Here is a 68,512-nt window from a genome sequence, read left to right on the forward strand (position 1 = left end):
CTGAGGTGTAGTTTCTACACACTACCTCAGTAAGTTTGCCTGCCTCCACTGACTGCCACTTAAGCACCAACATACGAGAAACACAGGAGACACAAGAGAAACACACGAGACACAAGAGAAACACACGCGACACAAGAGAAACACATATGACACACGAGAGACACAAGACACACGAGACAAACAAGACACACGAGAAACACACAAGACACAAGTGAAACACACAAGACACACGAGAAACACATGAGACACATGTTTAAACACCATTGCCACCAATGTGACAGAGTTACTCCTGTACTCCTCCTGTTTAACAGAGTAACCTACAGCAGCCAGTCATTCATTCCACTGGCATTGGTCCTGATGGAGAGATCTCTCCTATGGACCAGAATTATAATTATTCTCTTTCTCTCTAGGGTTCTCATTTTACACCTGAATAGGTTTTGCCCCTTCACCCTCACCAAAAGCATGACACCGCTTCAGCTGGAGGCAGAGCTCCAGATCAAACAAAGGTGGTAATACACTTAAACACACACACACATACAAACAAGCATGTGCACACATCCACACACACTCACAAACAATCAAGCACAAACACACACACACACCCATGCATACACCCAAGGTCCACCTGGCGGCGACAAAATACTGAAGATCTTGTGTAAAATAGGCTTCGCGAGTTGTATGGGCCTTACATGTTACGGTGAAATATTTTGTAACTGTGCTCTCTCTCACACACACACACACACTAATAATGTTTTTTCAGGACTGAGGACATTGCAGGAAGGTGTGGCGAGTCGCCTAAGGTTTCGGCCCCCAGTGCAGGATCAGGCTGCTGCCCTGCAGCCCCCTCTGTTCTAGAGGGGGCGTCTTCCTCTGAAGGCAAGTCTCCTCTCTGCTCACAGTGGACGCTGTGTCACACACGTCGAACCAATGAACTTGCTTGTGTCCCTGTGCCTCAACTCACAGAACCATTGCTAACAACAAAACCAAGGTTTTGGGTCTGATTCCTACAGAACACATGCTGATTAGGGGAATCAGAAATCACAATATCATGTTTTATGACAGTGTATCGATTCTCAAAAACACTAGCCTCTTTGCATGTAAACTATTAATTTAAAATCGATAGTCGGAGGCGACTGAGTTGATACTGAGCAGAAGATGTCATCATCGTTCCCTCCTTCCTTCCTTTTACCCAGCATCCTCCATCACTCAGGAGCTAGAGGCAGGGACAGACAGAGAGAAGGTGGTGAGACACACAGGGAGACACTTAGGCTGAGTTCTTAGTTTGGCTCAAGTTGAAGTCATTTATGTAAAAAAGGTTACATGAGTTATTGAGGGTAGTGAAATGAGAAATGTGTTCATGTGTGTTGTACTATGAGTGTTCTACTATGGTGGTGCTGAACGGGTGTAATGTAAGTATGGTAATATGTGTGTGTGTTTCGTATAGTGATAGTGTGTAAACAACATGAGCCCCATGATGTATAAATGACACTGGTGTTTCTTCTGTCAGGAGGGAGGCAGCTCTACCTACTCCCTAATGAGCGTGCTAAGCCACATTGGGACCGAAACGGACTGCGGTAAGACACACACACACACACACAGGCAAATAAGACCCATATTTTTGTATGAGTGTGGACATCACAGAAACACAGACTCTACAAGGAGCACACACAGGTCAATATGGGAGGTGTGTGAGTGTGTTTGGTTTGTGATCTGTGGTTGACTGACACCTCCAGGTCATTACACAAGTGACTGTGCCGAGGAAGGGGGACTCTGGCTCTCTCTAAATGATGAGGAAGTCTCCGCCACTACTAAGGAGGCTGTACTCAGAGAGAGAGCCAGCACTGCCTACATGCTTTTTTACACCAGAAAGGTACACACACACACACACACACAGAAACGCAAAGAGACAGACAGCACAGCATATACCCTCTTCTACATCAGTAATTCAAACACACACATGCATGCAAACACACACACATACACACACACACACTTCATCATCCAGTCTCACCTTCTGCTCTCCATGTTTCTGGCCCCTCAGTGAAATGCCACTTCCTGGTCATCAAGGCTCAGCACCAGACGCAGGCAGGACTCTGCAGAGGCTTCGCATGTGAAGTAAGTTGACATAGTTACCCGTCTAAATGTTTATATACTGTACATAATTGCAGATGTATCGATTGCTTTTCAGAGGGGAGGAAAAAACAGCCACCCAGTTGTTAGGTAGACCCAGTTTGTAGTAAAAATCCTTGAAGGGCAGATTAAGAGCCCCAGTCTCCTGTCCAAACTCACCAGACATAGATAGCGTGCAGGCAGACCCATAGTAGTGGCATCTGCTTTGAAGTCCGTCTTACCTAGAAAAAAGGACTATAACCTCACTGTGTGTATGTCAGTGCTCTAATGGTGCATCTCCCCTCTCTCTAAAACACTAGATAAGGGTTCTGTGAGGGACTGTTGGACTCCAAGCCAAGTTTCCTCGTGGTGTCTCCCCAGGATCACGGTGCTAAAACAGATCAGCACCATCAAGTCCTGCTGCCTCCTGCGCACACATACTTGCCTGTATAAACCAACAACCTAAGGTTTCACACACTCCAGCCTTCTGAGGATATGTTCACACATACACAGTTACACACACACTTCAGCCAGCTGCGGATATGTTCACACATACAGTACAATCACACAATAAAATTGACTCAGTCTTCTCAGCTGTGTTCCCTCGGATTCGTTTCTTAAATTGATGCCCGTTCTCGTGAAAGTGGATTTGCATAGGCTACATACACGCACCACCAGCTCCTTATTAGGGCACGCAGCCATAGCCAAGTGTGCTGTTGTAATTTCCCAAATCCACACGAAAGCAACTCGTAACAGGTGTTCATTAATAAGGTGGAGATCTTTTCTTACGTTGAATTTCTGAAGTCCGTAAAACACATTTAAGAAGTCACTTTTTTTTTTTTTTTAAATCGAAAAAATACCCACCATAAGTTTGAAAACAGGTCCAAGTAGGAGTATAAAATGCAGTCAGTGCTGCCAGTCAAATTAGCCACCATAAGTGTGAAGACTGGTCACGAGTAGAAGTATAAAATGCATTAGGGCCTGAGTGCAAGTCATAGTTCTTAGAGATTGGGTTTAGTGTTTATTTATTTATTCACTTACATTAGCAGTGTTCGTGTACATTTACATCGTCCAAAGTGACTTAGGCTACAAGGGAGAGAACAGTCAATCTACAAGCAATAGAGACCTAGGTTGGGTTGCACCAACATGGATTAAAATAATCCTGGTTTAGAGTTAATCTAGGTTTAGTAAATCCAATAACAATAAATACTACCACGTAGAATCATGACTATAAATGTGAAACGCAATTGTTAATGATAAAAATATTCTCGTATTTATTATTATTATAATAAATCCGAGGATGTCTGTAGAGTTGACATGAACGCAATCACCAACGGGTTCTCACAAATTCAACCGTTAACCCTTTTAACACAGAGTTTTTTCAAATGTCATTCCTCAACGCGATTCCTCAAATAACGACAAGATGGCCCCATGGGATCGCATTTGAGAAGATTCCGGAAGAGTTACGACTGCTATTTCGTGTTCGGAAAGTCTTCTGAAGTTCAGAAGAAATCGCTGGTGAGAAAACTATGGAGAATGGCACATTTTTTCCTAAATCCACCGAAGTGGAGTTCCTTCTGAAGTCCTTCTGAAAGTCTTCCCAACTGCTGTCGAGAATGAGGCCCAATGACTTAAAATGGAGAATCGCTTCAGTGCCATTAATGGGTTAGGTTTGCCTGAAGCCAGGTTTCTACTGTCTGCCGAACTAGTAAGTAGCTTATTTGCCGTCTTGCTTTGTTTTGTGTTGCACTTGCTTGATGTTTGACTGTTAGGACAGTTGTTAACTAACTAGTCAAACTACGAGCTGATAAAAATAGTTCCCTAATTTAGGATAGTTCATATAGCCAGGTTTACTGGCATGAGACGTTGCACACCTCCTGCAGATGTTCGTTCAGAACACCTTTCCACCCTACACATTTCCAGTGTGTGTTTGGATGATTTTCAGACATGTTTACTTTTAGGCTATTTGGACATTTGGGTCACATTAATTAAGTTTGCCATTTATGAAAACCTATTTTGTGTTTTAAGCCTCTTCCATTGCAGGTCCACACCAGACTTGTATCAGGGTTGGTGTGTTCTCTGTGTAGCAGAAGAGAGGCAACTTGTGCAACTCACCTCTGATGCTGGAGGAAGCGCTTCAATAAGAACCTAGCCTGCATTTTACCAACTACAAAGAAAACTCGTATTGTATCGTCACCTGTTATGAGACAGAAAAATGCAGACGGAACATAGAGTAGGTCAAGAAATAAAACAGGACATAAAGAATAGATTTGGAGTAGTTTTTAATTCAATTAGAATCTCTTTACAGATGGCTCAGACTCAACACAGTGAAGCCGACGGTGATTTGAATGCACTAACGAGGAATCTCTAAAAAAGGAAATACGCTGATTAAACGAGCAGTGACATAGCAGACATTTCTGGTCATCCACAGATAAAAACACACGCGCACATGTAGAGCCCCCCCACAACAGTACTGCATCACTCCACACACCCATCTGAACTCAGTCTTCTCTTGATCAGTGCCCAGAAAAGACTTTCCATATGATGGGGAGGGGGTGGGGTTAAGGATTGGTTAAAAAGAACTAAAACAAAATACACTTAGATTTCTGGCCTCACAGGTCCTTCCATTTTTAGAATTCTGACAGGTAGGGGGGAAGCGGGTCAGGACTATTGGGGCATCCAATGATATCGCGGCTATGAGGTTTCAGACCTCCTTTTACAATCAAGGCACAACCTGCTCCCCTATCCCAGCCAAGGCTAAACAACTAATAATGATCTGAGTACCGCCAGTGAAACCACCTCCAAAAAAAAGTGTGTGTGTGCGCTTTTGCATGAGCCTCACTCTTCCATCACACTTCAAAGAAGTATTACAGCGAGACTAAGAGAATTTCAATTCTACAATGAAGAGTTTTGTCCCTGACTGAACACACAAAAGAAATAAAAACAAACTAAAAACACAAAAAACTGAATCAAGTCAAAGTCAACTAGGTAAATGTGCCCCGTCCCCAACCCATTGAGTAGACATCCCTTCATTAAAACATCCAGTTTTCTGCTTGTTAAATTAGCGCCAAAAAGGTTTAATGGTGGTCATTTCAAATCGAATCTTCTCGCTATCTTTTTTGTTTTAAAAAAAAGTTAAGAAAAAAAAACAATCGTTTTTAAAAACAGGAAAGCAGCGCTAGAACAAATTCTCCTTTAATTTCCCAGGTTTGAATGGTGTTGGTCCTCATCTTTAGCTCCAAATATGACGCCTGCAGTGAGCCACCGCCTGGAAGACAAATACAAACAGAGAAGTTAGTTCTGATATTCCTCAACTACAGGTGCCACAACTATTCAACACGCTTATTTCATGCAGCTTGGGGATTGGTGCCTGCACTTCATTGGCTAAAACAGGTCGATATTTGAACTTTTAGCTGAAGTGGATTGTGTTTTGGTTCTATAGCATGGTGGAGGGATGTGTGTGTGTGTGTGTGTGTAATCCTCACATTGCAGCGAGAGGCGGTCTCCATGTTCTTGCACCAGTAGGCGGGTCCCCAGCTGCACCGCTCCATCCCCAGGAGCTTCTTGAGGCCCTCTGGGCACGCTCCCATTTTCTGAGGACGCACAAGAACACACACTCTCAGAACAAAACGTTTTACTCAAGGAGCTCACAATCCACAGCTACCATCCTGTACTTGGCCAATATACATCAATTTTAAGTCTCGGCCATCACCACCTCCATAACACTCAAGTTAGCTAGACTGGATCCCCATGATCTGCACAGTAGCATTGGTAATGATGTGTCTGACGACTAAAGGAGTCCTCACCATGCAAACAAAGTCAGGGTCCATCATCTGGAGCAGCAGCTGCACCAGCATGGGCTCATACTGTTCAACCAGCTGGTCACACTTCACAGGGCAGAGGGGAGACGGAGGGGAGAGATGAGACGGATCACACTTATAGCCAAGAGACCATTACATTACATTTAGCCATGCTGAATTATAACCCAGTAGGGAAACATCTCATCATATGTTTCAATTCAATTTCAATTGTGGAACTAAAGCTTTACAGATCACTTGGGACAACATGACAACATACACACGTTGACCAATGTGGCGCAACATACACAACATCGTGTCACAACATACACACAAACGTGTCACAACATCGTGTCACAACATACACACCAACTATTGAAATGGAACAAATGAAGACTTGTTGGTGCTTGAAATGTAAGTGCAACACTGCAAAACAGAAAAGAGAGGCCTGACTGCTGTTCTGGTGCCGTTTTGGTTCTTACCTCGGTGCGGATACTCTCGGGTAGGAAGTTGCAGACCTTCCTGACGGCGTCCTCGATCTCGGCCTCTGTGGCGTTCTGCTCCAGGATGCCATCGACGTAACGCACGGCCATCTTGCACACGTCACAGTAGCCTCCAGCCTCAAAGCGGACTGTATCCATGACAGCTGGAGAGACACAATAAGGGGCTTTAAGGACAAACAGCTCAAAATCCTCACGTTTGAAATGAAGCTCAACCTGTTCCTTCTAGTGTGCATGTTGTTTACTGTACTAACCGTACTTACACCACTTACTAATCATTATATTACTAATACCTCATTCACTTCTTTTTACTTATTACCACCACTAATACTTACACCTGCACTTTATATATTTCACATCTATCTACACTTCCTACCTCAATTGCTGCTAGTCCCAATTCTGTTCATTTTTCATACCCAACTCTTACTGTATATATCTTATTTATTCAATTATTCCACTTTACATTTGCACATACTCTGCACTTTTATTTCTATTTGCTCTTCTGGTTAGATGCTAAACTGCATTTCGTTGTCTCAGTACCTGTACTCTGTACAATGACAATAAAGTTGAATCTAATCTAATGTTGTACCAGTAAACATAGGCTTTGAGTTAACTATAGGACTGATTGAGGAGTGAGTGGGCAACAAGGTTCACCCCATAAGAGTGATTGTACATAGTCCTTATTGGTCAGTGCACTACAGTGATGCATCTTGAAGTCTTCATTAGTTAATGTTAAGCACAAACGTACGGATGAGGAGACGGTCGGCATCTTTGCACAGCCCCAGCAGGGCACACACGGTCTGGGGGTCGGCCTCCTGCACCAGGAGATCAATGATGGCCTGGCCGTAGGTCTCAATCAGGTCCTTGCACTGGGCAGAGAGGGTCTTGGGGAGCACAACGCACACTTTTTCAATAGCGGCCATCACTGCCTCCTGAGAGAGAGAGAATAAGAGAGTGAGATATGGAAAAAAGGTGGTTTATTTTTAAAGAATTTGAAAGTCCCATGTCATGAATACCCTTCACAGAAACAGCAACCGTTGTGTTTTTGTAACAGTGTTCTGAGCTCAACAATGTATTCTTTCTCTTGGTTCTGTGCTGAGGTCAAGGCTTACTGGCATTCAGCAGTTTACTGAGAGCAAGAGCCGTGAGAATGACACCACCTCCCACCACCTGACCTGTTATGTCACTCACTTGTAGCACTACAGTTACAACACTAGGGGGTGCTGCGCACACACACACCAAACCATACGCAGAGGCGTGTAATACCGCTCAATAACAGGAAGCCAACACAGGTTTCCCATAACAGCATCGGAAAAAAACCCAGCCCAAAAACATGACTCAACTCTGATAGTTGTATCTACTGAGTTCTATATCACACAGCAGCTCACACTGTTGAGCTCTCCGTGCCTCACCTTAGTGGCATGATCCTGCACACACACTCCGTGCCTCACCTCAGTGGCATGGTCCTGCAGCGCACACACACACACACACACACACACACACACACACACACTCTCCGAGCCTCACCTCAGTGGCATGGTCCTGCAGCATGTCCTCCACCTCCTTCATCACAAACTCACAGATGGCACACTGGGGGGAGTCACGGGCACGGACCATCTTCTGCACAAATCAGACAAAGAGGAGGATTTAGAACACAGTTTTATGACTAACTCATCAAGAATAACCTCCGTTAAAAGGAGCCGGCTGTGGCACTGCACATGTCACCGAGCTCACACCGCAGCCAACACGTCACCGAGCTCACACATGTCACCAAGCTCACACCTGAGCCAACACATGGTTTTCTGTTGAGCTCAATTTTATCTGTTGAGGTTTAAGGCATCACGAGGTGGCAGTCATATCTTACTGTGGCAGCTTTGTCGACAGCGGGCTCCTCCACTTTGGTGGCTGGGACCATCTTGATGGCAGGGATCATGTTGACGAACGGGATGGACTTCACTGCCTTGGCAGCCACCAGGATCTCCATAGGGGTGGACTTCACTGCCTTGGCAGCCACCAGGGTCTCCATAGGGAAGGACTTCACCACAGACTGGCAGAAGCCAGCGCGGGCACAGATGTCTTTGGGTTGCTGCACATCAGAGGGAAAGAGAGGAGGGGCAGGTTCATAAATATCCATAATGAGACACACACAAAGCTTTTAATCCCCTCCAAAGAATGTGATGAGATGCATGGGTACAACCATGACTGCGATGACTTTCCCACGATCATGCACCCATGCAACCACCCCATGCTCTCCACTGACACACACGGTCATGCACCCATGCAACCACCCCATGCTCTCCACTGACACACACGGTCATGCACCCATGCAATCACCACATGCGTCTCCACTGACACACACACACTGACACACACACGCCATCTTCATGCAGCCAGGCCTGTTAGCTGTACATAGTCAGATGAGTGCTCGCTCTAGTAGCTGCACTACCACCTTCTACACAAGCAAACACTGTGGTTTTGATCTGCCTGCTGCTGGTTTAGTTCACTCATTAGTTGTTATCAATGGCAATTAGTGTTCAAGGGGTGACAGACTGACAGACACTGGTGACTAGACAGACTAAATGAAAGAAAACAAAGGACATCTATGAGAAAAAAAACGAAAAAAAAAAACATTGTGAGCATTTCTACATGTTCACCTAATTTTCTAGGTAGTTATATAGTTATAGGACAGATATGGTTCAGGTATGCCGTCTTTTCAGGTACCCTGTTTTTAGAGAGTTTACTGATTGGCAGATCTACAAAGACAGTGGCAGAATTCCATTCCAGTTCCTTAAAGCAAACAACTCTCATAACCAAGAACAAACAACTTGACCACAAGGGCGACATGCAGGGATCATGTTAGAACATGTTAGATCTGTAATCTGTTCTACGCAACACCACGGTCACATCAGTAACAGGGTTAGAGGGGGGGACGACACAGGTGAGCCACTGCACAGGCAGCACAGAGAACACAGGCAGAACAGAAGATGAGGCTGCAAGGCAAACACAGAGAGAGGGCAAGACCTACCTGCTCCTGGAGGACCAGCACAGTTAACCACAGCATGAGAGAGAGAGAGGGGGAGAGCACAGGAAGCCAAATAAACAGGAGAAAGGATGAAGGAGAGAACAGAAAGGGGAAAAAGAAACAACCTGATTAGAGATGTGAATGAGAATGTGAAAGCAAGGCCAGGTGGGCTTGAAACTAAGAATGAGGAAGGGGAATTACTAGACCTGTTTCTGGCAGCTTAGCAAGCAGACAATCTGCCATTATCGATTACTCAACTAAATTAATATCAATACAGGAATACAGGGAAGCTACATTATCACCAAGGAGAGCTACTGCAATAATAAATAAACAAATAGAAATGAAAAATATAAATAGGCTAATGAAGAACTCAAGAGAACCCCATGTAAATGCAGCCCTTTAGCACAGCATGTTTACTCACCATAGACATGAGCTGCTGGACCACCAGAGGGGCGTACTGGCTCACGTACTGCTTGCACTGCAGAGGGGAGGAAGGAGAGGGGGACACATCCATTCATTCAATGCCGCATTCTACAAGAACATATGGCCATCAGCCTTAAATCAATAGTTATGGATCACTCCACTATGTTTGAGACATAGGTTGAATAAAATACAAATGCTACTTCTACGGTGTGCCGTCCTATGGCACCTCTTATGGGCAGCTCACATACCATGCCATTCTATTCTATGGCACCCCTTATGGGCAGCTCACATACCATGCCATCCTATGACACCCCTTATGGGCAGCTCACATACCATGCCATTCTATTCTATGGCACCCCTTATGGGCAGCTCACATACCATGCCATCCTATGACACCCCTTATGGGCAGCTCACATACCATGCCATTCTATTCTATGGCACCCCTTATGGGCAGCTCACATACCATGCCATCCTATGACACCCCTTATGGGCAGCTCACATACCATGCCATTCTATTCTATGGCACCCCTTATGGGCAGCTCACATACCATGCCATTCTATTCTATGGCACCCCTTATGGGCAGCTCACATACCATGCCATTCTATGACACCCCTTATGGGCAGCTCACATACCATGCCATTCTATTCTATGGCACCCCTTATGGGCAGCTCACATACCATGCCATTCTATTCTATGGCACCCCTTATGGGCAGCTCACATACCATGCCATTCTATTCTATGGCACCCCTTATGGGCAGCTCACATACCATGCCATCCTATGACACCCCTTATGGGCAGCTCACATACCATGCCATTCTATTCTATGGCACCCCTTATGGGCAGCTCACATACCATGCCATTCTATTCTATGGCACCCCTTATGGGCAGCTCACATACCATGTCAGACAGGCCCGGTCCCAGCAGGTCACACTGGGCCTCGATCTGCCCAATGAGGGCGTTGACAAAAGTGGCGTTGCTCTTGGCCTGCTCCTGGGTATCGGTCAGGAACTTGACACAGTCCTCACACACGTCACCGTCCTCCTGGAATACAAGGAGCAGGAGGAGGAGGTGGAGGAACATTTAGAAGCATCCAGTATTTACCCACCAGTTAAGAAGTAAAAAGCATGATAATGTTGTGTTTCATTTCATTCAAGTAATTCACTAGTGAAGCCTGGAGAGATGACACATCAAAAATGACAGTACAATGATAAAACATGGAAACAGTGAGGACGGAACCCTACCTCTTTGGGCGCCTCCGTCTTGGGGGCCTCTGTCTTGGGGGCCTCCTGCTTGGGCTCCTGAGGGTAGAGCAGCTGAGGGACATTCAGGAGGAAGGGGGCGGCCCTCTGGGACAGGTCCATCTGGGGGATCTCATTGGACAGGAGCTCAGACTGGGCCTTGGCCAGGGCGGCCTGCACGCTGCTGCACAGGCCCATGGCACCACAGGCAACACTGGGATCGTCCTGCAAACACACACACGGGGAGAACATGTTAGAGCGCACACACACACACACACACACACACACACACACACACACGGGGAGAACTGACTGACTGACTGACTGACTGACTGACTGACTGACTGACTGACTGACTGACTGACTGAAGTTAGACTCATGAGCTACGAGGTCTACTTTATCCTCCTCTGATCTCCTTTGCCATCTAAGAAGGGATTGTGTGACAGGCCCCATTATCCAACACAGCCAGTGGCCCTTTGAATGTCAGAGAGTGCCTGAGTCACAAAGGGAGGTCTGTTCCCTCAGCCACCAGCCTTTTGGTAGCCCTCTAAATGTCACACACAGACTGCAGTCTCTCCCATTACAGAACTACACGGTGTAGATTCATCAGGACCATTAAGCAGACACAAATCATCTGAGACTAGGCCAGCCAGATGAGTATTCAGTGGGAAATGATTCTGGCCAAACGTGCCTCACCTTACAGCCCATAACAGCTATTCCTATCTAAATCTAACTAAAGAGATTTCCTCTTTGGGATGAGACAAGATGGCTGCCCAGTCCCCACTCACCAGCTCGCCCTTGATGATGCCGATGATGATGGGGTAGTAGTCGTCCACCAGCTCCTTGCACTCCTCAGAGATGGCCTCACTAGGGATCAGGGTGCAGGCCTTCTCAACGTAGCTCAGGATCTCAGCCTAGAGACAAAAACACACACACACACACACACACACACACACACACACACACACACACAATTAACAAGGTATCCAAAGATGATGTTAGTCTGCGGTGAAGTGAGGGTCGTAAACTAATTTAATGGAAAGCAAACTGAATTACAAGAACTTCCCTTATTCATTTGCACAGTGAGGGAACACAACCGCACATCTGAATCAAGACATCAGTGAAGGTCATATCTGGACTCACCTCTGTAGCATTGTCCTTCAGAAGCTGCTCAACAACAGTCAGCACCTCCTTGCACAGGTCACATGGTACAGATTTCTACCGGGGAACAGGAATATCATGTTAGTCATGGCAGGAATATGTATACTTTGAAGGGTTTTAGAGAATGTATGTATACTTTGAAAGGTTGTACAGAACGTATGTATACTTTGAAGGGTTGTAGAGAATGTATGTATACTTTGAAGGGTTGTACAGAATGGTAACTGCTTATGTCCATTTGTGTTTCAGAACAATTTGCATTTTCTGTGAAAAACCTGACCACAGTTGTACTGAATGGAAATTAGGATGCCAGTTTTATCACAATGGAAAATATCCATTGAATTAAGTATCCATTTATTTATCTTAACATGAATTGCACAAGAAATGCAACAATCAGTCTGAGCTTGCTTCCTTCTATGCTCTACCAGATGATTAATGCATATATTATGAACACATTTCAAGTTCTGCAAGACTCTACAGAACCGAAACGTTCTAGAGGAACTAAAGGGAACAGGAATTTCAGTAAATAGGAACACGTTAGGGGTGAAGGCAGGGTAATGTACCATCTGGGGCTTGTTCCACACGTTCTGCTGGCAGTGGGTCACGGCACCGCAAATAGAGGCAGTCTTCACATTCTGGCACCAGTAGGGGGGGCCGCGGGCACACTGCTCTGTCCCCAGCAGAGGGGTGGCCACAGCTAGAGAGAGGAGAAGGAGAGAGAGAGAGAGAGTTACTGTCTGTCATGTTTGTTATGCTCCCTGTTTATGAGATCAGGTGCATGTAGTGAGGTCCTGGCCAAACAGCCCAGGGCTCAGTGCAAGGTCAGCCAAAGCCATGTCTGTACAGGTGGAATGATCAGCCCACACAAGTTAACAAGTTCGAACATTATGATCAGAGGTGTATTTGTATGCTCTGTATCAGGTGAATCACGTTGGTTTTGACGCTGTTGTTGTTCACACAAGGACAAAACTATAGACAAGACTTTGTCCCGTTACAACTACACTCCAATTAGTCTGTATGGCACAAAACACTACTAATTAGCAAACACTGTAATTCCCTGATCTGGAACATGGATCAACTGCTAGCTTAATAAGGTCCGTCACGGCCAAGCAAAACAAGCCTAATCCTTTCAGCTCAATTTCTCAAACCTATTTGACCAAATCAAAGCTTTCAGAGGGGGAACGAGTTGAGCCACCAGTCTCGACCAGGAGGCCTGAACACATCGCCCACTGTATTCAGAAGTAACAAAGCAAAGTGTAAGAGTACAGAAAGGCCAGTCCAATGGGAGGCTTGACCGCATCGTCCACTGGGTTCCGGTTTTCACCATCACCGTGCTAAATGCAACCAGTGGAGACAGTCAAAGACAAAAGAAAAACAGAGATTTTTGGGGATCTGAAACTTTAGAGACGTGATGTGGAAAGCACCCAGACGGCACAAGGTTCCTCAAGCAACCAACTGCAAAAAGCCAGTGCTGAGGGGAACTGAGAGCCCCAGGCCTACAGTGTGGTTGAGGTTATCCTACGGTGTGCATTTGAAACAGTGCAGAACAAAAGCTTTGAAGAATCGGCACAAGACACACAGAATCGGACGGTGTGTGGATGGTGTGACTACAGACCCATGAGGACTTTGGACTGTAGAGTCCCAATTCCCAATTTCATAACTGAATGGTTTCAAAAGCAGTTTTTCCCTTTGTTCCGGTGTTTCTTTAGCCAGAGATAACAAGCCTGGGCTCTAGCCACTACACACTGTGCAAGCATATAGACATTGTCCACTTGTGGGTAAATGGTACTGTGCACTGTACATGTTCACCACAAATACCACAGGAATCTCAGACAGTGAGAACCAAGAGGCAAATCAGAATCCTACATGAGCCAGACACCCATTATCAGGTCAAGCGTGACTGAGAGCTGATAAAGTTAGGTGTTTACCAAGGCTGCACACCCGGGAGGCAAGATCACTGCTCACAAGTAACAAGCTTAAGACTCTCAAATGCTTGGAGCACAGCAATCCCACAGGGAACACTGACATTCACATCAGCAATCATCTTGCCATATTAAAATCAAAAGGACAGGCACATCAGTTCTTGAAGATGCTGGGTTGGATCATCCAGACAAGCATACATGAACCTCTTTTGCTATACGCATTATGTTATGTATGTCTGGGTGTTTTTTTTTTTATTAGGCCAACCCATCTTTGTGCTGACAGGTACTTTAGTTTAGGGAACAGGAGATCAGTACTCCTGGCAGGTTGTGACAAAGCACAAGTATTTGAGCAATAAAGCCTCAAGCAGTGTTTGCTTACTTGGCTCCTGTCAAAATAGTCCAGTCAGAGTCAGCACATCTCCAGCTTAGTCACCTGACCAGCTGCTTTATCTTAACAGGCAGTCAATAGCCATTTGAAAAACTGCGTAGTGAAGTGGGTTTATATGGCAGAGAAGTGAGGTGTCATGGGCTCAGAAGTGGAGTTAAGAGCACAGTGGCCAAGATCTTCATGAAGTGAGCGAGTGAATCATCCACAGAGTCACCATCACATGATGAGAGCTCACTGCGTTGAGCAAGGACCTGCCTCGCATGTTAAACACAGGCAGCGGGTGCAATGACTGGGCTTCATTCAGACCTGCAGAACGGGGTCATACCAACAAGTCTTGACTCGAGAGACAAAAACCTAAAATTGGCATGATTCTCTGACCAGCTATTTATTAAATTTCAGTCAAAAGCAAACCCAATTGGAACAGAGGTTTTAGAAAGGAGGGAAAATTGTCAACATGGGAATGACTAGGCTCAAGGGGTGACGGAAAAACTAAAAACCTCATCTATACATATGATACAATGATGAACTTCACCACCGTTTAAAAATAGGTCTAGAACAAAAGAAAGAAAGAAAAAGCATCTCACTCCAGACTCATACAGAAGTGGGTCAGCACAAGCTTGGAAATGATTAACCCCAGGCAAAACGGGAACTAAAGCACAAGACCTTGCTACACAGACCGCAGTGAAATTAGTTTTGGGTTGGATACTCGACAGACATTCCCTCAGGGGTTCTGCATTGATCTGGAGTCACATGACATGGAAGCTAATCAACAACAACAACAACAAAAATCAAGACTTTCAGTACAAAAATAAACTGCTGGATTTATATAACCATATTCAAACAAGTTGTGTTGATATAAGAGCTGCTTCTTATTCATCCAGTGCAGTAAAAACATCTGGTATGGATACCAGTCTGTGAAACTGAGCAAGACAACACTGCTGGATCCGGAGTGAATGTCTGTTGAATATCAAACCTAAAACTAATTCACATCAGTGCTACACAGAAGACCCATGAACTGAAACATCGGAGTAAACTTTAGCCTGCTTTCCACACTAATAATAGGCAGACATCTAGAACAGAGGAGGGCTGTTTACATATGAGAAAACCCTGTTAATACCCACTGTTTTGTATAAAACGTCACATCAGACTGACAATAAAATAATGTATGTATGTTTGTGGGTAAAATTCAAGAGGAAGGTCCTCAAGTTTAAGTGGGCAGTGCTACTGACCTAAAAAGAGCCATTCCATTTAGTGAGAGGATACATTGTCAAAATGAATTGATGCGCAACGGTAAAATTCGTTTTTACTGGTAGGCCCATGTAAAAAAAAAAAGGAAGCTAAAAGAGGAAATATTCCCTATGCATCATGTGAGGCAATAAAGCCTCAAGCAGTGTCGACTATCTTGGTGCTTTATCTTAACAGGCAGTCAATGGCCATTTGAAAAACTGCATAGTGAAGGGGGTATAGGTCAGAGAAGGTGAGTGAGGGGTCATGAGCTTAGAAGTGGATTTAAGACCACAGTGGCCAAGCTCTTCATGAAGTGAGTGAACCATCCACAGAGTCACCATCACATGATGAGAGCTCACTGCGCTGAGCAAGGATCTGGCTACAGAAATCATTTTATTGTCAGTCTGATGTGACGTTTTATACAAAACAGTGGGTATTAACAGGTTTTTCCTCATATGTAAACAGCCCTCCTCTGTTCTATATGTTTCATAATGAGACAAAATCCTTTGTCTGCCCATTATTAGTCTGGGAAGCAGGCTTAAGTTTACTCAGATGTTTCAGTTCACTGGTCTTCTGTGCAGCACTGCTGTGAATTTAGTTTTAGGTTTGATATGAGTAAAACAAAAAGTGAATCATTTCTTTACTAAATAATTCAAGAACATGCTTGAGGGTTGGACGACAGCCTGTAGAACTTTAACTTGCCGTTATTGTAAGGCAACAAACCCTTTAGAATGAATCAGTAATTCTGACACTGATGGCAGATCAAGAAGATTGAACAGTCGATGTCTGTAATGCTTTCCATTAATTACTTAGCGTGTGTAGTCACCGATCATACCTACACAACAATGTTTATGATTAAATTACTAAAGCACAACATTCATTGTGCACAAAGTCTTTCATAGATCTCTCGTCGCCATTTTGCTCTCAAAGTGGACCAGATTTATACATAAAATATACTAAATTTGACTTCCGGGGAAGCACGCCGCCGGACCCCACTAAGTGCGAGCTAGATCCACTCGCCATAGTTTGACATATCCTGTAGAAAACACTGACGTATGATAAGAGTTGACAAAAAGCCTCTAGCTGAAATAAGAAGGTGATTTCTGCTGAACTAAACGACACGTCTGTCGCTTTCTTCAAATTCGTTTCTAGTATAACTCTACCACTACGAGTCCCGAAAAACTAGTCCTGTTTTTGTCACGTTGATAGTGACTCAGCATGGGAGTGTTACAAAACAACATGAAAGCAAACATTACAACAAAGGAGATAAGGGCTAGTAGAGTTCAGAGATACTAGATTTGAGAGGTAAACTATCTGGAAGCAAAAAATGTTACCTAATTAGAAAGGTCAACTAGCCAACTACCCTGGATAACAAACAGCAACTCCCTGAAAGTTAGCTAATTAGCTAGCGATAGCAATTTGTTGTGTCATACTTAGCAGTTAGATAACGTTAACTAAGGTTAACATACCAGTCCGCCATAGCCAACTCAATAGAAATATATTGGTTTTCAATATCCAGTTATTAAATTATGAATGACTTACAATTATAATTATTTATCAGATATCGCCAACTTGCAAGGCTGTATTAATAACATAGCTAACGTTACCTAGCTACCATAACGCTAGCTTAACATTACCGTCCTCCAACCACAGAAGCTGCTATAAACTATATGAAGTTCGTTTTAGCAAGCGCACTAGTGCTATTTAGATGGTTAAAATAATCACATACACGGCATACCATCTCAGGGTAGAGCCTTATTGTCAATTGTGTTAATGTTATACATTATTTAAAAAGGTACATTTAGTAAACAATCTACAGTGCGTACGCACTTCTAGCTAGTGAAGGCTAGCTAAGTAACGCTATTTTAACAAATTTAGCCATAAATGGATTGGCTGACATTGTGTGCTAGCAAACGAACTCCGTCAACGTTTTAAGCGTAGTTCTGCAGGTAACGTTAACCTTAGATTATCCCCATCCATCTAGTTTCACTTCGACGTTGGCTAACGTGTTGTCTTTCCAATTTTGAATTCATAGACGTCAATGAATGTACAAAATAGAATCTTGACTCATCAAACCAGTAGTGCGGTTTTCATAAATAACTTACCTGTCGTGATAAAGAGAGCGAGAAATAACATGGTGTCGCTCAATTAGCGATAAGTTGATTTGTGTTCAATTCTCTGTGTGGTCTTCTTTCGCTTATGAAGCTAGCCTACTGCATTGCAGAACGCGATGTTCAGCCGAGTATTTATGTTGGCTTTGTCAGGTGACTCTGGAAAACATGTGACGGCTTGTTTTGGGAGTGTGCGCTTCCTTGTGCTAGCTTTATTGTAAGGATTTGTCGCCCCCTTCTGCAGTTTTAATTAATTTAACTGGCCATTACAAGGACGTCTACCCTAAAGTTTGCAGTGTGAATGGAAAAAGGGACAGAAGCACGGTTTTGGAGAAGCAAAGGATTTTTGTAAAATAAAATAATTAAATGGTGTAGGCTAGACTATAATTATAGACTATATTATCAAAACTTCATAGCGTTGATGATGTAGTCTTCTTTATTTAGTGAACTTTTGTAATGCCAGCGCGAACTGAATCCTGATGCATAAAGGGCATTTAAAAACCTATGTAAACAGTCCATGTAGGCCTATTGTCAATGCAAATCTTTCACATTGCATTACAGCACTTCACTTAAACAATTTCTACACCATAACTCGACTAAAGAAGACTACTTGTTTACTTGTACACATGTATGTAGAACCTGTACCACAGCTTTTTTCTTGGCAAAGCCATTACCTTGACGACATCATTTCCCCATATAGTCCTTTCCTCTCATCTTCCTTAGATTCAATTATTTTGTGCTTCACAGTGTCAGGGTAGGCTGACCTCTGATTGTTTTAGTTCTTTAATCAGTCCAAAAGCTCCCTGTTAAGTCTATTCATTTGATGAGCCTAATGGGGGGAGAAGAGGAACACATTATTTCAGAACATGTGGTCAATCATTTCTGATGAGATGAGCATTGTGTGGGCTGACAGAGTGAAACTACTAAAGTGTCCCATGACAAAAATGATGACAGTTTAAGTATGAAATTTGAGATCGTTTGTTAGATTAGTTAGTTTATGGTGAATTTATGTTCTTTCCACTTCCAGACTATGGCCCCAACAGTGCAAACTGGAACATTTAGAAGTTTAGAAATGTGTCCGTTACCAATGCAATCAGTATGTTTTGCAACATTGAGGTTGCGAAGGCCTTGAGAGAGCTCTTTGCTTTTACCCATCCTGAGATGTTTCTTGTGTGACACCTTGGTAAAGAGACACCTTTTTATAGGCCATCAGTTGGGACTGAACCAGCTGATATTATTTTGCACTGACAAAGGGCTGGATTGCTTTCTAGTAATTACTGATAGATTATAGCTTTCGATGCCTTCATCCACCTCCCTTTCTTCATGTGTTCAATACATTTTCCATGTGTCGTTTCACATTATTACACATAACTTAATTTTGGAACTTTTGTTTTGGTTTCTTTGAGTATGAATTACTTGGGTTGTTAGCAACATCTGGTGAATATGTCATGTCAATTGCACCTTTGGAAATATACTGTATTTACTGAGAAAATGGTGACGTGTTCAATTTTTATTACACCCACTGTAGGGCCAGAGTGGGAGATGCTTGTTGTGCAGATCTGCACCGCTGAATCTCGAGTATGTTCCACGTGCTTCGTTACTGCACTTAAAGACTGATTGCTGCATCAACCACAAAAGAAACATCCTTTTCCTGAAAGTATACCACCAATGTCTACAGAGTGATGTTATGTATTCTATTCTACATTTTGATTGACACATTGTGAGGATGAACTAAAGTAGCAGTGAGCAAGCGAACTACCTAAAAGATACACAAAAATGTTGCGCTGCAAAATCTTCTCTTGCAGTTTTGTGGATGGACACATAACTACAAAGTGCACAGCCTGGGAGGCTATTGGGAACCACAGGTGTGTTTAACAGTCTTTCACATTTAGACATACCATCGAAATGAATTTGAAGATGATACCAAAAGTTGCTCCCTAGTAAGTGAAAGTCCTCTCTATGGCAGAGGTGGTGTAGACAGACACACTCTGAAATCCACCTCTGCATTTAACCCATCCAGGGAAGTGACACACACACAGTGAAGTGAGGTTACACACTAACCCGGAGCAGTGAGCTGCCTTTGGCAGCGCCCGGGAAGCAGTGATCGGGGTTAGGTGCCTTGCTCAAGGGCAATTCAGCCGATGTGGGAATGGGAGAGCAGTGGTCTACCACTTCCCCCGCCCACATTTTTCCTACTGGTCGGGGATCGATCCAGCCACCCTACGGTTTCCCGTCTGAAACCCTAACCAGTAGGCCACGGCTGCCCCTAAAGTGGTAGTGCTTTAATTAAACCTACATGGTCTTGTATTCTCTTGTTAAATAAACTTGAAAAAAAAAAAGTTTGGAAATTTGTGTTTGGCCTTTGCAATGTCCAACTTGTAAGGATCATGCATTTGTGGGATGAGCAGCACAGCTGATTATATGGGTAGCGCCTAAGTAAAATGTGCTAAAATTACCATTGTAACAACAGAGAAATAATCAACCAAACACAAATTTCCAAACTTTTTTGGACAAGTTTATAAACATGTATTCACTTATCGGAATATTAAAGGTGTATTGTAGTTTTCCCTATAAAATCAGACTTTTACATAATATAATTGTTTAAACAATGTTGAAGGTATATTGCAATAGGCTACCACTTCATTCTCTATTATTTCATTTCATTTCGCTTACCATTACAGGACTACAAACAAGTTGGGGTTGGACAATGAACAAAATGATGGTAGGTATAGAAAAATGTAATTTATTCAGATATGTCGATTCCAACGACATCAAGAGACAACAGAGGAAGATGAAGATAGCTTGAAGATGATGTTCTGCCCTGAGGGGAAAAATAGCTTTGTAAGAAAATCAAGTTACGTTTGATTACTAAGCAGTTTCATCTATCCACAACTACAAAGCTGAATACGACACACGGAGTGACATCAATACTAAAAATTGTTGGCAAAATAACTGGATAGTTAATTAGAACAAATACAATACGATACATACCGAAGGGAAGACGCCGATGAACTACGATTTAAAGAGCTGCCGTCAGAGCGGGGATGGAGGGCTGCAACAATATGACACCACCTGCGGCGGTTCTTCCTTCTTTAAAACTGTGGGCCTCACAACGTCCACATCACGTTCAAGGTGATCCAGGAAATCGCTGACCATACTTGGAGAACCATAAAAGTCTACTAGAAAGTATCCGCCGCGAGCGTGTCGCATGTTATGCTTGGACATCTTGTAGGGCAGCCTTCTTTCGCCGAGGTTTTCCAAATCCCTGACTATGGCGCCCCGGTGCATCAAGGTTTCCACTGTACGCCGAAGAGCAGCGGCCGTCTCCGGCCTTTGCATGGCCTTGAGAATAAGCGAAAGTTCATATCGCGGCATATCTAATAGTCGTTGGTTAGTTTCCTATAAGACCTTTCCAAAATATGCTTGTCAAGTCAACCTAGCATAACACTCTTAAGGGCAGCCATGCCAGTTTGGTGACCTGGTAGACGGTGCGGATTGATGACGTTACATTTGAATTTCCTTGACGCCATCTTGGCCATTGAAATTATTAAAATATACATTTAAAGAGTGTTTCTTTCACAGTAATTGACCAAATATGAGAAACACGTGTTTAATAAACAAATTATATAAATTGTCATTCGAGTTGTTTTAGCTTTGCTGAAAATAGCGGAATAAAGGAGATTTACGTATTTCTTCAGCGACGATAACCCCAGAAGACGACACGCCCCCACATGAGTCTTGGAAAAATGGCTGCACAGAGCTCGGTACCTAGCGATCTATACCAGCACATTTACTCATTTTTATTGGAGAATAAGTTCTCAAAGGCTGCAAAGGAATTCCTGAAACAATCTGAAGTGGTAAGCAGTATTTAAAAAAGATTTACATGACGTCTTGTCTGAACAACATGGGTATTGCCATATTGTCGTGGCTGCTGGTGGCGTGTTGGAGGAGTTTGGAGAAACATGCGTGTGTAACACGTGTTGGAAGTAACGTTTAAGTTAAATTTTCCTGAATTTAGTTTTTCTAGAGTTTTTCTTCGATTCATACACTCATTTCGTTTTATTAACACATATGAATGCTGAACTTTTTGTTGCATGTGTACACCTATATAAACAGGTATATCGACTACATAATTGCACGGATAGTAGTTTACACATGTGGCCTATTTGGTACCTCCTTAAATAATACATTTGGTTTTGATATGTAAATAATGGATTTGGTTTCTTGTGTGCAGCAGTTAATATGTTTTTATTATTTCTGTAAGTGTAATTTCATTATGGAATGAAAATGGAACACTATGTTCTTGTGTGGAAGAGAAACCCTGTAGGCATTTAAACGCAATTGCTGTATGTCTTCCAACCAGAAACCCCCGGACCAAAATGAATCAGGTCTCCTTGACATTTTCGACTTCTGGGTTAAGTAAGTAGATAAACATTTAATCAGTGATTTTCTGATCTTTTATCAGAAAATGAGAGTGTCCATGATATATCATAATTTAGTCTGTTTGGTGTCTAAAACGAGGTGTTTGTCACATCCCATATTAGGTCTCCAGAAACAAAGAAGCGCAAGGCTGTGACCAATGATCCTGAGGCCAAAGGTCCTACGGCCAAAAAGGCTAAGAAGGGAGCAGAGAGCTCCAGTAGTGAGGAGTCGAGTGACGAAGAAGCTGCAGTCCCAGCAAAAACACTACCAGCAGGTACATCAAGGCTGTACTCAAAATCAGCCAAATGACAATTAGTCACAACAAACAAGAATTATGTTTTAGTTCACTCTTTCAATCGTTCGTTACCAGAGATTGAAGTGGTTGTGAGTGGTTTTAATGAGATGGTATGTCTCCTACCTACTGACATTGAGGGTGGTGTGTTTGTCTGTCTTTAAAGCAGCCGATGCCAGCAGCAGTGAGGACTCTGAAGATGAAGCAGCTGCTCCTGCAAAGGTGAGAATGCCAACATGTCCACTGGTTTTCGGTGGTTCTCATCAATGTGTGGCTTTTTTGTTTTTGTAAATGATTTTTTTCTTTATCGGAAAACGGGTACGTCTTCTGTAGCTTTTGTTAAATGTATGCACATTCCTCCACAGGAAGCGGTTGCTGCCCCGACTCCTGCTCCACCCACAGCACCAGCCGTGGCAGCCAGGAAGAAGGACGACAGCTCCAGCAGCGAGGAGTCCGATTCTGAAGATGAAGGTGCAGCTAAACCAGCAGCAGGTGCCCACTCATACCGCACACACCCAACACATTCAGGAGTTAGATGTAGCTAAAGTAAGGATAGTGCATTCATGGATTAACCTCTTGGGTCTTAGACTGGAGATCGGTTCACCAACCCTAATGCCATCAATGTGGCTGTTTCCTGGAAGGATGATTATCCAAGTTGTCATGGGCACAGAGAAGAATGTCAGATGTCTCAGAGTAGAAAGTTAGCGGGAGCTAATAATAACAAGTCATATCCTGTAATATCCTGACTTAATTACAACAGGAAACCAGTGGGGGAATAAGCAGAATGCCAAATAGTTTGGAGGAACAGAACTCTGAAAAGTGGAAGGCTGATACCCTGACATTTTTTCCAGACATGTCCAACAATCAAACAATATTGCAACTGACTTGTGTGAGTCAGGTCCCGTGTCCCAGGGTGGCTACGGGTGATTAGCTGGCTTAAAGAAACACAAAAAGAGATGACAAATGCAAAAAAAACACTTGCTCTGGAGCCAAGCTAGTCCCTCTCGGTTGATCAGGCCTGAGAAAAACACCCCTTTGCCAGAGAATCCCACCCCAGTGCTTATCCGTCTATACCGAGAACAATTCCTGCCGCCGCAACTCTCTCCATGCCCCACACACAGTTTCTAGATCAATGTCGTTCTTCCATTCCCATCACCCTGCAGAGGTGCCGCCGTCATTGCAATTAAAACGGGGATCTCAAACTCGAATAATGGAGGAGCCGATAAGCATTAAGTCTGGTCAGATTTTTTTTTATCTGTTGGCCTGTATATCACAAAACTGTAGATGCCAGTTTTGACTGGAGCATTTACAATGTGTGATCAGCTACAAGCTTTACACTTTCATACTGTGTGTGTGTGTGTTATGTTATATCATGAGGAGTACTTATATGTTATGTCTTGTTATGTTATGGTAGTGTGGTACGGTGTCCTGTCCTAAGAATTTCAGTGCCCAGACCAACTCTGTTGTATGTGCATCTGACAATAAAAGACTTAATGTGTGTGTGTGTGTGTGTGTGTGTGTGTGTGTGTGTGTGTGTGTATAGTCCTTTGAAGAATCAATTCAGTCTGATGCTCCTGTAGGGGCCTCAGTAGATGTGGTTGACGCATTCAGTAAAGTTTTGTATTCATGTTTCTTGATCTAAAGGAGCCAAGACGCCGGTTGTCCCTCCTAAGCCTGCTACCCCCAAGACAGCAGCTCCAAAGAAACAGGAGAGCAGTGAGGACAGTTCCAGCGACTCTGAAGACGAGGAACCAGCTAAGGTACCATAACGGCGACTGACACTGGGTGGATGTAATATTTAAGAGCACATGGTATTCTAGATGTTTTACCCTTGGAAGAATAATCTGTAATTGCATGGAGTTTTTTTTTAATCATTGTTGCGTTTAAGAATCATGGCTGTGTTGGTTTATGCAGGCACCAGCAAAACCTGCAGTGCCAGTGAAGACCCCTCCTGCCAAGCCTGCCGCCCCAGCAGAGTCCAGCAGTGAAGAGGACTCTTCAGATGAGGAGGAGGCGGCCCCTCCCAGCAAGAAACCCAAAGCCGGTACAGTAGCTGTTTGGAAACATTCCAACACGTACACTAGGATCAGGGTTCCTCTACATCTGCCTTCTGGCTGAGTTTATGATTGTTCTCAGGCACACATGTGGGCAACTTTGTTCATGTATGTGATCTTATATGTGTCTGTTTGTACACAACTGAAAGTATTGTATTTGATCAAGTCAATTGAATGTCCTCCTCTTTATTGTTTAGGGCAGTACAGTGCAGTCCCTCCCCCGTCCTCCGGGCAAAGTAATGGCACCCCAGCAGGGGCCAACAAGGCCAAAGCAAAGCCCACACCTGTGAAGGCTGCTGCTCCAGCCGCTAAGGCAGCAGAAAGCAGCTCGGACAGTGACAGCTCTGACGAGGAGGAGGCGGCTCCAGCCAAGAAGCCTGCAGCTGCAGCAACCACACCTGCAAAGCCAACACCTGTGAAGGCTGCTGCTCCACCCGCTAAGGCAGCAGAAAGCAGCTCGGACAGTGACAGCTCTGACGAGGAGGAGGAGGAGGAGGCTCCAGCCAAGAAGCCTGCAGCTGCAGCAACCACACCTGCAAAGCCAACACCTGTGAAGGCTGCTGCTCCACCCGCTAAGGCCGCAGAAAGCAGCTCCGACAGTGACAGCTCTGACGAAGAGGAGGCTCCAGCCAAGAAGCCTGCAGCAACCACACCTGCAAAGCCAACACCTGTGAAGGCTGCTGCTCCACCCGCTAAGGCCGCAGAAAGCAGCTCGGACAGTGACAGCTCTGACGAGGAGGAGGAGGCTCCAGCCAAGAAGCCTGCTGCAGCTGCAGCAACCACACCTGCAAAGCCAACACCTGTGAAGGCTGCTGCTCCACCCGCTAAGGCAGCAGAAAGCAGCTCGGACAGTGACAGCTCTGACGAGGAGGAGGAGGCTCCAGCCAAGAAGCCTGCAGCTGCAGCAACCACACCTGCAAAGCCAACACCTGTGAAGGCTGCTGCTCCACCCGCTAAGGCAGCAGAAAGCAGCTCGGACAGTGACAGCTCTGAAGAGGAGGAGGAGGAGGAGGCTCCAGCCAAGAAGCCTGCAGCAACCACACCTGCAAAGCCAACACCTGTGAAGGCTGCTGCTCCACCCGCTAAGGCCGCAGAAAGCAGCTCGGACAGTGACAGCTCTGACGAAGAGGAGGCTCCAGCCAAGAAGCCTGCAGCAACCACACCTGCAAAGCCAACACCTGTGAAGGCTGCTGCTCCACCCGCTAAGGCCGCAGAAAGCAGCTCGGACAGTGACAGCTCTGACGAAGAGGAGGAGGCTCCAGCCAAGAAGCCTGCTGCAGCTGCAGCAACCACACCTGCAAAGCCAACACCTGTGAAGGCTGCTGCTCCAGCCGCTAAGGCAGCAGAAAGCAGCTCCGACAGTGACAGCTCTGACGAGGAGGAGGCGGCTCCAGCCAAGAAGCCTGCAGCTGCAGCAACCACACCTGCAAAGCCAACACCTGTGAAGGCTGCTGCTCCAGCCGCTAAGGCAGCAGAAAGCAGCTCGGACAGTGACAGCTCTGACGAGGAGGAGGAGGAGGAGGCTCCAGCCAAGAAGCCTGCAGCAACCACACCTGCAAAGCCAACACCTGTGAAGGCTGCTGCTCCACCCGCTAAGGCCGCAGAAAGCAGCTCGGACAGTGACAGCTCTGACGAAGAGGAGGCTCCAGCCAAGAAGCCTGCAGCATCCACACCTGCAAAGCCAACACCTGTGAAGGCTGCTGCTCCACCCGCTAAGGCCGCAGAAAGCAGCTCGGACAGTGACAGCTCTGACGAAGAGGAGGCTCCAGCCAAGAAGCCTGCAGCAACCACACCTGCAAAGCCAACACCTGTGAAGGCTGCTGCTCCAGCCGCTAAGGCAGCAGAAAGCAGCTCAGACTCCGATAGCTCTGACGAGGAGGAGGCGGCTCCAGCCAAGAAGCCTGCAGCTGCAGCAACCACACCTGCAAAGCCAACACCTGTGAAGGCTGCTGCTCCACCCGCTAAGGCAGCAGAAAGCAGCTCGGACAGTGACAGCTCTGAAGAGGAGGAGGAGGCTCCAGCCAAGAAGCCTGCAGCTGTTGCTGCAGCAACCACACCTGCAAAGCCAACACCTGTGAAGGCTGCTGCTCCAGCCGCTAAGGCAGCAGAAAGCAGCTCCGACAGTGACAGCTCTGATGAGGAGGAGGCGGCTCCAGCCAAGAAGCCTGCAGCTGCAGCAACCACACCTGCAAAGCCAACACCTGTGAAGGCTGCTGCTCCAGCCGCTAAGGCAGCAGAAAGCAGCTCGGACAGTGACAGCTCTGACGAGGAGGAGGAGGCTCCAGCCAAGAAGCCTGCAGCAACCACACCTGCAAAGCCTACACCTGTGAAGGCTGCTGCTCCAGCCGCTAAGGCAGCAGAAAGCAGCTCGGACAGTGACAGCTCTGAAGAGGAGGAGGAGGCGGCCCCCGCCGCGAAGACGCCAACCCCAGCTCCAGCTCCTGCAGCAAAAACCCCACCTGCCCCTGCTGCTCAGAAGGCTGCAGACGCCGAGTCCAGCAGCAGTGAAGAGGACAGCTCCGGCGACGAAGAGGAGGACGCAAAGGGGAAGCCCGCTGCCTCTCCTGCCGCCAAAGAAGCAGCAGAAGCAGCCCCAGCCACCCCTAAAGAAGCAGCAGAAGCCCCCGCCACCCCTAAAGAAGCAGCAGAAGCCCCCGCCACCCCTAAAGCAGCGGCCGTGAGCAAAGACTCCTCCAGTGATGACAGTTCAGAGGAGGAGGAGGCAGCCAAGCCAGCAGCAGCACCTCCAGCTGCTCAAAGCACGCCTAAACCTGCTGCAACGCCCGCGGCCCAGGAGGAGAGCAGCTCGTCTGAGGATGAGGAAGATGAGGAGGATGAGGCCAAAACGCCCCCGACCCCCGTCACTCCCATCACACCGGTGACGCCCATGACAAACGGTAAGACTCTGGCATAGTAGGAAGCTTGCTGACCTCATCTTATAATGATTTGTCTAAGCCTTGGAGTTTTGACCAATTGAAAACATGTAGCAACCATGTTTGTGAGGGATGATGAAGGCAGACCAAACAAGCATTATATTCCTATACACACCACAATACTATAGAATGCACAGCACAATACTGTATGATGCACAGCGATACTTAATGTTACACAACACAATACTATATGATACACACCACAATACTATAGGATGCACAGCACAATACTGTATGATTCACAGCACAATACTTAATGTTACACAACACAATACTTTCTGTTACACAGCAGAATACTATGATACACAGCACATTACTATATGCTACACTGCACAATACTATATGTTGCACAGCACAATACTATATGTTGCACAATACTGTATGTTACACAGCACAATACTGTATGATACACAGCACAATACTGTAATGTTACACAGCACAATACTGTATGATACACAGCACAATACAATATGTTAGACAGCACAATACAATATGATACACAGCACAATACTAAATGATTTTGAAGACATACTGTTGTAACATCCTCTCTAAATGTGGCCTTTCAAATGAAAGCCAAAGAATGTTTGTTTTGGTACAGGTCTGAATTAAATATGTATCTTCTTAGGCACAAGTAGTAAAAGGAAAAAAGAAGAGGAAGAAGAAGATGATGATGAAGAGGAGGAGGAAGAGGAACCAGCAGACAAGGAAACTCCCAAGAACAAAAAAATGAAGACCTCCACTCCTCACTCATTCCCCAAGGCCAGAACGGTAACTGATCCCTACTTGACAGAGAATGATGGATGGGTTGGTGTTCATGTTTTCAGTGACAGGCTGAGACAGCTTGGCGTGGCTTTAGCTCTGGTGTCAGTCTGAGTGAGCTGCCGTATTATCTTTCCTTCCCAGACTCCTCAATGTTCCTCCAGTGAGCCTTTAGAACCGTCTGACTTGAAATCCTCTGACTTATTTGTGCCAGATGAGACAATTCTACATTGTGTATTATGTATTTCCATGCCATGTCAGACACAATATTAACATCAAGAAATGTTTCCCTCATGGGTCCTTGGTGTTTTGGCCAGTAGATATTTGTCCTGGGTGTTTTGGCCAGTAGATATTTGTCCTTGGTGTTTTGGCCAGTAGATATTTGTCCTGGGTGTTTTGGCCAGTAGATATTTGTCCTTGGTGTTTTGGCCAGTAGATATTTGTCCTGGGTGTTTTGGCCAATAGCTCTTTGGTTTAAGTTTTGTGGTGGTGTGGAAACACGAGTGACTAACTCCTTTCTTTTCCTCCTTTTCTCAAGAATATTCCTTTCCGAAGAATAAGAGAAGAGGATATTGAGGTGGACCCTCGTCTGGCAGACAACTCCTTCGATGCAAAGGTGAGCCTTCCTTTTCCTCTCAGTTTCTGCTCTTACGCGGATCAGGGAGAAGCCCAGAATGGAGCTGTTAGTCATGTACTCTGGCTGTGCGTGTGGACTTGTCTACCTTGCTACTGTGTCATGGGAAATAATGCTTATTTATGTACCAATGTGCTGCGTTTTTAATTATGGTTTTCATCTGTTGGCTTATTTCCGTGTCCAGAAAGGATCTTCTGGTGACTGGGGCCAGAAGGCCAATAATGTGCTCAGACACACCAAGGGCAAATCGTTCCGCCACGAGAAGACCAAGAAGAAGCGCGGTAGCTACATAGGCGGGGCCATCTCCCAATCGGTCAACTCTATCAAGTTCGACAGTGACTGAAACCCACACCCCTCCCCCTACCTTGCCACCAACCTCGGCACCCCTCACTGTTCCCCTACAGCTCTGAGCTAGGACTTTTCTAAGCCAGCTGAAAACCCCTGTTCAACAACAAGACTCTTAAACAACTACCACCTCTTCCTCACTCTCCCTAGCAGGCTCCTCAGGCTGGTACATGGCTAGCTGCTTTCTGGTTTTGCTGTGCAGTTTGGATGATGACCGGTAAGCCAGAACCACTGCCATGTAGAAGGGAGTCAGCCTGAGACAGCGTTGCAGTGAAAAGGCACTGAGGGCTGCTGGGCAATAGTGCCTCCACAACATGCTGGGCTGGGTGCGGTAACGACTCTTGTCCACCAGATGGACCCAGAATGAAATTCAATGGCGTCAACTAGATGGTTGGAACATTTTTTTTTTTCTTAAGGGAAATACAGCCCTCCAAGAATCTTGGATAGCGTTGCATGAATGGAGTGATTTCATTTTATACAAGTTTATTTTGCGTCTTAGTTAATGCTTTATGAGTCAAGGGTCAATGTTAGTCCATGTTTTTGCCTTCATAACCTACTATTGGTTGTACTGTTTGTCTGCTTTCTTATTTTGAAAGGGTTGAATGTTTTATTATGATGTGCAGATCCCAGACTGTGATTTCTGTTTGAGATAAATAAGCAAGTTAGGTCCCAGTGTCTCCCAGAGAATCTTAATGCTTCTGTTTTCCATACTGAATGTATTTATTAGACAGCTTGCATATCTTGGATACGGTGGCAATCACTGCTCACCTCCAGAAGCCATAGGTTTGCTATAGGTAGGTTTGACTACTAGCAGAGGTTCTCTCAGTGACCAAGTACCCGGTACAAGCATATCTTAATAATGAGCCATCCCCTTACCATGGACTTACGAAGCCATTCTGTTTTATTTAGTTATAACTGATTTTACTGTCACAACCATAGTGTTGTACTGTCTCTTTCTTACTTTCTGTTGTTATATTCAGCATCAATTAAAGGTGAAAGACAGAAATTCCACGCCTCTGTTCTTGTTGCTGATTGCTTGTTATGTGTGAGAGCACACGTCTTCCGATGTGTGTCTGCTTGTTATGTCTGAGACAGCACACGTCTTCTGATGTGTGTCTTGCTTGCGTTGAGTGCTTGACTTAATTGAGCGCTCAGTATTTTTCCCTCTGATTAGTAACGTTGAGGAAGGCTTCTGGGACTGTGAGCGCTAATGAAGGAGCTGGAGTCTCACACCTGCCTGTTCCATGAAGAGGAGGAGGAGGTAGGGAGGGAGGGGAGAAGTGCACACACTTCCTGGAAGTGACATAAACAGAGCCCAGGTTCACTGGAAAGTGATGTCTTCCAAGGCTGCTGAACTGCACTGGTGGCGTACTGACCTTAACCCAGATCAGGGCTGCAGACTGGCACTGTGGCTTTTTCATTAGCAAAGAGGCCTGAGAAAAAAGCCAAAGAGGTCTGTACCCAGGCAGACTAGTGCTTTCAGCTAATTTCATTAAGTCCAGCAAGTGTATTTCTTCTGAGCAGTTTTGTAGTGTTAGATATCAGTACGTTCACACTTCATATCAATCGATCCCCACGCCCCACTTGTTTACATTAAATCTGAGATCTGAGCCATCAGAAGATGTCTAGATGCTTTTCAGGTGTGCAGTAGGGGTGCACGATTCAGAAAATGTCACGAATCGATACCGATTTTTAGGCTCACGATTCCATTCAAAATTGATTTTCAATTTAAAAACGATTCTCGATTAAAAAAAAATGATTCACAGTATGTAAATGTTAGTGCTGTCAAACGATTAAAATATGTAATCGCGATTTATCGCATTGTTGTCATAGTTAACTCAAAATGAATCGCGATTAATCGCAAATTTATTAATCGCAAATATTATTTTAATGCTCTTATCATGGAAATGTGGATTGGCTTGCTTTATGCAATGTTTTTTTTTTATTGAAAAACAACATTGCCAAACAGGGCGGTACAAAATCAAATTATAAAGTGCACATTTCAGACTCTAGTGCAGTTTAACCATGGCTTAATATTTTCCTTTTTTCAAGTTTGCTGTGAACATAGTAGTCAGCCCTCTTATTTCAAAAACAATGAACCGTAACAGTTAGGTTACCAATAAAAGGTAAGCCTACTACTACAACAGTGAAGCTCGCTTCTTTTGCACAACACAACTTGTAAAGGTAAACTTTCTATTCAGAAGCTTTTTAATCAACCATTTCGGTTTTTTTTTTTAATATGAATCGATTTTTGGAATTCTATGAATCGATTCTGAATCGGAAGCACTTGAATCGCGATACGAATGTGAATCGATTTTTTGCACACCCCTAGTGTGCAGTCAATCACAACAAAACAGGGTTTGACATCTTTCAGATTTAAGTAACAAATAATTATTTACATACAAGGCTCAAAAAATTTAGAAAATGCAAAATAAAAAACATGCATCAAAATATCTCCATCAAAACCTTAAATCAACTCAAACTCTATGAATTCCTTCTTATTTATCTCTACTTCATAATCTATTTGCTTCTTATTTGTTCTACTTTATTTCTTAACAATAGTTTGATGTACTCTGTTAAATGTACTTTGAAGATGGTTATCTTTAATTTCCTGTTTTATAAATCGGCCTATATATATTAAGTATTTAATAAATAGTTAATAAATAAATAATGTAATGATCTAAATGTTTTATCTAATTTAAATTCAAGCAAATCTTCAACTTAGTTCTTAACTTAATAAAATTATCATAACCCAACACAATTGTACAGGCTAGCAGTTCAAACAGTAGCTTAACATAAGTCAATATCCCATTTACAGTACACTACACACATTCAAATATTCAATCAATTAAATATTTTCAAAGTATCAGTATGTTCATTCAGTGTCTTCTTTAAATAAAAAAAGAACATGTTAAGTCTTACGTATCCATGGAACTTCAGCTATCAAGCTATCAAACAGTTCTCAGTCAGTTGGACAGTGTGGCGTGGAATCCTATTTTTCTGTCGTGCAGTGGTAGGCTCGCCATCTGGTTGTCGATGTTTTCACGGAGTATTTAGTCTGTCAGTCAGTCAGTCAGTCAGTCGGTATTCATTGTAGATGAATCCACAATTACTTCTTTTCATCTTCCAAGTGTTCAAACAAACATCCTATCCAGCTGTAGATCGGTTTAGCTAGCTGGCTAGGCTACAAATTAGCACCCAACTAGCACACAAAAACAAAAATCGTGTTTTTTCAAACAGTACCTTTCCTATTAAACTCGTGTAAAACATTTTAACTTTAAAATATCATCGAATAATTCAATTTGGTTGAACAAATTGGGTCTTCAAAGACGTTAACTCTTTAAAAGGTTGTCACTGTGTCTTTTAAAACCGTCTTCCCCGAGCCTCAACGTCTTCTCTCTATTCACAGTAAAATTACGCGTGCAATTCACTACGTGCTGCAGAGGGCGCTCCAACATTACATTTCATTCACAATTCCCATACTAATAGCCTACATACATATCTAATCAATGTTTAATGTTTATTATTAGACATGTGCAAGTGTGACAGGGAGCTAGAGAGTGTGTGTGTGTGTGTGTGTGTGTGTGTGTGTGTGTGTGTGTGTGTGTGTGCAAGTGTGATACAGAGAGACAGAGGGAGAGAGATAAATGGAGGGAGGAGAGAAAAAGCAAGATCAGTTGTATACGGTCATTAAAATGTATTAGAGCGGTTTAAGAATAAATTTCATTGCACAAAAATCATTACTCTCACTGAAAGACAAGAGTGTGTCTCTTGAGTGTGACCCCCTGGAGTCACTGCACCTCATCAGTGTCATGGCTGAGACTAACGCCATACCCTTCCTGCAGGGAGATGTGATGGGTGATGCAAATGGCCATTAAGTGGGGAACAAACCCCATGGAGTTATCAAATAACTGCTTTCAAATGATACCACATAAACCAATAACATAATACATAGTGGGGGGTAAGGGGGAATGGACAATTTACCACATACAAATATTTTTTATAAATATAGAAAGATATATCAAGACAAATATATCAAGAAAATAATGGTTTATTATTTAATTACCCTAATGTGCATGTTGCAATCCAAACAAAATGGCTTGCTTTTAAAGTCCACTAGATGGCACTACACAATATATTTTCTTTGCTTTAAGGCAGTACTGATACACACATCATACACACCATGCAATACAAGACACACCATACACACAACACACACACACACACCATACAGTACACATATGGAATCAGATCAATGCCATAAATATTTTGTAATCTGTAATATAGATTTTGTATCTGTGAAACCATCTACACTTTCAAAACCTATCTACAGATACGGATTTAAAATACGAAATGTATCTACACTTTCAAAAACTATTTACAGATACGGATTTCAAATACGAAATGTATCTACACTTTCAAAAACTATCTACACTTACAAAAACTATCTTCACTTTCAAAATCTATCTGCAGATATGGATTTCAGTTACGGATTTCAGTTACGCATTACGGATACGGAGACGGATACGGATTTCAAGTACGAGTTACGGATTTCTGTTACGAATTACAAAATCTTTTTGGCACTGTCTTTACTTCCTTTCTAAAGAGCCAATCAGCGCTTTTGGCAGATTTTCTAAAGCGCCAATCAACACATTGCATCCTGTACTGACTAGCCAATCAGCGGCGCTAGCTTGCTGGTAACTGGGAAAGTTGAGTGAAACGGTGTATGCAGCAGACAGTCATGGATCAGAGACCGAGAAATGGCACAAGTAAGAAGTCCTATACTTGGAGTTGTTAATAAAGTCATTGTAAAACGCACAATGATAGTCAGTGGTTTTCACTCCACACTTCGTTACACCTGTTTCAAAGATCCTTGTCGTTGTATGGAAGATATTAGGATCTGCTTTGGTAGCTAACGAAAGCTAACGTTAGCATTTTCGTGACCGATCTCCTATTCTCATTTAATTAAGGTCACAATGAACAGTATTCATATGACCCATTATCACGATGAGAACATTTAGCAGACAGACTGCTATTGTCTTGTTCTCCACACACATGCAAAGTGATGGTGGGGGTATACCGTTAAGTGCATATGCATCCTCAACAGCTGGATAATGACCAGCCTGATTTCAAAACCACCTTGTAATGTCATTTTCGTTTCTTTTCATGGCACTTTGGGGTAGGCTATTTGTAACCCTTTTCTGAAGTCCTTGAAAACGTTTTACTGTGTATTTTGTGTGGAAGCGAGTTTTCGAGCGTCTCAGTGGAAGAGATATATGAGACCAATTTCTTAGTTACAATGCGTTCTGCAGCCAAGCGATCTCTGAATCGCCAGAGCCTAAGATTAACTAAATAGTACAGGTGTTCATCAGCCCTTTGGGCCAGACATAAGGCATGCTTGTTTAACTTCCCCCACGGTGTTCGTACACCGAATTGTATTCAAACCGTGCGGGGGAGACCCCAGATCTCTCCCTAGGCAGAGCGGTGGCAGATTTAGGTTATAACTATTGAATACTGAGCGGGCCAGCAGCAGTTGCCAGCAAGCTAGCGCTGATTGGCTAGTCAGTAGAGGATACAATGTGTTGATTGGCGCTTTAGAAAATCTGCCAAAAGCTCTGATTGGCTCTTTAGAAAGGCAGTAAAGACAGTGCCAAAAAGATTTTGTAATTCGTAACAGAAATCCGTATCCCTATCCATAATGCGTAACTGAAATCCGTATCTACAAATAGATTTTGAAAGTGAAGATAGTTTTTGAAAGTGTAAATAGTTTTTGAAAGTGTAGATAGTTTTTGAAAGTGTAGATACATTTCGTATTTGAAATCTGTATCTGTAAATACATTTTGAAAGTGAAGATAGGTTTTGAAAGTGTAGATGGTTTCACAGATACTAAATCTATGTTACATATACAAAATCTATATTACAGATTACAAAATATTTATGGCATTGATCTGATTCCATAAACACAGCACACAACACACACATCTTACACACAATACACACATCATTCACAGCATACAAAACATCCATCCAGCTGAGACCTGGGGTTAAAGTTTGCATTTGCATTTTTTTATTTAGCAAATTATACATTTACAGTCCGCCCTGGGAATGGAGCACCCTGGGATTCAGAAGAGCAGTGTTGTTGCCTGAGATGAGGGCCTGGGAGATGCGCATGCGCACTGATGCCAAACACGCTGCCGGAGAATAGGTTGGAGGCTCCGCTCACCAGGGCCACGCTGGCCAGCGTCCCCGCGAAGAACTGCTGCCAGCAGCCTGACACGTCCACCTTCACCATCACCGTGGTCACGACAAACACCACCAGGATCACACACAGGGACGAGAGGATACAAACACACCTGACAGAAATTGAGCAGTTTTATAAAGAATGGGGGAACCCTGCAGTACTCAACTGCCCACATACTCAGCTGTGTTGCACATCCCACAAATGCATGTTCCTTACAAATGTGGCACCATTTAAACGGTAAATAAACAGGCTTTCAAAGGGTTCGAATACACATAAGCGTTTTTTTTTAAACGAGACGCTTGAAAATGCTTTGATTCCTGGTTTGGCGCGCTTTGCGTGTGCGCCTTTTCTCCACCACGCGTTTCGTCTTTAGAGCGTTTTTTAGGTGCGCTTAAAAGTTGTTGAACTATTCGCATCGCTCATCAATCTCAGCACCGCTCATCAATGTCACACTCGGCCCAGGCAGCCAATCAGATCAAGCAACAGGCGGGCTTAACTACTTTATCACTTATTTCCTGTTTTCATGCTGCAAGATGTGGGACCCTATGATTAAGCAATATATCACGAGTGGTGTTGTACCCGATTCAGCACCCTCCGCGGCAGATGCACCCCCTCGCGGGAGCGCGCACAACTCGCTTGATCGGAAAGGAAAGCAGTTCGCCTAAACAAACGCAGGGTAAAATAGCCTACTATAGGGCCTACTACGATTTCATTATTTGTGAAAGAGATGGAAGAGAAGAACACAAGTGATTACAGTCTCTAGAACTGTTCTAAAGAGTATCCTACTATTCTAAAGAGTACAAACAACCGATGTTTTTCTTCCAAAAACTAAAAGCACTTACTTTTGAACCTGCACATTGCAAGAAATGCTAGAATCATATTTAGGCCGAATCTCGTTTCTTCTCCTTGCCCCTTTTGCTTAATCTCGTCTTAGTCTTAACCCTAGCACTTGCAAGTGTAAGGGCCAAGGGCTGAGATCTTTCCCCTATGAAATGAGACGCCACTAGGTTTCGGGTACGTCATGCGTGACTGTATGAGCTATGAAACTAGCGATTTAAAAAAAAGTCTAATGAAGAACATGGTTGCAAATATATATGTATACAACTGTGTAGAGCACGAAACAAGACTGTCGTCATTTTTAAATTAATTATAAGCCAAAAATACTTACATGTAGTGTATTTAGCATGATAGCTGGCAAGCTACCATATAAGCCAATGGAGTGGTGGTATACGCGCTAAATGTATCCTAAAACTACCGTTTGAAAGCTTCAGTTAAGACCTAAAATACTATACATCGTTCGAGTAGCACATTTCAGATCAAACCGAGTCATTATAAACATATAAAAAGTTGTGTAGATAGCTTTATTCATGTAAAATATTCCTCGCTTCAAGCAGCCATGTTTTTTTGAAAATTCCCGAGCTGGTTTCGCAGTGTGCTCTGGGATAGCCCTTGGAGTTAAGGTAGCCCTCCGATCATCTCAAAAACGAGGGCCATACTACACATAGACATGTATAGTATACAGGGGCGGAGTGGTACACAAAAATCCACCGGGACAATTCTGACTGCACCGGCCCACCACCGGCCCATAACGTGCCCACATCCTTCACCCTCCTAATGCACCTCTCCACGTGCACTCTCAGTCGGGCAATTGCCTGTGTCTCCCTCACATCCTCCCTACTCATTTGCTTTTTCTGAGCAAGAAAGGCAGGTCTGTACACTTTACAGCCAGCAAGGTTGTCCACCAGGAATCCTTTATCAACCATTATTGCCATGTCTGGCCGTAGTAGCTTTGTGATTCCAGACCTTTTAAATATTTCACGATCACTCATTGACCCCGCATAAAGCCCTGACACGAAGGTGATGCAACCATGGGGAGCCATGCCAATCATTGCCTTGAATGTGGCGTGAGACTTGTAGCTAGAATACACTTCACTCTGCAGGAGAAGAGAGGATGGTGTTTGGCAGAAGATTTCAGTGCAATCAAGCACCACCTGTGTGTCAGCGAATTGAGAGAACTCAGGTGGTAGGTGAGCTCTGATCACTTCTGAGGGGATCCACAGACGCTTGCTCCCCAGCAGGCAATACAGAAAGTGTGTCCAAGTGGACACAATCCGGCTGGCCGTGCTAAGGTGTACACTGAACCTCTCTGCGAGGTCTCTGAGTGGAAAGCCGACTGACAAATGCATTAGAAACAAAAGTAGCTCATCAATGGGCTGAAGTTTCTGTTGGAAAAAGATTACAAAAGATTAAGTAATCTTGCTGTCATTATATAACTTGTTGTTATTACTACCCATAGTATTATTATTATAAAGTTAAATCAGAAGAAGATATAATACAAACATTATATTTGTAGCTCTATAGGTCTACTTTGTAATTAGTTAACCCCCAAGCAATGGTAATTATGACACACTATATGTAACGGACAATTTTAGTGTCTGTTTACATACCGTTGTTGGGTGAGAGACAGTGCAGCTGCTGTTGGCAGAGGCAGTGTTGGCGTTGGTAATCCTCACCATCTTTCTGATTACGGCAGGCTCAACCAATCTCCAAAAGGCCAGGAAATGCGGGTAGGACGCAAACCTCGTGTAGAACCGAATGTCTGAATCCGATCCTGCCAGACGCTGAATCCCAAATCGCTGCCGTAGCTGAAGCGCCTCCACCTGTTCCTGCAACTCCTTTATTTTGAGATGCAAGGCTTGGTTTTCCTCCGTCAACAAACTTGCTCTCATCCCCGTCGCTGGTACCACACAGTAATCATGTTCAGCAGCTGCCACTGTCACAACTTCCATCTCAGTGTCAGAACTTAAATCTGGGCCATCACTCTCAGGCCGCGGACGCCGATCCCAAAACACTCGGTCTGGGTACAGGTAGTTCATACCCATTCCATTCAAACAGAACAGGTATTGTTCCCTTTTCAAGCCTCCTCAATCCTCCAGCAGTCACACAAATATCTGTAGCATTAAAATGCCTACTACAGACCCGAGTGTTTGCGGTCGGGTTGAAGTCGTCTCTCCGGATCGTCCTCATCCATCCCCGCCCTCAGCGCAGCGTCAACAGGGAAAGAGTGGAAACTAATTTCCCTGTTGTACTTTGATGAGTTCGAACAATGTGGTACACAACAAAATAACGCCGAATTTCGCACCTTCTGATAGGCAAGTCGCCGTTCTTTCACACGAAACACACTCATACTAGCGAATAATAAAAAATTAACTTGTGGGTTTTGCCGCTCTAGCTCTAGCTGTCAAACTTGTGGGTGTTGCCGCTCTAGCTGTCAAACGCTGAGGTAAACCGGATATGGTCGAACCCACATTTGGCAGCTGTAGCTAATCGGAAACAGGCGCCATTGCTATGCACCTAGCGAATAACGTGCCCACAACTGGCCCAACCCGCATCCCCTCCACCTCCCATATATCAACTACAGAAACAAACGGGCGGCTTTTGATCATTATTGTTAGATTTAGAGTTGATGTGTGGGTGACAGACATGACAGTGACAGTGTATTTGTATATACTTATGGAAATACGGAACAAATCGCGTCCCTTATTGGCTCAAATGTTATGCTAATTCGCAACAATGTGTCCTGTCAACTCACTCCCACCTAGTTGACGGCTGGTTGAATAAATCCGTAATTCTTGTACATTTTGATGCACTTTCCTCCAGCATCCGCCTCTTTCTTTTTATTCTACATTCAACAAAAAAAAAAAATTAAATCGCTGGCCAATTTATATTTGTGGTCATGAAAGTAATGGAACGTCTGAATAAAAAGAATTACATCAATATAGGAGGCTAAACAAAAATCAGAAGGTTGGATTGATGGGATTGAGTTTGACACACACCATAGGTGTGATGTACAGAGACAAATAGTGCAATAAATAATTGGACTGCTCAATTTTGTAACCCTCGGAAAACTTAGAGATTTTCCCGAGACCAGGATTTGACGTATATTCAAATTCGATAGGCCGCTCATGAATTTGATGCTACGGCTGCCAAGGCCGGTCTGCAGGCTGGTTCTCGAGAGATTATTGGCCTACCGGCCGACCGGGAAAAATCCCGGTGCTCCCGATGGCCACTCCGCCCCTGATAGTATATATTGCTACATCTATACATATATACATCTATACATATATCTACATATATATATATGTATATATGTACATCTATACATATATACATCTATACATATATCTACATATGTATATATACATCTATACATCTATACATATATACATATATGTATATATACATCTATACATCTATACATCTATACATATCTATACATGTCTATGATACTACACCCCTTAACCTTACCCCTTAATCTTGATCAAGTTGGGTATTGAGACACCACTAGCTCTCACATGAACGCGCAATTTCAAGGGTAAGGGGTAAGATAAGGGGTAAGGGGAAGTATTGAGATTGTGAAAGACCGTGTCAAATACATTCAACTTGCTCAAAGCAAAATTAAGTTAATTCATTTTGTAGTCATGGCTGGGGTAGGCTATATATTTCCACAGAACAAAAAGGTGTTCTTTTGCGTTCGCTATTATCCTAGGTTTTTGGAAGAAAAACATCGGTTGTTTTGTACTCTTTAGAACAGTTCTAAAGACTGTAATCACTTGTGTTCTCCCCTTCCATGTCTTTCGCAAATAATGAAATCGTAGTAGCCTATAGTATTTTTTTCCTGCGTTTGTTTATAGGCTACTCCGCGAACTGCTTTTCTTTCCGATCAAGCGAGTGGTGCATCTGCCGCGGAGGGTGCTGAATCGGGTACAACACCGGTAATCAGAGGCGTGCGCTACCAGTTCTTATTACCTGATTTCTTAGAATTGCAGTTTGTCCAAATGTTCATCCGCAGAGGAACTATATTAGCATTTGCACGGGTTTGTATAGACATTTCAGCGACTTCTGTTTTGAGTGCAAGATTTTCCACCCTGATTGTAAACCATCTTAAATTAGGCGCGGTAGTTTCCTGGTTTACTAAACCAATTCCTAAGTTAAGGATTGACGCGATTCTGCGGTGTGGGTGTGACTTCGCAATGTGGCCATATATATAGTTCAATGGGCTCCTTATGCCACACAGTCCGAACGAGAGTACTCGTGGTAATAACAATAGTTGGCCACGCTGATAAGTTATCTGACGTGCAGGCTATAGCCTACATTTCACAGTAACGGTAAGAGTAATTATTTTGCAATAAGGTGTTTTAATATAATATTGTCTGTTTTGTTGTCAAGGCTAAATTGAGCCTTCACTTACTATAAAACAAAGAAAATGTGTTTCAAATATCAAATTAAGAACTATAAGCCAGCCAGGGAACCGATGTTTTGCAATGCATGCTGTGTAGGATTGAGGCTATCTAAATTATAAACGATTGGAGAAATCTTGTGCCTTGTAAGTAAGGTCTATGAACATCGGGAACTGGTATGTCTGGTATGTCTTTATAACACAGTAGCCTATTATGGAGGATTATCGGGGCCAAAACTAAATAAATAAATAACTAAATAAATAAATGGTTAAATACTTGGATAAATACATAATTAGAGTTATTTATACCTACATTTATTTATTTATAATTACATATATTTATTTATACTTACATTTATACTTACATTGTGTCATACATTTTGTCATACTTACATTTTGTCATACATTTTGTCATACTTACATTTTGTCCACGGTGTAACTTGCTTGCAGCAAAATAAATCCGTCATCCCCCGTCAAAAAGTCAGGGGGCGGGTTAAAGCCTCTGATTGGTGGTTCAACTTGAATTGACTGCTTTTGACTAATTCAAGATGGCAGCACCCGGTGTGGATTCAATACATGGAATATTGCATGCTACAGTAGTCGAAATGTTGGCTGTAGCTGAGGAGATGGAGGCAACTGACTATTCACATTGTTTTTAAAATCATATTGAGGGCTTCGCTGAGATTATATCAACGGTATCGGCCCTGACTGACACAGACATAGATGAAAATGTGTTCACGATCATCAGGGAGATGGTAGCAGATGAGGCTGAGTGATAGCCTACAGGCGATACACCCTGGAGGTGGTCTACTCTGTTTGATCTTCGGCTGGCACAATTGAACACTTCGCACTCTCTGGCCTGAAAATACAAGATATTGCGAACCTTTTTCGAGTGTCCAAGCGCACTATCAAGCGACACATGCAGCAGAGTGGTATCAGGTATTAATAAGAGTAGCCTAGACTGTGTCTGTGTCAGGGGTATAGATGTTCGGGATCTGGAGAAAGTAATGGGTAAACGTCCCTTGTCATGACTAAACGGAGAGCTCCAACTATTAACTCTCTAGTCTGAGAGTTGTCATGTGTTGGGGAGCTGTGAGTCTCTTTCTCTGAGACTGTTGTAACGTCATTACTGCTTGACTGTCACTATATTTACATTATTGTGCCCTATAAAAGATGGTCCTCCGGCCTTCAGAGCGGAGAGAGACATGATTGAGACCTAAGCCGAATGTTGTGTTGTTTTTTATTGTCAGAGGTCTGGGTTTCTCTCCCAATCTACAGATTGATAAACGTATTACAATCCAGTACTCAACTGAACCCCGTTTATACGGTGGGAAAACGTATATATTTTCATGCGGTTTGGCCTTTCATTTACGAGAAAAAACGGAGGTTTTATCACGGAAAACGATCATTTCTAAAAACTCCGGCCAAAGTGGAGATTTCAGGAAAACTCAGTTTTTGCGTGTGCACTGGGTCAAACGGAGTTTTAGGTTATCAAACGTCACATATGCGCCTAAAAATGCATTCGTCATGTGAGCGTCCTATATGTACAGTTAACAAGTGTTGCTTACTGATCATGGATGCTGTTAACGTAGTGCTAATTTATATGTTAATGCAAACGCAGGATTGCATTCTTTCAGCCCTATAACTGAATCTCTCAACCCTTCCCCGGTGTGTGACTATTGGCTTTAACAATGGTATCCCCTGCACTTCCACCAGTGGACTACGAGTTTTACATTCCATCTTGTCTACCTGTTGTAGCCAAATAAACGTAAAGGATCCACATATCTAGGACTCATAGCCAATTTAATGGATTAGCAGCCTACTTATGCAAACCTACAGGTTTGTCATAGTTATGATGGCGCTTGGGGGCGTATATGCGGGTTCATGTAAACAGAAAGTTTTTTGGAAAACGACCTTGTGTGTACGACGTTATTTTTGAACGGAAGGGCAGAAATATTCTCTATTCTGTAATTACCCGACTATGTGTAAATGTGGTCTTACTCTTAGTCACTCCGTTTATGAAGAGACAGACAAAACACTTTCTTCATCACTGGTGATTCAAAAACTGAGGACATAAGAACCATGCTACAGCGTAACATTCTAATAGCAGCCTGATGCAAACTATGGAAGAAGAGATAGACGTGATGGGGTAACGACAGCGCTACGACTACTACGGCCAGTGCACCCATGGCTAAGGCACATTAAACCCAACATGTCATAACACTACTAGAAATACTACTAGGCTACTACTAGTATAGTCGAGTTGAGGGCCTCTTAAATTAAGGATGCAGCCTCACGCAGCAGCTGAGGGTATGTCTTCTGGGACATTCTGGTATCTTGATTTATTTAAATAATGCTCAATAACTTTCATTAAACTAAATCTGGCGCTTGGCATCCATAAACGCCAAAATTCAGTATCCATCGAGCCTGATCGACTGGTTGAGCCTGCCTGGTGTGTAATACTGTTCATTCACCAATCAGAGGCTTTAACCCGCCCCCTGACTTTTTGACGGGGGATGACGGATTTATTTTGCTGCAAGCAAGTTACACCGTGGACAAAATGTAAGTATGACAAAATGTATGACAAAATGTATTACAAAATGTAAGTATGACAAAATGTATGACAAAATGTATGACAAAAGGTATGACAAAATGCAAGTATAAATAAATATATGTTAGTATAAATAAATAAATGTAGGTATAAATAAATCTAATTATGTATTTATCTAAGTATTTAACCATTCATTTATTTAGTTATTTATTTATTTAGTTATTTATTTATTTAGTTTTGGCCCCGATAATCCTCCATAGCCTATGCTTTACTCAACAGTAAGAACCTCTTTCACAGACCTCGGATGATTGGTACAGGTCTCTACCGAAATATGACGTCACAACAATATGATATTAGACAAGTATTTAGAGGCTATAGCACTGATTGTGACCACTAACTGACATTTAAAAAAACGTTTTAAATACACCAGAACCAAGTATGAAATATTTCTAAACTTTATTTCATTTTTCCGTAGCCAGTACACATCCACGGCCGGAGTTCAATTTATGCAAATGTCCTCCATCATCTACAATGATATCCACATCCTCAATTAAGCCTAGAGGCCGAAGTTGAAATTGTCTGGGTATTGCCTTACAATTATTGCCTATCGCCAACGAGAATCTAAACATGTAAACAGATCCAAAAAATAAATGAACAACAACAACAAAACATATAACACGATCCATTACTGTATGTGGCATGTTCCAGATCTCGGCATAAATTATAAACGTCATTAACATTCACAACTCGTGTGACTCCACAATAAAGAATTCGAAAGTTTGGTCTATGTTAATTTGCCCCTTTATCTATAGATACCCTCAGATTAAGTACATAAACTATTGGCCTAAAATGTAGCCTTTGAACAGATTAGCCTGTGGCCAACGATTTTACTCCTTGACTGTTCATCGCTATTTTCACTTATCTTAACTATGCTCCTCGATAACAACTCCAAAATATGTTTCTACTTATTGCTAGTCATTGCGACAGTAATGCATGAGTGGAAAGTAGAAGAAGGTGCTGGAGCATCTCCATCTTCTAACTCGTTGCATTTTTGCCAAAATACTTCAAGTTCGTTTACGTTTTCTTCATCCGTTACAGTACCAACTTCAGCACACACACGTGAACCTCATATAGCAAGATCTCCATGCATGCCTGTGATAACTAAAAACTAGCAAACCCATTTGTTTAACATTTATTTTCTTCCCCAAAAGCAAAAATATGTATTAAACCCTTCTAAATATATATTTAATACATAATATTGAGTAAGAGCTTTATTTATTTATTTGCAACGCCCTCAGCACCCCCCTTCCCGCGCCACTGAGCGTCTTAACTAAAAAGCATGTAGGCTAAAAACTCTTGTGAACACCGTCAACAGCCCAGTTTGCATCTTTTGGCAATATTATTGGCTCTGTGCTGTGAGGTCGAGGGGTGTTACGACCCAAAGCACAGAACTACTAGCCTCGCCTGGATACCAGCCCGGACCCCGCCCACAACATTTTTGGTCTGGGAAGTTCGGTCTGGCTCTGTGCAGTTGGGGGGAGAGTATCAGCGGCCGGATTATGCCGTACCAATCAAATTGTCAGGGCGGACTTTATACGATGATGGACAGATGACCAACCAACGCTTGAGATGATTAGATAGATAGATTAGAAATTGTACCAAGATGGCAGCATCTCGGGAGCCTGTTAGTGGGACATATTTTATGTGATTTAAGCTATCTACACAACTTTTTTATGTCTACATTGACTCGGTTAGTTGTATATGTGCAACACAAATGTTGCAGAGGATTGTAGATCTTAACTGAAGCGCTCTAGACCATTATTGATAGGTTATTGCTAACGCTTAGACAAAAATCCATTGAAACACATAGTAGCTAGCTAGCCTCGCTGCTAAGAAGTATAACGAAAGAGGAACAGAGAAACGCGTAAAAAAGGCATTTGTCGATTGAAAATATGTTCTTGCCGTCCTTCCTATGGGATCCGGTAAAAGTTTTTATGTATCAGATGGTCATACTATGTTGCTTGATTGGTTGTAGGCATCCAATTGAGCGAAGAGGATTTTTTTCCCCTGGTTTGTTGAAACACGCCCCATAATCACAGCCCAATGGGTCAGTATTAGACTCATATTCTGACTAGAATTATGAGTATGACATCGTCAGGCTACAGAACTCCAGCAGGCTGGGTAGTTTCTGGGAACGACAGATGTGTCATTTCTACTTCACATGACCATATTCCATCAAAATTATTTAAAGATGATACCAATAATAGGCGCTCGTAAAAAATACATAAAGTGCCACATTGTTGCATACTGTTGCTTTAAGACTCTTAGAGTGATGTTTTTTGTAAACACCATGTAAGCTACTGTAATGTATCACTGAATGAATGGACACAGTTAGAGATCACTGAGCTGACATAGTGTCTGTTTGCATAGATTGCAACTGGCGTTCGAACACAAAGACAGCGAGGCAGAAGGACTTTCTTTGAAATCGATATTTAGCCAGCAAGCTTCGATGGGAGGGGGACTCCCATCAAAGACAAAACAAAAGGAAATACAACCATACCAAAAATAAAGGAAATACAACCATATTTGGTTATGTACATCAACCGAAACCCGAGGGTGGGACTAGGGGATACTACTTTACAATAGGACTACCGAAGCTCTCACACAAATTCATTCATAGTTGAACCGCAAACAGGACATTTTGTTAATTAAGAGATTTTGAGTAGAAACCCCACAAAAAAAGCTTTTCACAGCACAACATTGCCAACTATGTCACCAAATGACAACTTGTGACGGTCAATTATCCTTAGTACTGGGGGTGCTTTGTATGGTTATACTGGTTTACTTTCTTTAGTCTTTTCATTGTTGGTTTTGCAGCTCGAATGCAAAGCCTCCCAAATCCCAATGCACCATCGTCAAATGGATTCCTCTGTGCAACAGCTGTTTCTGCTGGCCTACATCTTGTACACAGGTATACAGAACATCACAATGTTATCAGTGTCCCAACAAATAACTTGTCTACGGCTATTATATGAAAGAACTATCACTGTGGTAATACTTTGCAGTTGAAAAAGAGATGTGAGCCCTCTCCTGGTGAAATTGTAATTTTGAATGTCAAAATACCTTTTACACTGTTGCACTTGTGTTTGTGAGTGTCTTCAAAATGATTTGTTTAGAAATGTACACATGACATTACATCAACCTACATTCGGCATCTACTTAAACACTTTTCTGTTAGTTGACAACAAAGTGTTTATGTCAGAGTTGGTCAGTTTATTATCTGGTGTACCACTGTGTGTGAGAGAGTGTGTGTGTGTTCAGAGGTTCAGAGATGTTGTTTAATTTTGTGTCCACAGAAGCAAGAGATTTATATGTGCTTGAAGGACATGATGTCACACTGGACATCCATGGACATGAAGCCTTTAGAAGGGAGGAAATAGATTTTGTGCACTGGTATATTCCCTCAAAAGTTGTGAGATATTATCCTGCAAAAGAAAAGTTAGACTTAATTTCACAATATGTAGTCGAAGGAGATGTGAAGTTTGATTCAAGGAACTTCTCTCTGATACTGAAGAACCTGCAGAAAAGTGACAGTGGGCTCTACAGAGGAGAGATTGGCACTTCAGGGAATAGTTTGTCTACTGAATACAACATCTCTGTCCTAGGTGGGTTTGTAAATACTTTACAAATTTTACGTTGAGACTCATGTCCACATAACATAAGTTTATGTTCAATACATGCGATCTTCAACAAGCACTAGTACGCTTACTTAATTTACAGTTTAATCAAATGCAGGTATGAGTATTGCCAGGTAAATACAGAACTTGTTTAAATTCTCTCAGACTGGAAGGTACTTAAAGGGAAACTTCAGGTCTGTTTTCTTAGTGTCATTTTGGGGAATCTCATTATAAGTGGTGAAGTTATTCACTGAACTATTATATCATAGGTTCAGCTTTGCCTAATGGCAGCTGTCAAATGAATCATGTAAACTGGTCTGAGGGAGAATTGTGTCAGTAATACTCTAATTAACTTGTGACACCAATATATGTAGTATATACATTTAAACTATTCAATTGATATTTGTATTATTACGCATACAGATATTGCCTTGAATGTAACTTAACCTGAACTAAATTGTCAAAAATGCTTAAAAATATAATTTCCAAGTATAGATACTAAAGTTCAGTAACTGGAACAACATTGTTAATTGTTACTTTCCCCTCCTGATCTTGCAGGATACGTGCCACCAGGTTTATAACCTCACATTAGCTCTTTAGTTTACTATGAGTTTGCAGCTTATCTGTTGATCTTTTGTGTAGCATCAAGTCAAACTCATTCCTATTGAGCTACAGGAACCAGAATTACACAGGAAATATGCCTTGTGATGTGCCTTTGTCTTACAATACCCCTGCATGTGTGTGTGTGTGTGTGTTTTCATCAGAGCCAGTATCAACCCCCGGTAAGGCTTTTCAGCTAGAATCAACCCCCGGTAAGGCTTTCATTATCCACCAAATGTGTTTATTTCATGCTCAAATTGTACTTCTAGTATCACTTTGTGTTGTCCTTCAGTTTATCAAACTTAAATACTCCATTAAATTCACCAGCAGATACAAAATTGTATGAAATTGTGATATGTTTCCTTTCAGCACAAAGGACAAACTCCTCTGGAATCAGAGTTACATCACGGATGTGGATCATCTTCTGTGTTGGCTTCCTTACAGCCACTGCTGTTGGAAAAATGTAAAAATAAAGATACTGATGGTATTATTTTTTTTAATCAGCCCTTGCTTACCCACACACAGTAGGTACACTTTTAAGCACATACACAAAGTTAGAAACATTGGCTTTTAAGAACAGAGACAGAAACGTCATGTTTCAGCTCACAAAGGCATATGATTAACACACATACAGTACATACTTCATTAAAGTCAGAGTTTCATATCTCTATCTGGGTCCATCCCCTCTCTCTTGAGGCTATAAGCTCAAGACTGCCCTCTCGTGGTAGTGTCTCACCATTACATATGGCCCTCTTGCTTTTGTCAAAGCCATCAAATGACAATTGAATATTTTGTATCTGTGGTGAAACAATATTGGTATTTTTGTATTGCTATTATTGTTTCATTGGTTCTTGAGGTAAGCTCAGTTAAACCTCTGCTCCTCAAAAGTAATCAAGCACAGCTCTACTCGTGTCAGGCATTGGTGGTGGAGGAGTGAGAGGTGGCGAGTTACCGTTTCAGTCCCCCCCGCCTTTCCCCAGAAATAAGAACACATAGAGCAATGCTTTTCAGACAGACTATGCAGAAGGCGACATTATTTCATATTAAGTCCATAAGGATATAGCCCAATAAATGCATCAATGGACTTGCAACAGCCTAGTATAAAATGGATAGGATTACAGTCTCAAAATGATTATACATTTTAAACGAATCTGAAAAGTGTTGTCTGGTGCATTTATTGTAATTCAAATCTATAAATATATCTTTATGCTCTTCTAGTCTTTGTAGTGGTTGTTGACCCAACCCAGAACAGCTCTACAGCTCAGTAAAAGAGGCCACTGATTCAAAGATGAATTGACTTGAGAGGCAACCGGTCTAAATTTAAATGCTTTGTTTATTTCACTAACATTGTTAGTTCGACTTCAACAATTAATTTATCATCCTGCCATCAGTCGGCCGCCAGAGTCAGCATTCATGTCAAATCACATCATTTAAACGCGGCCCCTCTCATTTCCTTAAGTAGATAGATAGCAAGTAAGACAGTTGGCAGTGTTCAAGAATTGATGACTTTATATTAATTAATGAACTTGAAAAACGAGGACAGCTTTACGACCACAGGGAGGTTAACACGACTTGCTTTATAGCAAACATACTTAGCCAGCCATAGCTTTATCTATGAAGTGGGAGGTGAAAACCCTAACTATGTCATTTGTAACTTTGTAGGGCTGACTGAGTACAGTTGAGGCATGTGTAGTTGATACACCCGAAATAACTTGCATAAACAGCAATCCTAAAATGTGAGTTTTAGTTTGCACATGCATATAATAACGTCCTCTTTGATCTCGGGAAATTTGAGCACCTGCATAGCCTACCGGTCGGGTATATCGGCGAAAGTTTTTTTTTACCTACCTAAGATATTGATTTTATCGTGTCCCTTCTATAATGAATATGCTATTAACCTTACTTCATCAACAAACGCAACTTACATCATTGCAAACGTTAAACTGTGCACTATAAATCTACATATTCCATGCTATCATGCCATGCAGGGTCATTGCATAATCTAGCGAAAAGCGTGAGGTGGCCAGTGGCGTAGGCCTACAGTTGAGACACAATGTATCAACTGTACCCGCGATCAGCAGGTTAGAAGTCAAAGTTAGACATCATACAAAGCAAATGAAAATAAAATTTTATATTTTTGATATTAGACCTGTCCTATTAATGGGTGTCTTTTCAAACATGAAAGTAATAACAATTATTTATCTTGGGGTCTAAATAAGCAAGGTGGGAGATCGTGATTGTGATAGGCTAGTCTATGCTACCTCATAGAAATTAAAAAGGGCATGCAGTGTGTGTATATGTGAATGTGTATCTGTGTGACTGTTGGCTAGCCATGTTTTGTAGCCTGTATGGATTTGTGCTTTATTTTGACCAGTGGTCTTTTAAAAGAAAGTTGAATGTATTTGTAATGCTTTGTCAGTCACCATCAATGGGTTTAAATGGGTGTCTCAACTGTACACCACACGAGACAAAATCGCACTTCATGTTTATGAGCTAATTATGAATAACTTTTTAAGTTATGGATATTATTGATTGATAATATTTTAGTATACAATCAAAGGAAGTACGTTTTTATTCTCTAGAGGATTAGAAGTAAGGCAAGTGCCTTCCGTCTATTCACTGCAGGCATGGACGGATTATGAAACCACGGCCCCCTGAGCCTGGACATGTAAAAGGCCCCCCCCGTTCGCGTGCGCACCCGCAAAAATTGCAAAACATTACTTAAATGTAAAGGGTTTTTCAAACAACAATAACTAAATTCACCTGTACCTCGCAAAGACGGTGATTGGCCGGCTAACCACAGCCTTTCAGAGAGTCTCACGTTTCCGGTTTCATAGCATACTACAGACTTTTTTAGACCCAGAATGTTTTTAATCATGAATACCCTGCAGACCGTCTCACAAGCCTTTTCTTGCGGATTATGAACAAACAAACAAACAAACAAACAAACAGAAGAGGTCCGAAGACATGACCTCCTTTACAAACCCTCTTTAAACTTGAATGTTCAAATGACCGCAAATTTATGGAGAGAATATCCCATTCTCACCCGCGATTGTTTGGAGAGAATGTGCTAATTCACCGAACAAATACTTTCATATTAATTTTCCACCACTTGTGAGTCATGGTGATATCATTGAGTTCATATTGACGTGAATCAATCAATTGCACCCGCGAGTTTGATAGAATGAGCCCGGTCTGCTCATATACAAAAGCTACACCTGCCGATTTTCTTGCTGTTAACCTCTCTTCTTTGAATAATGTAACTCATAAACACATCATTTTAAAGTGCTGCGGCCGTCATTAAAGATGTGTCAATAAACAAACTTTTGCATCATGTGATCTGTCTTTTTCGCCACTGGTACTGAATTGCCAACCTTTGTATTTTGTGTAACACATGTATTCATAACATCAAGCCTTTCGCCCACTACACTTTCATGCTCCGGTAAGTTTTTTTCCTTTGTCCTGCTGCAATAAATACGCTTACTTCACTCAAAATACAGTTCTGCCGTTGATTTGCTTTGCAACACGCACAATCCGTAGGGAACCTTAAGGAACCGTAAATCAAAACTTGTCTAAAACAAGTTCCTTGGGTAAATGACGTGCTTACGGTTCTGCGTCTAAAACTACCCTAAATCGGCCTTTAGGGGAGCTGCCTGGGAGGCCCGTTTGGTAATTCATCCCTGACTGCAGGCACTGTAAGTTTCAAATGGTTTATGTCCGTTGATGTTTGCTTGGTAACTAAGTCTGACTCAAATTTAACGTTACATCAATCTTTCTGTAGACTTCATACTTAACCATGTTACTCTGATCCAGATGAAGGGACATGGAGGAACTTTGATTGATAAAATTAATAAACAAAAACGGCAAAACATATATTGGTTTCATTTTTAACGTGTCCGGTGTAGCCGGTAAAATAAAATATCCGCTCCGTGAACGTTCTATTTCCGCACGGAAGAATTTCCGCGCTTGGTGTAGCCTATTGATGCACATAAACTTTAGCTCTTGAAACTGTCCCCCAGATGCTTAAGGCCGCCACTGGACAAGACTGATAAGACACTGTATCAGCTGTGCCAGTGCAGGCATCCAGGCCACAACCCAACATTTGTTTTGTCAAAACGAAAGAATATCTATTTAGGGTTTGGCTGATTGAAGTTTTCCGGAGTAACATGACGTTTACAGGAAAATGTTGACTTACTTTAAGCAGCAGTCAGCACAGAGACAATGGGACTGTTTTATATTGGCGCCTTTCTGTGCCTCAAGTTTACAAAAGCTTGTTTATGGAGTAAAATGACATGGTTAACATTTCACTTGAGCTGTCAATCTGTCTTTGTTGTATTTAGGTGTATATAATATGGATATTTACTTTTTGATTTAGTTGCACTTAAGTCGTTTAAGTATTTTTTTTTTTTTAAGAGACAAAGAAATCAAAATATTAAAAATACAAGAAGGACAGGAAGCCAATCTGAAGTGGGATGAAAAGGTGAGTCATATCTGATGAAGTTGTTTGATGCCAAGTTGCATCTTACACAACCACATTTATACCTTAAGTTTCAGCCCATATGATTCAATTAAGGAAACCCAGTATGTGCATATCAAACCAAGGTTAAACCCTGAATCATATGTTACATGTCGTTCCTCTCGAAGGCAAAGATTTTTAGTTGCTCACCTGAGAACTTGAAAGAGGTGGAAATGAGTCCATTGTTTTTGTATTGTGGAAACTACTATGATTTAAGGGAGTCAATGTTTTTCACCAAATAGCTATACAAAACCCTGAAATATTCTGGTGTAAAGACAATCCAACATTGGAATGGTTGTTTTTGTTAGGTCATATCATGCAGGTAATTGTAGTAAATTTCACTAAGTGAGGAAAGTGTAGAAATTTGGAAACGTTGTGTTGTTGTATTCTCCTGCTAACTTTTCCCCTTTTGTGGTACTGCATAGTTACACAGACCTGAAGTCTTCTGTCTCAGGTTAAAAGCTAACATTGAGAAAACTAATCTTAATAATGGGATATTTGATGCATACAGGAGGGAAGTTGAGCAGCTTGCCCTGTGGTGCAGTTGCTACAACCTGGAGTTGAACTCGCTCAAAACTGTGGAGATGATAGTGGACTTCAGGAGGAGCCCCCCATCACTGCCCCCCTCACCATACTGACCAGCACTGTGTCTGCTGTGGAATCCTTCAGATTTCTGGGTTCCACAATCTCCCAGAACCTGAAGTGGGAGCCTAACATAAAATCAGTCATCAAAAAGGCCCAGCAGAGGATGTACTTCCTGCGCCAGCTCAGGAAGTACAACCTGCCTCAGGAGCTGCTGATCCAGTTTTACACTGCAGTCATTGAGTCTGTTCTCTACTCATCCATCACTGTCTGGTTTGGATCGGCCACTAAACTGGACAGGAACAGACTACAACGGACAGTCAGGTCAGCAGAAATTATCATTGGTGCCGACCTGCCCACCATCCAGGACCTGTACACCTCCAGAGCCAGAAAACGGGCAGGGGAAATCATTGCAGACCCCTCACACCCTGGACATAATCTGTTCCAGCTCCAGCTTTAGATCTCTGCACACCAAAACCACCAGACACAGGAACAGTTTTTTCCCCCTTTCCGTCACTCTAATGAACAGTTGACAAATTATTTTATTTTATTATCATATTATATATTATATTTACTTAATTTATCCTAAACTGTTGTGTTATACTGTATATTTTCAGTTTAAGTACATTGAGAGCAACTAAACCCAGAACAAATTCCTTGTATATGAAAATGTACTTGGCCAATAAACATGATTCTGATTCTGATTCTGATTGACTGAGTAGTACACCCTGTTGTGGCAATTACATATGTATATTGTATGATATATTGTATAATATATGAAATATTTAAAGGGCCACCCCGCAGATTTTACACAACGTAAAGTTTACTTGTTAAGAGGAGTACTACTCAGCCAGTAAATCAATTGTATAATGTATTTCCAAACTGAGAAAATAACTCAAGTGATTTCATCAGGGTTATCTCAGCCTGGGCTTGAGGCAGGGAGTCTAATGAAAGATACTACCCCGCAAACAGGGAACGTCCCCAGGACATCCTTTAAAAACGTCCCCGTTACCTTATCCTGCAGGTCCTCTGCGTGACGTTCGCATGAGCCTTAAAACGGACTATTAGGGAACGTTCTTATTTGGTCTCTCAGCATACGTCCCCAGGACATCCTTTAAAAACGTCCCCGTTACCTTATCCTGCAAGTCCTCTGCGTGACGTTCGCATGAGCCTTAAAACGGACTATTAGGGAACGTTCTTATTTGGTCTCTCAGCATACGTCCCCAGCATACATCCTTTAAAAACGTCCCCGTAACCTTTACCTGTGGTCCTCTGTGGGACGTTCGCATTCGGTCCTTCCAAAACGTCCCCTTGACGTCCTCTGATGGTCCTCTCTGAACCAGAGGTTCCGCTAGAGAAAAATGTTTTTCATTTGCGAGACATTTTAATGATAAGCCGGCCAAATATCTATTTAGAACTGCTTCTAAATTAGCCAATTGAAGAAAACTGACGGCCTGCATAGCTTAAATAATAACATAATCAGGTAGTTTAGAATGCAACATGTTTATTTTCCTAAGTTTGGGCTACAATGGGAAACAAAAACATTAATGTCTGATGCGCGTCAATAAGTGGCTTTTATTTGCAACCTGCTGTGGCATTAAAATGAGCGCCGCAACATGGTTATTGCTCTGTTTAATAAGAGCAGAGATTCTTAAATTATTCGACCCTCTTGTGAATCCTTTCCGTCGCTTTTTCGCATTGCTAACAGAAAATTTTACTGTGACTATCAATTACCTTGCACCTGAGCCAAGAGAACTTGTCACTCCATAACGACATAAACGCCCGACATTTCAGCTTTTTCTCTGGTGATGTTGTTCGAACATCTAGGGCTTCAGGTATTCAGTGTTTGGAAAGTTCGCTTTCTACATGAAGTAGCTCAGTTCATTATTCATCAACTAAGTTCACAGCTCCAATTTTCAATATGCAGCATATTAGCCTGTTCCTTTAAAACATAATAAGGGCAGTGCACGTTTGCTTTATAGGCCTAAATATTAGGATTGTTGTCAAATCCAGATTGTGTTTGCGAGACGGGATTTTGAAAGAAATTCCAATCAGACAATTTGACCAGTGAGCTCACGTTCTGTTGCATCATCTTTGAAGGCCTGTGGAAAGCTCAATGTTAAAGCTATAGACACTTGATAGACCTTTCTTATGTATGCATTGTATTGGAATCATGCAGACATTACATTTATAGCACAGATCAGTAGAGAAGCATTCATATTTATTTTATTTCATCATTCTTAGTTTGGCTAGTTATTCTGCCTCCCTGCCCGCACGTCCGTGACGTGCCATGGATGTTAATTAAAAAAGAAATCATTAAGGAAAACCCTCAATGCGTAGTGACTGAGATCGCTACAATATGCTTTCCCTCAAACCCTCGGAAAAAAAGACTAAGTTTGTTGGCTGTCTCACACTGTGATAAACGTGTTAAAGTGACACACTAGTAATCAGACAGTGTTAGTACAATAGGTAGCGATCTGGTTTAGTAATAGGAAGGTTTACGGTTCAATTCCCATGCCCGCAATCAAGTTTGTAATCGTGTGTGTCTATACATATCATATGAAATGTGTAATATAAATGAACTTGTGTGTGTGTGCGCCCTGTAAGCAAAATGACGGCTCCGCGATCTATTATTATTTTATTTTCTTCATTTAGCTCAGCAAAGTCGTGCCTGCTCCGTCCGCGCTGCATCCTTGAATAACGTACCCAGGACGTCTAAAACACGTTTCCCAGATGTCACCACAATGCCCTCAGGACGTTCTTGCAACCTCCTGCAGAACGTTCCCAGGACCTATAGAAACACGTTCCCCAGACGTAACCACAATGCCCTCGGGAGGTGCTTGCAACGTCCTGCATAACGTCCCCAGGACCTATAGAAAACGTTTCCCAGTTGTCACCGCAACGTCCTCGGGACGGTCTTGGAACGTTGTGCAAAACGTCCTAAAGTTGTCACGGGAACCATACACATTTACGTTTTTAGAACGTTCAGAGAGACCATTACAGGACGTCTAGGGGACGTCATTTTGCTTACAGGGTATGTAGTTGCATTATGGGAAATGTAGGATCCAGTGTTTTTGGAGCTGGACCAATATTAGGGACTAAAATCAGGATCTCAACCTGCCTTGATTTCATCATTTTGTAATATTCTGTCCCTTGAGTCACTAAATTAGTACTCCTTTAATGATATCAAATATATCAAGCTGACAGATTCTTCATCTTTGTGTTTCCTTTGCTGTTTCAAAATGTGTAAAAGAATATTATTTTTGACAGGACTTACTTTACTGTATGTTCTTACGGATCATATAACAAAAGATTTAACAAGAGCAGTATGCAGGAACTCTTACGCCGGCTAACAATGATGCTAGAGGCTATTAGGTGCACATGTACCCACTTATCTAGTGAAAAAAACATGATTCAGGATTATGTATACTGGACTGATAGCTTTATTGATGCACTGACACACAATGCAAATAACAGTCACCACATCATACATAGTAGTTAATACCCATTCATCTTAAAGTACTGGGCCCTGGCAAGGACCTCAGCAGAGTAGTTCCCGGTATCAGTGTGAGCGTCCACGTTGTTGTAATTCATTCTGTCTGTACCAGCGTTGTAGGCAGCCAGCGCTCCTGAAGCAGGAAGAAAATAATTTGAAGGGTGCAGAAAAATGCAGTGAGGTTCTTTTGTCAATTAGTTGTAATATTTCAAGGAGGTTTGTGTTTTTCAGCAGGGATTGATTGATAACTGACATCCACAGTTTTCACAGTTGACATCCATTCCAACCACATTCTGACACTCATGCTTTGTGATTTTCTATTGTGATTTTACTATGTTAACACTAAAAGGTCTATATCCCTCGTCCGGGATATTTTTTTTTTTGAGTTTTCGTCTTAGAGACATAAAAAGAACAACCACGGAAACATTGAACCCTTTTCTAATATTATTGCTGAGGTCTTCTAGAATAGAATCATATATTCCATTTGTGCATCAATGTTTTTAGTTAAGCAAAATGTACAAAAACATCAAGGCATGTCAGTCAACTTAGAAAAGTCTAAAAGGCCTTGGACCTTAGAGTGTTTTAAGCATGGTCAAAGACCAAAAACAAGAAAAATAAGTGAAATTCGTCTATTATATAAATGTTAATCTCAGCATGCTCACAATTATAATGCTAACCTGCTGATGTTTATCTATTATAATGTTTACCAGGTTCACCATCTTAGTCTATTAGCAATGAACACAAAGTACAGCTGAGAATGATGGGAATGACAGTACTGGACAAATAGAAATGGTTTTGATCTGATGATGGTGCTAGATGAAAAGTGAAGGGATCACCAGTAATTACAATTCATCCCGAGGGGAACATCTGTATCAGCGGGTTAGCTTAGCTGACCACAAACACTGAAAACAGGGGGAAACAGCTCTTTTTCTCTTCATAGAAACTAATATGCCTACCAGCAGCTCTACAGCTCAATGATCAACACCTTATATTTCGTATGTAAAAATGACAAGTTGTATTTTTACGTTAAACGTTAAAGGGCACGTATCATGCTTTGTGATTTTCTATTGTGATTTTAATATGTTAGACATGGTCAAAGACCGAAGAACAAGAAATAGATGTGAAATCCGACTACTATTGTTTGTTTCAAGTTTTTTTTGGAGGTAGCCTCCAGAGCAGCTGGAGGTCGGTTGTGACAGCTTCTGCGAGCTAACCAATCATAACTATGTTAAAGCTTATCTGGAGGGTGGCCTCAAATATACAGTATAGGAGCTAAAACGTCCTGTTTCAGACAGAGGCTTAACTGAGAGGCTGTATAAAGGGGCAGTTAAGATCAATAAGGTGTTTTATTTTTTTTACCATAAATCATGCAAATATATTACAGTAGGCCTGGAAATATGCATGATATGTCCCCTTTATTGCTAGCCTGGATACCAGACCGAACCCCGCCCACAAACATTTTTGGTCTGGAAGTTTGGTCTGGCACTGCTCTGTTGGGGAGAAATTATGGTCGAGCCGAAGTGGATCTAGCCAATCAAATTGTCAGGGCGGGCTTTATACGATGATGGACAGATGGCTTGAGTTGAATTAACGGTAGATTCGAAATCGTACCAAGATGGCGGCGTCTCGGGAGCCTGTTATTGGGAAATATTTTATGTGAATTAAGCTATCTACACGACTTTTTTATATCTACATTGACTCGGTTAGTTGTGTATGTGCAACACGAATGTTGTAGAGTATTGTAGGTCTTAACTGAAGCTCTCTAGACATTTATTGTTAGGTTATTGCTGACGCTTAGACAAAAAATCAATTGAAACACATAGTAGCTAGCTAGCCTAGCTGCTAATAAGTATATATGAGTATGCATATCTCACAGATATTGACAGCGCATTCATTTTGAAAGAGCAACAGAGAAACGCGATTAAGGGATTTGCCGATCGAAAAGATGTTTTTGCCGTCCTTCCTACGGGATCCTGTAAAAGTTTAATGTATCAGATGGTCATATTACGTTGCTCTGATTGGTTCTAGGTATCCAATTGAGCGAAGAGGCATTTTCTTTCCTGGTTCGTTGAAACACGCCGCATAATCACAGCTCAATGTAGCAGTATCAGACTCATATTCTGACTAGAATTATGAGTATGACATCGTCAGGCTACTTTATTGCCACTTATAGGAAGAATTTGAACATTTCTGACTTTGGCGCCCCTAGTGGTAGGACAAAAGAAGGATAAAGGCACCACATAGTGTACTGCACCATCTCTCACTAGGATTGTCTCATTTATTTTCACAAACAAAAAGGTGTCCTGTCAAATATTTTGAATTATGCTATAATCACAAAAAAATCGACACACAGCGGCTTTGAATTTATTCAATCAAATAATACTGGCGCATTTACCATTTTAGGATTTCAAAACTATTTGCTTTTTTGAAAAACTTCAGTTCTCATCTTGAAACTTTGCGAAAACTTTCAATATGTTTTGATGTTGTAATTTTACAATGATACCACTAACTCGCACTGCAACGATAGACAACATTGTTTTACACCTTAAAGACACACAGGCAACTCTTCAAATGGATGATCTGTACCTTTCAGTGTATCCTTATCGTTCCAACCTCTTGCCTTGAAGTGTGGGTAGAAGCCTTTTAGAATCCCAATTCCTTGCTCGATATGGGTCTGGCTGTCCCACTCACCCCTTTTCTGGTGGTATTGTGTGTTAATCTAGGAACCATAAATAATAAGACATTACTATCAGGGAGGTGGCTGCAGAGAATGTGTTGGAAAGAAGCTTGTGTGGACCACAGACCTGCATTAGTCCAAAGGTTCCCCCACCGTGTCCATAGCCATTAGCATCGAGACCCGCCCCTTGGCCTCCGCGTGTCTCTACAGAGATGATGCCAGCCACAACAGAAGGCTCCACATTACAATTGTTAGCAGCACTGATAATCCTGCTCTTGTATTTCTCCATGGGCACAAGATCCTCTGCAGCCACTGCATAGGAAATTAAAGTTTCTATTCATTTAACTTCATCATGTAAAATTTTCATGGCTGTTCCACATTATTTAGTTTCAGACAAGTGTCATTTCAAATACATTCTCTTTAATTTACCAGCATAACCCAGTCAGTATCAATACTGCTGTCCAGGGAGTACTCTCACATCATTAACTGGACTATGTCTACAGCAGTGCTTTGAGCTAGGTGCTAATGTCAGCATGGTCACAATTATAATGCTAACATGCTGATGTTTATCACGAACAATGTTTACCAGGTTCACCATCTTAGTTTATTAGCAATGAACACAAAGTACAGCTGAGGATGATGGGAATGAAAGTACTGGACAAATGGACATTTTTATCTGATGATGGTGCTAGATGAAAAGTTAAGGGATCACCAGTAATTACAATTCATTCTGAGGGGAACATCAGTATCAGTGGGTTAGCTTAGCTGACCGCAAACACTGAAAACAGGGGGAAACAGCTCTTTTTCTGTTCACAGAAACAACTATGCCTACCAGCACCTCTAGAGATCAATGATCAACACCTTATATCTTTGTTTGTTTAATCTGCACAAGGGTAATCCTGTATGTAAAAATGACAAGTTGTATTTTCACGGCTATTTATTGCTCAGATGGCAAGGATCGAACATCTCAACATCGCCCAGCTACAATGGCTACGCACCAATTACATCAGTATTAATTAACAATTTAATAATGTCATATGTGATATTATAGACACAGGGTACATTTTGATGCAGAATTCGTATTTAGCTAATTATGTTTTTCTACTTTTATCTGTCCGCAGTAGGCTAGTTTTCGAGCCGTTCATACTAAGCTTGAAATCAAACCCACCACTGGTTTTGTTCGCAGCGTTTCACTTGATGTTGCCCAATAAGAATTCATCAAAAACACTGGTGTCTAAAATCCGCATTGACAGGAACATTGGCGGCCTTAGCTATGTTTGCCTTTTTTCACCTGAAACAGGCACCACCCTCCCAAGGGCCCCTGACTAACATGCAAGAATTGAGCAATTCCCCCACTTAACATATTTAATGGTGAGCTAAGGTTAATTAATTCAAAGATGACAAACTGGACATTGCTTAAAGCTAACCACCGGCTTCAATTGCAGTTAGAAACTCACCATAAACAGTAGGCAGGTCATTTCTTTGAACACTTACTAATGCAAACTGGTAAATTCTCAAACTAAAGCATACACATAATTAAATAATCTCTATAAGCCTGCAAATAAATGAGGGTAAACAACATACTGAAATATTTATAAATTCTACTTTTCCCCTCTCCTCTGCTCTCTGAGTTTCACACACAAGGAGCAGAGCAGAGGAGACAAAGCAAAAATGTAATTCTTTCAGTTTTTAATAGTTTGGATTTTTTTTGTATGTTAAGCTGTTCATGATGCTGAAAGTACACATAATGGATTTAAAGTAACACTATGCAACAATTTGACACTTTTTGAGGTACTGCTTTATTGACCTTATTGGCCACTAATTTTGGTACCATCTTCAAATTCATTTTAAAAGCATTTGGTCAGGTAAAGGACAGATAAACACCTGTGTTTCCCCCCCTAGCTATCCAAGACACGCCCTATGTTGTTCTGTGTAACGGGCTGCAGAGACCGCCACTGGACCTTAAAGACCCGGTGGACTTAGAGAAATCGGCGGTATCAGCTGTGGCAGTGCGGGCACTGTGGCCGCAGGGCATATCATTTTTTGATAACTGAACTGAAATTCCTGCCCTGCACACACACACACACGCACACGCACGCACACGCACACGCACACGCACACACACACACACACACACACACACACACACACACACACACATACACACATTACTGTGGTTAACAAAGCAATATTTAAAAAACAAAAAAAATGTACTCACTGTTCTCTGTTGCTCTTCTGGAAGCTTTGGTGATGTATCGGACTTCTGGGTTTATATAGGCTAGTGAACTGTATTTCTACACAAGCCGAAGCACTGCCCATCAAACCAGAGGGCAGGCTGACTTGCATCACGTGGTTTATCAGAAACGGGGGTCCAGGAGGTAAAGAATCCAACGTTTGTTCAGTCAAAACGAAAGGAACAAAACGAAAGTTTATCTAGGGTTTGGCAGATGGAAGTTTCTCGTAGTCACAAGACGTTTACAGGAAAATGTTGACTTACTTTAAGCAGTAGTCAGCACAGAGACAATTGGTTTTATATTGGCACCTTACTCCGTGGCTACACCAGACGCGGTCCGCGTGTCCGTGTCCTACACTTCCTGAATTCAGGAGAGCGTTTAATTGTGAATTAAATGATTATGTCGAGAAACTTTGCGGTGTTCCTGCTTTCTTGTAACTAAGAGCCGGTTTGTTACACTTGTTTATGGAGTAAAATTACATGAATAAAATGTCACTTGAGCTGTCAATCTGTCCTTGTTGTATTTAGGTGTATATGATATGGATATTTACTTTTTGATTTAGTTTGCACTGATGTCGTTTAATTATTATTATTAAAAGGAGACCCAGAAATCTAAATATTAAAAATACAAGAAGGACAGAAAGACAATCTGAAGGGGGATAAAAAGGTGAGTCATACTTGATGAATCAAAGTTGTTTAATGTGATGTTGCATCTTACACACAACTACATTTATAATCTAAGTTTTAGCCCATATGATTCAATTAAGGACGCAGAGTAGCCTATGTGCATATCAAACAAAGGTTTGACCCTAAAATATTCTGGGGTAAAGACAATCAAAGCAACCGCTCACTCTGAATGCATCACGTGACCCCCGTTATGGATATTATGTAAGGGATAACGGCCGACGAGCTGTGCAGTTCTACGAAGTTAATGGACGCTGCGGGGCAAAGAACACCACGACGCGGAGTCCATTAACTTCGTAGAACTGCACAGCTCGGAGGACGTTATCCCGCTTATCTCCCGTTTACAACATCCAAAAATGTTTTTATTAGGTTTCCTCCGGTAGGAGGTAACCTATTGTTATTGTAGGCTTTCTTATTATGTTAGTACCATGGGAGTCAATGGCAGCCCCTAGAACCATATGGTAACTTTTTGTGAAATTTGGCACACTCATTAAGGACAGTCCCTTCTTCATTCACACCAAGTTTCATGGCTCTCATTACACCACTCTAGCGCCACCAACAGGGCAAAGTTGGACTTTTGTAACACACACAACTTTTGAACCGTATGACCGATTTTCAAAAATGAGGTACCATTGGATTCCCTGGATCAAGACGAATTAAACCCACCCCACGGCGTCTATTTCCGGTTATATAGATTTTCCGCTATTTCCGGTTTTATCAAAAACCTTTGAAAGCCTACTCCTCCTACAATTTTTTGCAAATCTTCTTCAAAATCACCAGAGATGATCTTTAGACCTAGCCTCACAAAAGTTGTAAACAGAATTTTGATCCTCACAACCGTTTGTCCGGTACAGCCACTCAAATTCAGCAGAAAAGCAGCCAAACAGGAAGTGAAGTCATATGTCAGCAAATATTTAAGTGAAATTAACGCGACAGGGTGTGTTTAATTCGTCTTGATCCAGGGAATCCAATGGTACCTCATTTCTGAAAATCGGTCTTGCGGTTCAAAAGTTGCGTGTGTTAACACAAGTCCAACTTTGACCCGTTGGTGGCGCTAGAGTGGTATAATGAGAGACATGAAACTTTGCATGAATAAAGAAGGGACTGTCCTTAATGATTGTTCCAAATTTCAGAAAAAGTTACCATATGGTTTGTCCTGTTCATCCACTCAAATTCAGCAGAAAAGCGGCCAAACAGGAAGTGAAGTCATATCTCAGCTAATCTTTGAGTTATCAACACCAAACTGGTATGTCACTTGGAAGACACCACAACATGTTCCCGTGTGCAAAGGCAACTTCATATCTTGAAAAATGATTGATATAAAGCAAATTGGATACATTGTTACCGCTAAAATAATGCTTTACACATCTGCATGTCAAAAAGTGAAACTCTGATTCAATCACAAGTTCATATGAAGACACTTGGGAATGTTTAGTACACAAATCTGAAAAAAAGTTGACTGTAAGGTGAAAAGTGGATTTTTGGTGAATATTTGAAACATGCCTGCTTGACTACTTGCTAGGGTGGTTCTCTATAGAATGTCTCTCTGTCTCCTCATCCGCGCGGCTCCTAAATCTCACACACGCAGTCTCCCCTTAACACACGCGCAGGCTTTGTTTTACGCACACACATTCTCACTGACACACAGCTTGCTGTCACACACATACATTCTCACAGACACACAGGGTAAGCGCACACACACAACCTCCACTCAGTCTAAACTTCAAGGCAAAAGCATTGTAAATGTTGGATTTGAAATGTAATATCCCATTGGCAAGTCTGCAGCATGGATTTTCTATACAGTGACAAATGTTTTTTTTTTCCCTGGTTCGCAATGTTTGAAGGAGGAAACCGCCATCGCTGCTTGCAGCTATATTTATTATTGTTATTATTATTTAGAATTTACTTTATCTTTAGGACATTTAATATGCAAAATAACCTGATGAATTCTTGATTTGAAGCCTAGTGCTCCCGTTAGAGAAAGTAGTGCGTGGAACTGGACCTTTAGTTTCCCCGGGCGTTGCTGCAAAGTGACACTCATGAGCTCACCTCTGTAAAGTAAACGGACACACGGACACAGGTATTGTTCATAAGGTTTCACTATTTATAATTGAACTCCACGTTTCCGTTGATGGTGAAGTTGGACAGAGCAACAGGGAGGTCAAGTTTAGTAATTTTGGTCGAAGGCTCACAATCGAGCCGGCTAGTTAGCCGTGTGAGCTACCATCTGTTTCAATTGTGTTTTTTTCTAAGCGCTAACAGCCGCCTACAAATAATATTCGAGACTTTCAGTTAAGAATTACAATACTCTGCAACATCCGTGTAGAACATAAACAACTAACCGAGTCAATTTAGACATATAAAAAGTCGTGTAGATAGCTTAATTGTAATTGACATAAAACATTGCCCACTAACTTGTCCCAACACGGCGCCATCTTGGTTCAAATTATCCTAGCTGTCAAAAAATAAACGTTACGTTGGTTGTCAATGGTAACCATTCAAGAGCATTGATATGGAACGGCGATTTAACTTTTCTACTGGGACTACGTACAAGGTATGCAGTTCCACGAACTTAATGTACACCCCATTAGCCAATCAGAAAACAGTATTTCGTTCCAAAGGGAGATAAGTAAGGGATAACGGCCGACGAGCTGTCCAGTTCTACGAAGTTAATGGACGCTGCGGGGCAAAGAACACCACGACGCGGAGCGGAGTGGTGTTGGTCCGCAGAAGTCCATTAACTTCGTAGAACTGGACAGCTCGGAGGCCGTTATCCCGCTTATCTCCCGTTTACAACATCCAAAAATGTTTTTATTATCATTATTATTATTATTTAGAATTTCCTTTATCTTTAGGAAATTTAATATGCATAATAACCTGATGAATTCTTGATTTGAAGCCTAGTGCTCCCGTTAGAGAAAGTAGTGCGTTTTTTGAAGAAAAAAAAACCGTTACGTTGGTTGTCAATGGTAACCATTCATGAGCATTGATATGGAACGGCGATTTAACGTTTCTACTGGGACTACGTCCAAGGTGTCCGGTTATACGAACTTAATGTACACCCCATTAGCCAATCAGAAAACAGTATTTCGTTCCAGAGGGAGATAATGATTGATAATATTTTAGTAGGCCTATACAATCAAAGGAAAATACATTTTTATTCTCTGGAGTATTAGAAGTAAGGCAAGTGCCTTCCGTGTATTCACTGCAGGCACTGCAAGTTTCAAATGGTTTGTGTCCGTTGATGTTTGCTTGGTAACCAAGTCTGCCATACATTTAACGTTACATGAATCTTGTTTGAATAACGGGTTTTTGTAGACTTCATACTTAACCATGTCACTCTGATCCAGATGAAGAGATATGGAGGAACTTTGATTGATAAAATAAGTAAACAAAGACAGCAAAACCGATAATGGTTTCATTTTTAACGCGTCCGGTGTAGCAGGTCATTAAAATATCCGAACGTTCTATTTCCGCATGGCAGAATTTAGTGTACCAGCAGAGGGCAGTGTGGGATCAGTTACAAATCACACTAGGGTAGACCTGGACCGTCGAGTTATTTTTTCTATATGTGCCTCTCGCGTGAAGATATCGCCCCATGGGGATCTGCGTGGTTAAACACATTTATTTAAAAATTATGGGATTGAACTACTTACCATTTAATTTTGTCACTACCGAAATCATCAGGTCACTACCATATGTTTCGGTGGTGACTATTTCGGTAGTGACAATTCTAGCTAACTTTAAGCATAAATAAAGAATTCTAGCAAGCACACGGCTTGCAAACAAATCTTTGAAGATTTGTTCACACATACAAACATATGATTTTGCATGAAACCCCCAAAGGTTTACTTTATTGAAGAAAACATGGGTTTCGGTAGTGACAATTTGTAAGGTTACAAGTCGATTTTCAGACTTTGGAACATATTTATATAAAAACTATGGGATTTAGCTACTTACCGTTCAACCATGAGGGACAGGGATGCAGTGTCACTGCATGGTCAAAGATGCAGGGTCGTGGCTAAAACACAGGCTCAGCCAATGGACTAAAACTCTTGTGTTTCGGTAGTGACATGAAAACTGGGGACATGATTTTTTTGAGTATAGTTTATTTATTTAAAAATTAAACCCACAATAAATCTAAATATGCCAAGTTCTGTTTGAACCCAATCATAAAGCTCTTTGAAATTAGATAATTGAAAAAAATCTAAAAAAATAGAAAAGTGTTATTTACAGGCATTGAAATTTAGATGTCAGATTTGGGGACAGCTAGGCTACTTCCCAATAGAAAGTACCCTATAAATGATGATTTTGTATATATTTAGCTTATCACTATCTCATTTAATGCATTGGGTTTATATAGACTATAACATTTTCTTAGTAAATATCTATGCCTAAATACCTAATTGTTTTGTAAATTGTTTTTATTGTTGTGGGACTGCATATTAGGCTACACGAATTCGGTAGAATGGCCCATATATGTTACTTTTTTAGCAGACAAGGAAACGAAATTTCATGGGAAATATCACGTTTCCAGTCAATAGTTTTTGTGCGGTAAAAAGCCAAAGGTAGGCCCACCAACTACTCGGCCCGCCCAGGTGAACCATTGATCATCAGCGTGTTGGAGGATAAGTGCTGTTATACAATTTTGTCTATGTGTAGCCTAGGGCTTTGTCTGAAATCCCAGTGAAAGAAAGTAATGGCCACACCGCACCACAGGTGACATGTGGCAGTATTAGATTATCACAGCGTGACAGTCTCCCTGGTAATGAAATTGCCACTTGTCCAGTGCACTTTGTGGTTTTGTAGCCTGATCTCATCCTACGCTCTCCTTGCATTTGGTCTTTTATGGAGCCAATGTATTTTCTGTGTATTTAATCTCAAGCACTCTTCAAGACATGCTGTTAGCTTCACGGGCGAGACATTCGGCTGTCTGTTTGAAAGTGTCAGACCTGGGCGGCTCCCATGGGAGCGCTCATCTGAGCGGACATATCGTATACCGGTTGTGAGTGTCTGATTTAGGCCAGTGGCCCGTGTTTCCAATACGATGCTTTCAAATGGCTTATTTACCTTAATACGCTTAGGTTGAATTAGTGGGCAACTTTCTTTGGTTCTCAAAAATTGTCCTCATGTTTGGTATGCTAACTTCTACGTGAACCTTCGGCCTGTGTGAAGCTGAACCTTCGGCCTGTGTGAAGCTGAACTTTAAGTACAATGCTATTTCACTGTGAAGCCTATTATATCTTAGTCAATAGTCAATAGTAAGATTTCATGAATGTGTTTCAGTTGTTAAAAAAAGTGACTCACAAGAATATTTATTGTTAAACTAGGAAATATAATTTATTGCATAAAAATTATTATTTAGTTACAAGTAAGAAGGCTAAACGTTTATTTACAGTAGTAGTTGACCGAGCAAATGAAAGAAAAAACAAACATTTTTTTAAACTCTGGAGTTATGGTTATGCCACCTTCCCTTATAAAACATGTTCTCCCCTGCCCAAAGGCCCCAGGTCTGAGAGAAGAGGTGTCATCCTCTGCACAAAGCAGCACGCACCGGCCATCCCAGCAGTCTGATTGCATGAAGGAACCGGACACACTGCTGATCCCAACACTCAAAAGCGCAGGTGTGTGTCTGTCATGGTTAGTGGCGTAAGGGCCGGCTTGTGGAAGTAGGGCTTCTCCTTTGCTCTGCCTTCCCAGGCGAACGGCCTCCTCTCTGGCCTGAGTCTCACTCAGGAGGGGCCCTCTGGGTTTGACACATGGGTGGACACATGGAATGAAACACCTCATCTCCTCCTCACCTCAAGTCCACTGAGATAGACGGTTCAGAGACGGTACAGAAAAAATACATCAGATGACCCACGGCTTGGAGTCATATACTGTTGGACGGTCTCAGTTTTGTCTTGAGGGGATATATATATAGAAGCGTTGTGCTTGTTCGCTCACTCCATCTCGCCATTACAGCACTGATCTCTGGCAAAAATATACATCCTTTAACACGCTGTATAGGGGACAGACATATCCATGGATTTCAATTCCTTATGTACTTGCATAGTACTCACAATGAGAGATGATATGCAAGCTTTGAAGCCTACACACACAACCACACACACACACACACACACACACACACACACTGCTTAAGAAAACGTGTAGAGATACTGCTTGTATTTTGGTTTCCGTGGTAGCAGAGAAAGAAACACTTTTTGCTTGTAAAGATCGTAAGTCATCTCAATAGACATCTCAATAGAAAGAAATAAAAAAGACAGCAGTTCACACGGACTACAACAACATGACTGATTGAGAACAAAAAAAAGACCCTGAAACCTCATTGCAGTTGAAATATCATCAGTCCATTTTCATTCACGGTAAGGACATGGAGACAGAAGAAAAAAAAAACAGAAGAGATTGAGACGTTAATCCAAGGCTAGCAGAGGATGGCCTGTCACCACACCCGGGCGTTAATGGCATCACTCAACCCTATCACCAGATAGTTTGGCTTCATGGGTCAGAAACAAAGATATGATGGGGACCAAAACGATCTTGATCAACGTTAATTTAAAATTGTAAGTCAACACGGTAGTCTTTTGAGTCACAGAGAAAAGATTTTAAAAATCTGAAATCACATACGGAGTACTCAAAACCACGGACCATCTAGTTCTATTTATATTTTCTGGATCC

The 68,512-nt window shown here is 42.1% G+C and overlaps 3 protein-coding genes and 1 long non-coding RNA gene across 5 annotated transcripts; 2 read left to right on the forward strand and 2 right to left on the reverse strand.

The window, feature by feature from the left end:
- Positions 1–4,374: 4,374 nt before the first annotated feature.
- Positions 4,375–18,028, reverse strand: psap (prosaposin). The gene is made up of 14 exons (XM_080849453.1): positions 17,891–18,028; positions 12,812–12,945; positions 12,234–12,308; positions 11,879–12,004; positions 11,094–11,315; positions 10,750–10,893; positions 9,850–9,906; positions 8,271–8,492; positions 7,934–8,026; positions 7,155–7,338; positions 6,389–6,552; positions 5,916–5,996; positions 5,595–5,702; positions 4,375–5,377 (listed from the first exon to the last, which is right to left on the reverse strand). The coding sequence occupies exons 1-14, from the start codon at positions 17,919–17,921 to the stop codon at positions 5,342–5,344; spliced, it is 1,677 nt and encodes a 558-aa protein (XP_080705579.1). The 5' UTR covers positions 17,922–18,028; the 3' UTR covers positions 4,375–5,341.
- A 2,590-nt stretch (positions 18,029–20,618) lies between these two features.
- Positions 20,619–21,369, reverse strand: mrps6 (mitochondrial ribosomal protein S6). Its single transcript, XM_080849474.1, has 2 exons — positions 20,888–21,369; positions 20,619–20,717 (listed from the first exon to the last, which is right to left on the reverse strand). Exon 1 carries the CDS (start codon positions 21,269–21,271, stop codon positions 20,930–20,932), a length of 342 nt encoding a protein of 113 aa, XP_080705600.1. The 5' UTR covers positions 21,272–21,369; the 3' UTR covers positions 20,619–20,717; positions 20,888–20,929.
- A 258-nt stretch (positions 21,370–21,627) lies between these two features.
- nolc1 (nucleolar and coiled-body phosphoprotein 1) lies at positions 21,628–30,264 on the forward strand (the record flags this gene model as incomplete). 2 transcript variants are annotated; one of them, XM_080848288.1, is made up of 11 exons in its annotated part: positions 21,628–21,753; positions 22,260–22,315; positions 22,441–22,592; positions 22,777–22,832; positions 22,976–23,102; positions 24,255–24,370; positions 24,525–24,654; positions 24,862–27,561; positions 28,223–28,365; positions 28,895–28,972; positions 29,175–30,264. In XM_080848288.1, 11 exons carry the CDS (start codon positions 21,628–21,630, stop codon positions 29,331–29,333), a joined length of 3,843 nt encoding a protein of 1,280 aa, XP_080704414.1. In that variant the 3' UTR covers positions 29,334–30,264. The 2 variants fall into 2 exon arrangements, with proteins under 2 accessions (XP_080704414.1, XP_080704415.1); XM_080848289.1 differs by having other exon boundaries at positions 22,780–22,832.
- Positions 30,265–46,193: 15,929 nt separating this feature from the next.
- LOC308373267 lies at positions 46,194–47,855 on the forward strand. The gene is made up of 3 exons (XR_013968846.1): positions 46,194–46,337; positions 46,723–47,031; positions 47,808–47,855. It is a non-coding gene; the product is annotated as an uncharacterized lncRNA (long non-coding RNA).
- The last annotated feature ends 20,657 nt before the right edge of the window (positions 47,856–68,512 follow it).

The sequence above is a fragment of the Sprattus sprattus genome (genome assembly GCF_963457725.1).
Source record: "Sprattus sprattus genome assembly, chromosome: 12".
In the NCBI taxonomy this organism is placed as follows: Eukaryota; Metazoa; Chordata; class Actinopteri; order Clupeiformes; family Clupeidae; genus Sprattus; species Sprattus sprattus.

Excerpts from the sequence above, each read along its gene's own strand:
- psap (XM_080849453.1), bottom strand. The coding sequence starts at position 17,921 with ATGTTATTTCTCGCTCTCTTTATCACGACAG. Across the intron at positions 11,316-11,878 it reads GCATCATCAAGGGCGAGCTG|GACGATCCCAGTGTTGCCTG; the intron begins GTGAGTGGGGAC and ends GTGTGTTTGCAG. Across the intron at positions 6,553-7,154 it reads TGCCGACCGTCTCCTCATCC|CTGTCATGGATACAGTCCGC; the intron begins GTACGTTTGTGC and ends GTGTCTCTCCAG.
- mrps6 (XM_080849474.1), bottom strand. The coding sequence starts at position 21,271 with ATGCCGCGATATGAACTTTCGCTTATTCTCAAGGCCATGCAAAGGCCG.